At 61.7% G+C, this 63,509-nt stretch overlaps 9 protein-coding genes across 22 annotated transcripts in view; 5 read left to right on the forward strand and 4 right to left on the reverse strand.

Annotated features, from left to right (window-relative positions):
* Positions 1-7,655: 7,655 nt before the first annotated feature.
* Positions 7,656-12,826, forward strand: RAD9A (RAD9 checkpoint clamp component A). 2 transcript variants are annotated; one of them, XM_043581781.1, is made up of 11 exons: positions 7,656-7,857; positions 7,944-8,014; positions 8,420-8,548; positions 8,976-9,090; positions 9,171-9,270; positions 10,864-10,973; positions 11,095-11,204; positions 11,284-11,348; positions 11,440-11,562; positions 12,328-12,532; positions 12,618-12,826. In XM_043581781.1, the coding sequence occupies exons 1-11, from the start codon at positions 7,824-7,826 to the stop codon at positions 12,711-12,713; spliced, it is 1,158 nt and encodes a 385-aa protein (XP_043437716.1). In that variant the 5' UTR covers positions 7,656-7,823; the 3' UTR covers positions 12,714-12,826. The 2 variants fall into 2 exon arrangements, with proteins under 2 accessions (XP_043437716.1, XP_043437715.1); XM_043581780.1 differs by having other exon boundaries at positions 7,660-7,857; positions 11,422-11,562.
* A 515-nt stretch (positions 12,827-13,341) lies between these two features.
* On the reverse strand, positions 13,342-16,597 carry PPP1CA (protein phosphatase 1 catalytic subunit alpha). Its single transcript, XM_043581782.1, has 7 exons — positions 16,446-16,597; positions 15,769-15,900; positions 15,386-15,616; positions 14,701-14,805; positions 14,093-14,316; positions 13,875-14,009; positions 13,342-13,800 (listed from the first exon to the last, which is right to left on the reverse strand). The coding sequence occupies exons 1-7, from the start codon at positions 16,498-16,500 to the stop codon at positions 13,690-13,692; spliced, it is 993 nt and encodes a 330-aa protein (XP_043437717.1). The 5' UTR covers positions 16,501-16,597; the 3' UTR covers positions 13,342-13,689.
* Positions 16,598-16,752: 155 nt separating this feature from the next.
* On the forward strand, positions 16,753-23,611 carry TBC1D10C (TBC1 domain family member 10C). 3 transcript variants are annotated; one of them, XM_043581778.1, is made up of 10 exons: positions 16,753-17,606; positions 17,876-18,054; positions 18,804-18,903; positions 19,103-19,210; positions 19,299-19,405; positions 19,607-19,721; positions 20,342-20,407; positions 20,530-20,719; positions 22,475-22,629; positions 22,931-23,611. In XM_043581778.1, the coding sequence occupies exons 2-10, from the start codon at positions 17,903-17,905 to the stop codon at positions 23,276-23,278; spliced, it is 1,341 nt and encodes a 446-aa protein (XP_043437713.1). In that variant the 5' UTR covers positions 16,753-17,606; positions 17,876-17,902; the 3' UTR covers positions 23,279-23,611. The 3 variants fall into 3 exon arrangements, with proteins under 3 accessions (XP_043437713.1, XP_043437714.1, XP_043437712.1); XM_043581779.1 differs by lacking the exon at positions 16,753-17,606 and having other exon boundaries at positions 17,663-18,054; positions 22,897-23,007; XM_043581777.1 differs by lacking the exon at positions 16,753-17,606 and having other exon boundaries at positions 17,676-18,054.
* Positions 23,612-23,676: 65 nt separating this feature from the next.
* CARNS1 (carnosine synthase 1) lies at positions 23,677-37,381 on the forward strand. Of its 3 annotated transcripts, XM_043581773.1 has the most exons (12): positions 23,677-23,788; positions 27,403-27,490; positions 28,107-28,452; positions 28,802-28,828; positions 30,121-30,394; positions 31,155-31,244; positions 31,495-31,982; positions 32,219-32,393; positions 32,483-32,568; positions 33,283-33,514; positions 33,601-33,881; positions 35,192-37,381. In XM_043581773.1, the coding sequence occupies exons 3-12, from the start codon at positions 28,249-28,251 to the stop codon at positions 36,416-36,418; spliced, it is 3,084 nt and encodes a 1,027-aa protein (XP_043437708.1). In that variant the 5' UTR covers positions 23,677-23,788; positions 27,403-27,490; positions 28,107-28,248; the 3' UTR covers positions 36,419-37,381. The 3 variants fall into 3 exon arrangements, with proteins under 3 accessions (XP_043437708.1, XP_043437709.1, XP_043437711.1); XM_043581774.1 differs by having other exon boundaries at positions 27,403-28,403; XM_043581776.1 differs by lacking the exons at positions 23,677-23,788; positions 27,403-27,490; positions 28,107-28,452; positions 28,802-28,828; positions 30,121-30,394 and adding an exon at positions 30,403-30,779.
* Positions 37,382-38,520: 1,139 nt separating this feature from the next.
* RPS6KB2 (ribosomal protein S6 kinase B2) lies at positions 38,521-44,367 on the forward strand. Of its 9 annotated transcripts, none has more exons than XM_043581789.1 (15): positions 38,521-38,688; positions 39,015-39,055; positions 39,155-39,275; positions 39,558-39,626; positions 40,146-40,293; positions 41,384-41,441; positions 41,544-41,644; positions 41,769-41,859; positions 41,945-42,035; positions 42,159-42,266; positions 42,986-43,048; positions 43,186-43,263; positions 43,353-43,460; positions 43,567-43,679; positions 43,940-44,367. In XM_043581789.1, the coding sequence occupies exons 1-15, from the start codon at positions 38,617-38,619 to the stop codon at positions 44,121-44,123; spliced, it is 1,446 nt and encodes a 481-aa protein (XP_043437724.1). In that variant the 5' UTR covers positions 38,521-38,616; the 3' UTR covers positions 44,124-44,367. The 9 variants fall into 9 exon arrangements, with proteins under 9 accessions (XP_043437724.1, XP_043437720.1, XP_043437726.1 ...); XM_043581788.1 differs by having other exon boundaries at positions 38,543-38,688; positions 43,543-43,679; XM_043581790.1 differs by having other exon boundaries at positions 38,544-38,688; positions 43,356-43,460.
* A 102-nt stretch (positions 44,368-44,469) lies between these two features.
* Positions 44,470-46,713, reverse strand: LOC122484055 (protein tyrosine phosphatase receptor type C associated protein). The gene is made up of 2 exons (XM_043581793.1): positions 46,612-46,713; positions 44,470-45,332 (listed from the first exon to the last, which is right to left on the reverse strand). Exons 1-2 carry the CDS (start codon positions 46,612-46,614, stop codon positions 44,709-44,711), a joined length of 627 nt encoding a protein of 208 aa, XP_043437728.1. The 5' UTR covers positions 46,615-46,713; the 3' UTR covers positions 44,470-44,708.
* Positions 46,714-47,096: 383 nt separating this feature from the next.
* CORO1B (coronin 1B) lies at positions 47,097-52,356 on the reverse strand. The gene is made up of 11 exons (XM_043581794.1): positions 52,226-52,356; positions 51,219-51,421; positions 50,845-50,967; positions 50,611-50,740; positions 50,246-50,427; positions 50,038-50,157; positions 49,283-49,384; positions 49,055-49,200; positions 48,753-48,810; positions 47,755-48,033; positions 47,097-47,569 (listed from the first exon to the last, which is right to left on the reverse strand). Exons 2-11 carry the CDS (start codon positions 51,417-51,419, stop codon positions 47,444-47,446), a joined length of 1,467 nt encoding a protein of 488 aa, XP_043437729.1. The 5' UTR covers positions 51,420-51,421; positions 52,226-52,356; the 3' UTR covers positions 47,097-47,443.
* Positions 52,357-55,087: 2,731 nt separating this feature from the next.
* GPR152 (G protein-coupled receptor 152) lies at positions 55,088-58,612 on the reverse strand. The gene has a single exon (XM_043581795.1). The coding sequence runs from the start codon at positions 58,335-58,337 to the stop codon at positions 56,628-56,630; it is 1,710 nt and encodes a 569-aa protein (XP_043437730.1). The 5' UTR covers positions 58,338-58,612; the 3' UTR covers positions 55,088-56,627.
* A 2,190-nt stretch (positions 58,613-60,802) lies between these two features.
* The window catches only part of CABP4 (calcium binding protein 4), a 3,795-nt gene continuing 1,088 nt past the window's right edge, over positions 60,803-63,509 (forward strand). Inside the window, exons 1-5 of the mRNA XM_043581796.1 lie at positions 60,803-61,526; positions 61,903-61,933; positions 62,017-62,160; positions 62,980-63,089; positions 63,457-63,509. The exon at positions 63,457-63,509 is cut by the window's right edge and continues 95 nt beyond it. Of these exons, the coding sequence (XP_043437731.1) occupies positions 61,164-61,526; positions 61,903-61,933; positions 62,017-62,160; positions 62,980-63,089; positions 63,457-63,509 (701 nt within the window). The 5' untranslated portion in view covers positions 60,803-61,163. The remainder of the gene's footprint in view (positions 61,527-61,902; positions 61,934-62,016; positions 62,161-62,979; positions 63,090-63,456) is intronic.

Consider the following 63,509-nt stretch of genomic DNA (forward strand, 5'->3'; position numbering starts at 1 on the left):
TTGTATGTGAGGTCCCTGAGGCTTGGAAAGATGAAGTCACTTGTCTCAGGTCACACAAGTGGCGGAACCAGGACTGGAACCCAGCACTGTCTGCCCTTTGAATTACACCATTCAGATGCCAACATGGGGCACGCCGCCGAGAGGGGAAGGGGCTGGGTGCTGAGAGCGGGCTCCAGAGGCACCAGGACTAGACAGCGCCCCCTGGCTACGAGGTCATCTAAGCTGGGGCCAGCCTGCCTGCCGCTATGGGACACTAAGATGTCCCTTTGGACAGAAAGAGAATCTCCCTGTGCCTGGAGCGGGGGACCTGGGCCCTCCTGCTCTCTGCCCACTGCTGACATGGACTGTGTGGCACGTGGGGGCAGGCACCTGACCTGGACCCTCCTGGGCTGGCGAGAGTCAGCCCCCTGAAAAGCGCTCCAGTCCCCTCAGCTAGAACTGTAGATTCCAGGAGCAGGCGAGTGGGTTTGAATCACGGAATGAGGACCGAACTGCGTGTTAGGGCCCCACCCACCCACAGCCAGGGAGAGGGCTTCCCTGGGCTTCCGAGGGCCCTACTACTCAGCCTGCAAAGTGAGGGCCACGTAGGCTCAGAGGCTCTGCCTGGGCTGCCGGGGGCTCCCCGGGATCCGCATCCCTGACGGGAGGCCTCCTCTCCATCACCTCGTGCACGCGCCACTGGCTGCAGGCCTGGGGGCCACCAGCAGGGCTGTGCGCTTTCCCTTTCCCTCCAGTGGGCACGAGCCCAGAGGGCCCTGCCTCACCCTGAGCTGGCGGTGATGTCAGCGGAAACCCCAGGGTGCTGAGGACCTCCTCCTACCTCAGCCGCGGCCCTACCCTGCCCTGCGTCCTGCACCCACACCTGGACGGGCTCAGCCTCCCGGAGGACACCGCGCCCACCTGCCCCCCACCCGCTTCCCCGTGAAGCTGAGGGGACCCGGGCCCTGCTGCCTGCCTCTCCCCTGCCCGACCTAGGCTTCGTCTCCCCATCTGCAAGGATGTCTGGGTGATGAGTGGGCACCGGAAGGCAGGGGCAAAAGGGGTAGCCCCAGATGCTCAACTCCTCCCTTGCCCGCCAGGAGCTTTCCCCGCCATCCTCCCAGGATGTTCCATTGCCCTGGCCAACCCATGCCTCGGGCTCCGTGACTCCGTCTCCCCTGGCAGAGGAGTGGGGTTACCTCTCCCTGGGCTGGAAGATCCTTATCCTGCCCTGCTGAGTCACTGCCGGCTCCTCCCGCTCTGTCCCCTCCCTCCCTACCGGCCTCCCTCCTTCAGACTTCTCCGGCTTTCTCCAGACTGTCTGGGTTCCTCAGGGGCCCCAGGGGTCAGAGGACAGACAGCATCTCCCTGAGATGACTTGGAGTCCCACCCCGAGTGACCGCCGTCCCAGCACTGTTGGGACAGTGACGAGGAGTAAGGGCGTCGCTAGCTGTGTGACCTTGGGCAAGTCACTTGGCGCTTCTATACCTCACTTTTCTCCTGCACGGAACAGGAATGATGATAATGGTACCTTCCTCGGAGTAAGGACAATTGAGCTAATACGAGTCAAATTTCTGGCACTCAGCACTTGATAACGTTGTATATTATTGTTATCTGCCCCGTCGTGCCCTATCCTCCTGTCTCGGCTAATGACGCCACCTCCCCCTTTCCAGTCCCCATGCCCACATGTCCGCACCTTTTCTGTTCTTCAGACCCTGCTTTCCTCCTGCAGCCTGTCCCCACAACCCCAACGTGATCTGACCGTGTGACGCTGGGCGTAGACCACAGGACACAGATACGAGCCTGGAGAGTTGGGCCGTCTTTCAACCCTCCTCCCACGACGACCAGTTCGGAGCATTTGACTATGCAACCCCGGGGGGGGGGGTGCTGCCTGTCTTGAGGGAGAGACAGAGGGGGAAGGGTGGACACTCAGGGCACAGGGGGCTCTGAGTGGAGTCAAGGGGTCCGGGCTGTACCAGGCGCAACTCCGTCCGGGCTTCCAGGCCATCTGTCTGCAACACTCGAGTGGTGGTTGGGTCTGTGAGGAGTTCACCCCTCCCCGGCCCCCACAGGCACCTCTCAGAGGTCCCGTCCTTCCCACCAGAGCACCCTGAGCACTCGCCAGCCGCTGCGAAATGCGTGAAATGACAGAGGGTTCGAGAACTCAAGGCGCACGAAGGGCTGTGGTGCAGAGGAAGGAGAGGGCAGGCAGGGCTTGGAAAGGGGCCGAGGAGGGTCTGGGTGGCAAAGAGGGGAAGGCCACACCTGGCCTGGAAGCCGTGCCTGGGGCTGGGGAGGAGCTGGCACTCAGGCCGGTGGGGCGCAGCCCCCCAGCAAACATTCGGGAAGCACCCCCCATATGTGCCCCGAGGAACAGCATGGACATAGAGAGACCCACACCCTGCCCACCAGGGGCTCCGGGGCTGCTGGGACGGAGGGCCAGATGGCTCCAGAGTCCCCGGGGCCCTGCTCCTAGTTAGTGGCCTCCCCCCTGCCCGACCCCGGTTGCCTGAAGTCTCCCCGCGCTCCCCCTGCCCTCTGGTGACCCCATCTCGGCCAGGGAGGACGGCTTCTCGGCCCCCTTCTCCCTGGGTGCGTAGCCCAGCGTTGGGCACCCAGCTGGCACCCACAGGCGCTCGCCCAGGGCAGAGCAGCCTGGTCTCTGTTCCGGAAGCCGGGGCTGTACGCGGTGTCTGTCTCCCTCTACTGGTCCCTTAAGGGACAGCCTGGCCAGGACGCTTGGCACAGAGCTGGTGGTGTCCAGGTCTCCCCAGGCAGTGGATGGGGAGCACGGGGAGGCGGCGAAGAGGGCCGGGGGACTCAGGCCCGGCTGCCGCCCTCAGGAGCACCGCCGCCTCCTGGGTCTCTGCGGCCCGAAGAAGCCGGTCTCCGACAGGGGCCCCCAGGGGTGGTCTGAGGGAGGCCAGGTGGCCTCCCCGATGCCTTCCCCGCAGGCCAGCAGGCCCCTAACAGCCTCCTTCCTCTTCCAACCCATGAATGGAACTGTCATCCATGGATTTATCTAAACCTTTTGTGCAGCTATTTATATTTCCAGCCGAGACCACATTTTGGAGTAATGAGTTCCATCGGGGTCCTCCCCTGCTGGGTGAAGCACGCTGCCTTTGATTTGTCCTAAACTTACCTCGCTCGCGCTCCGAGGGGGCCCTGTAACTCCAGCATGCCAGGTTCTGGTGAACAAGCCGGAGCTTCCCCTCCGCATCCCTGCTGTGGGTTTAAAGTTTCCATCCCATCTGCCTTCCACCTCTAGCCTGCAGCCTGAGGAGCCCGGGTCTCCGGCCTGCGCGCGGGGCGACCGGCAGAGCGAGGACAGCCAGCACCTCGAGCCGGTCTCTGGCAGCCTGCCAGGCCAGCGAGGACTCATTCTCCCCGCGACGCCGAGGGCCCCGAGGGCCCAGGACTGCGGGGCGGCCCCGTGGCGGCAGCCACAGGCTCCCAGCACCGTGCCTCTTTGCGGGGCTGACCTCTGCCTCCTCCGCCGGAGCCCCCTGACCAGTCCCGGGCCTCCACGTCTGTGTATTGTTTCTCCGGGGCGGGGGGGGGGGGGCTCTCCTCCCAGGTTCCTAGTGGGATTCACCGGGGCTCCGTCCACGCTGATTTATTTTGTTTCTGGTCCTGACCCTACAAGAGGTTGAGGGCACACTCCAGAGACGACAGTAACAGCGGCAACGCCCACGGTGCGTACCGAGAGCTTCCACGGACGCGGACCGAGTGAACCCTCACACAGCCCTTTGAGGGAAGGACTGGTATTGCCCCTTCCGCCCGATTTCCAGGTGAGACAACTGAGGCTCAGAGAAAAGAAGCGATGTGTCCAGCCCGGGAGCAGTGGAGCCAGATCTGGGCAGACCAGGGCCTAGAATGCCATCAGTCCCCCGTGACAGACAGCCTGTCCTGCAACCTCTCCGAATGCTATACCCTTGTCGTTCAGTACATGCTTTTGTTTGTTTGTTTCGGTTTATTTATTTGGGGAGAGAGTGTGAACGGGGCAGGGGCAGAGAGAGAGGGAGGGAGAGAGAGAATCCCAAGCAGGCTCCATACTCAGTGCAGAGCCCAATTCAGGGCTCAGTCTCACGACCCTGGGATCATGACCTGAGCCAAAATCAAGAGTCAGGAGCTCAACTGACTGAGCCACACAGGAACCCCATCAACAAATAATTATTTAAAAAAGTTTTTTTAATGTTTATTTATTTTTGAGAGAGAGAGAGAGAGACAAAGTGCGAGCAGGGGAGGGACAGACAGGGAGACACAGAATCCGAAGCAGGCCCCAGGCTCCAAGCCGTCAGCACAGAGCCCGACGCGGCGCTCGAACCCACGAACCGTGAGATTATGACCTGAGCCGAAATTGGACGCTTAACCCACTGAGCCACTCAGACGCCCCAGCAGATAATTATTTTAAACGTTTGAAATGGTAACCACCTTCCTGCATCCATATCTTACATACTTTGGTACCTGTGGGGTGAAGGTTAGGAATTTGGGGGTTGAAAGGATCCTGAGAGAGCATCTTGTGCAACCCTCTCATTTTATCAGGGAGGAAGCCGAGGCCCAAAAAAAGGCCTTGACTTGCTGGAGACTATCTGTGAGCAGGGCTGGGGCTGTCCCGGGTCTTTTCCGGCACAGACCCCAAACTGCCTTTGGGTTCCTATTCCCCTCCCAACACACGGTGCGCCTCACGGTTGCAAGGCCCTCCCCCCCACACACATACACTGTGCCTCCTGCTCCGTCTGGACCTGACAGGCATCGGTGCCTATGCCAACTGCAAGCCCAGAGAGGCTGCCTGGTTTCAGACAGGAGAACATCCTTCCAGTCCCGCAGCCTAGGGGGAGCAGGACAGCCAATTACAACTCCTCCCGGAACTGTGGCCAGATGACGGGCCCAGGAAAGCCGAGGGCCCCTTCAGGATCACAACACATCAAGGTTGGAAGGAACCTCAGTGAGCATCTCACACCGCCAGCCACGTCATACAGATGAAGACACAGCCGCAGAGACAGAGAGGGGCCTTCAAGTCACACAGCGAGTCAGTGGTGAAGCACAGACTAGAGACCCAGGACCCCTGATTCCCAGCTCCAGGCTCCTTTCTGGTCTGAGCCCTTCAGAAGGGTCAGGTGATAACTGACCTCTGGCAGGGTGTGTGTGTGTGTGTGTGAGTGAAAAGACTCATTAAGAATCCTAAAGAGGGGTGCCTGACTGGCTCAGTCAGGAGAGCATGCAACACTTGATCTCGAGGTAGTGAGTTCAAGCCCCACGCTGGGCATAGAGATTGCTTAAAAAAAATCCTAAAGACTTTATGTGTGTGGGTGTATGTCTGAAGATTCATTAAACATCCTGAGAGTTTATGTCTCTCTCTCCCTCCCCCAGGCCTTGCACCAAAGACCTCAAGGCCACAGGGCCCTACAGCATCAGAGGTGTCGGGGCAGAGGCACAACTGTGTGATTATTGTGCCCCCTCCTCGCCTTCCAGGAGCTTTGACATCTGCTCCTGTCCCAGTTGGGCTGCCCAGGCGACAGGTGTGGGGCCACGGTGGAGAGTGTGTGAAGGCTAAGCTGAGTTACATTGGGGTAAAAAGAGAGTGAGGGATATGGAGAGAGGAGGAAAGGGAAGGAAGGGAATAGCTAATGCTAGGTTCTTTTGTGGGTTTTACTTTTTGACAGATGTGGGGGTGGGGTGGGGGGGAAGGGCAGCTACTGTCCAGGGAAGGATGGGACTGTGGGAAGAAGCTGGAAGTTTCATCACAGCACCTTAAGTAGACGTATATGAAATAATGTTGCATTATTTCAAATTCAAGGCGGGGAGGGAGCGGCACAGAGAAGGCCTATCTGAGGTCGAGCAAGTGCAGCTGAGCCCCAGGAACAGGAGCCAGTATGTGAGAAGGGGGACATTTTAGGAAGGTCGCTTTGGTGCTGTATGGAGGGTAGACTGGAGAAGACAGGCTGGAGGCAGGGGAGCACTCAGAGAGCTCCCACAGGCATCCAGGTGAGAGAGAATGGTGGCCGGAGCCAGGATGATGGCCATGGCCATGGACGTGGGTGCCACCTGTTTGGAAGGTGGAGCAGTCAGGGCTTGCTGAAGGACTGTAACGTGGGATGATGGAGACTGGGTGACTCCCAGAGTACTGACTTAAATGCCTGGGTAAAGGTGGTGCCATTTGCACTGATCCCCTTGGAAGGCAAGACTAACCTCCCCCACGGGTGCCTGGGTGGCTCAGTCGGTTAAGCATCCAACTGGATCTAGGCTCAGCTCATGATCTCACATTTCTTGACCTCCAGCCTCACAAGCGGCTCTGCGCGGACAGAGCAGAGCCTGCTTGGGATTCCCTCTCTCCTTCTCTCACTCTGCCCCTCCTCTTGTCTCTCTCTCTCTCTCTCTCAAAATAAATAAATAAGCTTAAAAAAAAAAAAAAAAAAAAAAAAAAAAAAACAAAAAAAAAAAACAACCTCCGCCAGTGCTCTAGGGAAGACTGGTGAGAAACTGCACCTAGGGCAGGAGAGGGAGAGACAAAGGGGGATCCAGAACTGCAGGCCAGGAGCTGGAGGGCAAGGGGCAGGTAGACAAATAGATTCTTCACTGCAGACAATACCAGAGGGACAAGGCCAACCCCGACCCAAAGGAACTCAGCGATGTCCAAGTCCCTTCAGAGCACTAGGAACCCTGGTGCTGTGCGGGCTAGAGCTCAGAAAGTCCCTCCAAGACTTTCCTTCCACTGTGCAGCCTTGCAACCTGGGGCCCAGGGCAAGGGGGGAAACTTCCCTGGCTGCACACTCTTGGGAGTCTTTTTTTTATTTTATTATTATTTTTTTTTTTAGAGAGAGAAGGTGGCGGGGGGGGGGGGGGGGGGGAGATCAGAGAATCTCAAGCAGGCTCCGCCCTGTCAGCGCAGAGCCAGAGGAAAGGCTCAATCTCACAAACCGTGAGATCATGACCCTAGCCAAAATCAAGTCAGACGCTTAACCGACGGAGACACCCAAGCGCCCCTTTGGGGGGGGGGGGGTCTTTTAAAAAATGGTCACACAAATGTGGCTCTACGCTCGGAAGATGTTTCCAGCGCTCCCCACTGGTGTCCCTCATCATTTGGCAGCCCCCACCCCTCTGCTAGGCTCACGGAGCATTTCCCCCCGCCCCCCGACCAGGGGCAAAGCCCACGCACCAATGACCTTTTACTCCCGCTTGCCCCTGCTAGGTACACCCTTCTAGCCCTTTCAGCCCCGATAATCTGTTTTTCAAGATCAATGACGGATCCTCCAAGCCAGAATGCACAGCCACACCTCCCAACCTCCCACCCTGAGATCCTGAAGCAAATTTAGTCTCTTTAGAACTGGTGGTTGCGGCTTGTGTCCGTGCGGAAGGTCCGGCTTCCACCAGGTATCCAGACGACACCCAGGAAGATCTGTACTAAGCGAGCCAGGCGGGCGAGCCCGTGCATCTCAGGGCTCCGAGCCGGGTGCTCGCTCCGAGGCGGCCGCGGGTGCGCAGCCGCCGAGGCCCAGCCTAGCCGGCCGGCCCGCTGCCCAGGGGCGCGAAAACGCAGGGGCCGGCGCTCCCGGCTCCAGTCCCCGCGCGGCCCGCCTCCCGACCGAGGACTCCGTCACGTGACGGCGGAGCCGGCGAGCCTTTTTCTCACGTGACGGAGGCGCCGGCGTGTGGGCCAATGAGAATGCGGGGCGGGGCTTCCGGGGGGCGGTGCGCGGGAAGGGAACCCCCGGGGGCCCCGCGGCGGCGGGCGAGACCCGGGGACCAGCCGCCTCCCCGGGCTTGGGCAGGGATCCGTTGCGGGCCGGCCGCCAGTCTCAGCTCGGTCGCGGGCCAGGCCCGGCCCCGGTCCTGGGCGCAGCATGAAGTGTCTGGTCACGGGCGGCAACGTGAAGGGTGAGTTGGGGGCGACCGGTGGGCGGGGGCACGTGGAACCGCGGGAGATGCCAGCCTAACCCCCGTTTCTTTTCTCCTCCCCGCAGTGCTCGGCAAGGCCGTCCATTCCCTGTCCCGTATCGGGGATGAGCTCTACCTGGAGCCCCTGGAAGACGGGGTGAGGGGGTGGGTGGGATTACAGCAGGGAGCCGGTTTCGCCTCCCATCAGGCCAGATGCCCTTGGGCGGATTTGTCTGCTGAGTTTGTCCCCCCCTCCCCCCACCCCGTTGTTGTGGCGTCAGTTTGGGCCCTGTCATCTTCCCTGGTCCCTGAAGTGCCCGGTGGCGGGTGGGGGGTGACTAGGGGAAAAGGCAGAGTATGTGGACCCCTTGCTGTGGGAGCAGTGCCGCCAGGGACTCGGGGAAGGCTTCGGGGAGAAGGCATCCGCTGACGGGACCGAGAGGGAGGATCTCCACAGGTGCCGGCGGAGGACAGTAGGGCAAGTGTGCGACAAAAGCCAGCCGGAGGGCAGGGCCGTCTCTGCCCCCTGACCGCATCCCTCTCCCTGCTCTTCCCGGCCCAGCTCTCTCTCCGGACGGTGAACTCCTCTCGCTCTGCCTACGCCTGCTTCCTCTTTGCCCCACTCTTCTTCCAGCAGTACCAGGCAGCCACCCCTGGTCAGGAAGCCCTGCGCTGTAAGATCTTGATGAAGGTGAGGCCCTTCCCTCATCAGCGGCCCTGTGCTGCTGCCCTGGAATGTGTCTGCTCTGGGACATCCAGTAGATACTGACTGGGGAGGGAGAGGTACTGCAGGAGCGAGCCAGTGTCAAATGCAGTGAGGGGCACAGTAAAGACCACAGAGCATAACGGGAGATACGGAGAGGGTGGTCGATTCTGCCGGGGTTTGGAGAGAGTGGCGATACTCAAGTTGGGCCTTGAAAGGTAAGTAGGTCTTTCAAGGCATCCCAGACAGGTGTAACAGCATGAACAAAGGCCCAGAAAGGCGTAAACGTTCTGCACGTTGTGGAGCTCCTTTCCTGCTGTGACAGTGCTGAGCCTGGGATGGCCAGGTCCTCCACGGGATGTGGAAGCTGGTCGGTGGAGGCACAGCACCGAGCCGGTGGATTTGCCCCGCTCAGTCGTTCCTGGCCGTCTTCCGCTCGCTGGCGATGGTGGAGAAGACCGTGGAGAGATGCTGCATCTCGCTGAATGGCAGGAACAGCCGCCTGGTGGTCCAGCTGCACTGCAGATACGGTGAGTGGGCAGCCGGCTGGCCGCGGGGTCCCTGGGGTGGAGGTTAGCAAGACCCACTGAGACCCTGTCTGCCCATCCAGGGGTGAGGAAGACTCACAACCTGTCCTTCCAGGAATGCGAGTCCCTGCAGGCCGTCTTCGACCCAGCCTTGTGCTCCCATGTGCTCCGTGCTCCCGCACGGTGAGTCTGTCGGCTGGCTACAAGCTGAGCCGTGGGTCTTTTCTTCTTCTTTGGAGCTTCAAGAGTCAATTTAAGGAGACGCCTTCTTCGTTTTCTCTTCTACATTTGCTGTCGGGGTCTGGTCTGGCTCTTAGGCAGAGGCTGGAATGGAGGAGGGCGGTGCCCCAGGGTCCTCAGTATCTTCAGGAGCCTGTGTTCTCCACCCCAAAGATCCAGCTTGGCTTTCTGGCCATTCAGACCCATTCTGACTCCTCTTTTAGAAGGCAGGTCTTTGAAGCACCTGGGTGGCTCAGAGTATCCGACTCTTGATGTTGGCTTAGGTCACGATCCCAGGGTCATGGGATCAAGCCTCGTGTTGGGCTCTGTGCTGGGTGTGGCGCCTGCTTGGGATTTTCTCCCTCTCTCTCTGTCCCTCCCTCACTTGCCCTCTCTCTCTCTCTCTCTCTCTCAAAATAAACTTTAAAAAATATTTAAAAAGAAAGAGAGAAAAAAAGCAAGCAGGCAACCAACCAAACATGTCTTTGGTTTGCACGTAAATCCTCTCTCGGGCCTGAACAGCCTTGAACGTCTGTCTTTAAGCTTTGTGGCTCAGGAGCTCAAAACCCTTCTCTGGTGGGGTCATCCTTCTGGGACTGTGTTCTTTCGAGAGCAGCCTCTTTTCCTATCCGCCTGGACTGTAGATTTGAGGAGTCCGCAGCCCAAGGAAGGAGGCTGGCCAGGGAGGTCGTCGCCCAGAACGGCTGCCTGAACACGCAGCCATGGGGGTGGGGCTCTGTTCTGGGAAAATCTGAACACCCAGGGGCAGTGCAGGACCTGGCAGATGGGGGCTCCAGTGGAGAACACTAGTGTGGAGAGGGGTAGCTCCCCTCCCACCCTCTGCTGGATGCTGCTTGTATTTGAGTAGCCCAAGGTCATGTTCATTTTGGTAGCCATAAGGTGTGGTATCTGAAGTTCCCTTTGAGTCCCTACAGTCTATTTTTCTGAGTTCTGTTGGGATAGTGCGCTCAGGACTCCTTTGGGTAAAGGAAGAGGGAAGGGTATCACCTCTAGTCTGGATTTGGGTGCTATTTTTTTCTTCTAATGAGCAATTGTTTTTCCTTTTTTCATGGACAATTTCAAATATATGTAGAAGCAGATGCCCACTCCTGTCTCAGTTGTCTTGAGGCCACTTCCAGACGTTGTCTCGTACGTGAATACTTGTTAACGTGTATTCTAAAAAGATGAAGATTTAAGGCCTTTTTCTGAAGGCCGAGTTTATAGATGGCGCCGCTGTGGTTTCCCACCCCTCGGTGGGCAGGTACTGCCTGCCTGGTTCGGCCCATGCAACAGCCCATCCTTCCTGTTACCTCCTCTGGATTCTGCTCTGGTCCGCCCCATCCCTTGCGGTGGACTTTTCTCCAACAGCCCGAGTGCTTTGGATGAGGTAGGAACCAGGTCCTCCTCACCCTGTCCTCCCTCCCAGGGCGTGCTAGGCCTGGCACATGGTAGGTGTCTGTGCGCTAATAACCCGCGCCACGGCTCTGCCTCAGCTCACCAAGAGCGAAGGCCCTGGGCAGGGCTAAGCCTTGGTGTGATGCTGTGCCCTCCTCACAGGGTCCTGGGGGAGGCTGTTCAGCCCTTCCCCCCCACATTGGCAGAAGTGACGCTGGGCATCGGCTCTGGCCGCAGGGTCATCCTGCGCAGCTACCAGGAGGAGGAGGCAGGTGAGGGAGCCCGATGCGGCCTGGGATGACTCAGGGCGGGGCGGGGGGGGGGAGGGGGGGGCAGCTGGGGTAAGAGGGGACAGGGCCCAGAGGCCTGGGTTCCTCCTGCTCCTGCCTCCAGACAGGACTGTCAAAGCCATGGTGACGGAGATGAGCATCGGGGAGGAGGACTTCCAGCAGCTGCAGGCCCAGGAAGGGGTGGCCATCACTTTCTGCCTCAAGGAATTCCGGGTGAGTTTCCCCCCAACACGCTCCCCACCCTGCCCTCCCGGCCCCGCCCAGGCTCACTGCTCTGCCTCTCCACTCCCAGGGACTCCTGACTTTCGCAGAGTCCGCAAACTTGTCTCTTAGCATTCACTTCGATGTGCCAGGCAGGTAATTCCCAGCCTCGGGTGTGGGAGGGGAGGCTCTGGGCTGCCGGGAGCTGAGAAGCCCTGACCTGGCCCAGGACCTGTCATCTGCCTAGGCCAGCCATCTTTGCCATCAAGGACTCCCTGCTGGACGGACACTTCGTCCTGGCCACGATGTCCGAGTCGGACCTGCGCTCCCCAGAGCTACACAGGCTGGCGCCTCCGCTCCAGGCTCACAGGTGAGGATGCCCACCCGCCTGCCCACGCCTCCCCACTGCCATCTCTGTACCCTGGCCTGAGCCTGCCGCCCGTGTGCCACCCCCAGCACACACACTTCCTGTCAGGCCCCAGCCCCTACAGTACTCACAGCCCCTTCCAGCCCCGCAGGCTCAGCCTTCCTGATCAGCTGTGCTCAGAGATCCCTCCCACCCAGGGAAGTGTCCCCAAGGTCGGGCTGGCTTCCTTCTCTGGCTGAGTCCTCCCCTCTGAGCCTCTTCCCAGGCCAGGGAGGGAACAGGCTGCTGGGAGGCAGGGAGCTGCCTGAGGCTGGGGAAAGCAGGTGGCTGGAAGGGCAGGTGGGATGGGGAGGATGGGCCCAGTGTAGCTGAAACAGAGGAAGTTTAGTCTGGCCCCCCGCCCAGCACGTCCCTGGGCCCCAGTGCTCTCCAGCTCCGTCTCCCGGGAAGGTGGAGGCTTTGGCCCCAGGTGGTCTAGCTCAGAGGATTTGATGCTCCCCTACCCAAACTGAGCTAAACTCGCTCCCAGGATGCCTCCCTCAGGCCCTGATCTGAACTCTGATCAAATGGATTCCAGGTCCACTCCCTGCAGGAAGCCTCCACTTAACCACTACGTCTTTTCCCCTCCAACTAAATGAGAAAGTAGTAAAGCCAAGAGATCATCACTGGTCACAAGGCTTTTACAGCCCCCTCTGAGTCCTCTAAGGAGGCGCCCTGCCTCCGTACCCTCTTTTCTCCCTGTTCCTGACACCGTGTTCCTGCCTACAGCACACCCCACCTGGATGACTTTGCCAATGACGACATTGACTCTTACATGATCGCCATGGAAACTACTGCAGACATCGAGGGCTCCCGGGCAGTACCCTCTGTGTCCTTTTCACCTGGCCACCAGCCCCCTTCTAGCCCTGGCCCCTACTCAGAGGACAACGACACTGAGCCCAGTATAGAGCCTGGGACTCCCCCCCCCAAGAAGGTAGGGGCTGGAGATGGAGGCAGGGGTGGGAGGCAAGGAGGGAGCAGCCTCCAGAACTCACCCCGCTTCCTCTGCTCCCTTCCAGTTCCGCTCGCTGTTCTTTGGCTCCGTCCTCGCCCCTGCACACTCCCCTCCCGGCCCCAGCCCTGTGCTGGCTGAAGATAGTGAGGGTGAAGGCTGAACTGAGAACAAGCCCGTGTCCAGAGGCCCTGGACTAGACGAAGCCACGGCCTCCCCCTTCCCCCAGAGGGCTGATCTCTGCCCTGGTGGGTGGTAAAGGCGGGCTGTGCTGGAGTGGAGCTGGTTGGTCTTGTCCCCACCTCAGACCCCTCCCAGCTGTCTGTAGCCTGGGTCCTGTCTTCTCTCACCAACTCCCAACCAATCATGTCTGTTCCCAGGCTTGGCACTGAGCTGCCACCTGATGGGAGGTCCCTCACCTGTTCCTCCCCGTAGGCCTTCAGGCCAGACTCCTAACCACGCAGCCAGGGTGGACACCTGCCTTCCCTAAGACAAAAGTCACAAAGGGGCTCTTGGCCCCTGCTGCTCTCCCGGCTTTGCCAATCATGACGTGTCCCTTCCTTAAACCCTGGGCACGCCCCTGGGATCCCTTTAGCCGGCAGACTATTTTTCTTGCTTTCTCTATGCTGTCTGGCCCTGGTTTGGAATTCTAAGCCCCTGTGGACCCGAGCCTGTGGCTGGGGTTGCCTTGGCTGGCGCCCCGTGCCCGGCAAGCCTGTCCTCCCAAGGGGCTCTGGGCAAGAAGGGCTGCCAGGCTCAGTATTTGGGACAAGGGAGACAGAGGCCGTGGCGAGAATCCAGCTTTGACCTTTATTCAAGAGACCAGATGGGTCGCCCCAGGATCTGTCTGCTGGCCCTGAGGCCAAGCGAGGCTGAAAATCCACATCTGGCCCTGCTTTGCCCTGAGCTGCAGCCTCAGCCCCAGGGTCCTGCTTGTCACCACCGCCGGTGCAGGCGGAAGGAGCCCTGGGGGACTGGACGCTGCTATCGATTCATTAAAAAAAAAGAAAAAGAAAAATATACCAAGGCTCCGTGCTCCCCGTGACAGGTGGGCCTGGGGGGCGCCAGCACGAACCCCCCAACGGCCACATAATTTCTGTACAATCCACCATCTGGGGCAGAGTGCGGGCACGCGGAGGCTATTTCTTGGCTTTGGCGGAGTTGCGGGGTGGGGTGATGGGCCGGCCTCCAGGGTTCAGGCCGCTGAACTGCCCGTATTTCCCCTTGTTCTTGTCAGCGGGCTTGAGGATCTAAAAGAGACAAAGCTGGTCAGGCTCACGGGCTAAGCCGTGGGGTCACGGGCCCCTTCCTTCCCCATCCCCACCTGGAAGGAGCACATGAGCGTCTCGTCCACACTCATCATGGCGCCTGCGTTGTCAAACTCGCCACAGTAGTTGGGAGCTGAGAAGAGGGTCACCAGCTGCCGCTTGGCAAAGAACTCATAGCCGTCCTCCACCACCTGGAGGAGGATGGGGGCAGTTAGCTCAGTAGGTGCTAGCTACCAGGCCCCGGCTCCCCCCCAGCCCAGGGCGGCCAGCCCACCTGGTGTGCCCGGCAGATGAGGTCCAAGTCGTGTTTATGTAGGAACTTGGCCACTACCTCAGCCCCAAAGGTAAAGGAGACACCACGGTCATTCTCGCCCCAGCCCTGCACGTCCTTGTCAGGGTCAGACCACAGCAGGTCACATAGCAAGCCCTGGTCAGGCACGTCTGTTGGCCGCATGATACGCCGAATCTGCTCCATGGACTGCAGGTCCGGGGACAGGCCTGGGGCGCGTGGGGGGAAGGGGGACACAGGTCACTTTTCTCAAACCAGCCTCGAAGCCCTTCTGCTCCAGAAAGCCTTTGCCGGTCAGTCTCCCCTCACCCACCACCACCTGGCTCTCTCCCAGAGTCCCAGGAGGCCAGGCGGGCAGAAGTCATCGCCTTCTGCCTCTTCAGGTTCCTGCCCTCAAGGACCAAAGAGCTCTCTGAACAAAGGAGACAAAGTACATTCACGATGCCAAGGCCAAAATGGGGGTGAGTGCGACCTAACACCGGGGCGGGGGGTGTGTGTGTGGGGGGGGCTTTCTGGAAGATGTGACATGCAAACCAAGACCCCTGGGATGTGGCCAGACATCCCTTCCACATGTGCCTCAGAGCCACCCTCACCTCCATGGCAGCAGAAGATTTTCTCGTCCACAATGGCAGCAATGGGCAGGCAGTTGAAGCAGTCGGTGAAGGTTTTCCACAGTTTAATGTTGTAGCGCCTCTTGCCTGCCAGGAGGGAGATGCCTCGTGAGGCCCAGCTGCCCCCCGCCCGGCACACTTTGTGGGCCGCTCAGACACAGCTGGGGGAAGAATGGAAGGCAAGAGAAGCCCCCTTCCCTGCCCCCCTTCCCCGACTCCACTGCCTACCAGCCGTCCTGGAAGAATTCTAAAGCAGCGGAGTCCACAGGAACCTGAGTTCCAATATGGAACAACCCACCCCCACCCGGTGAGCAGGGCCAGGCCAAGACTAGGTCTGGTTTATCTCCGCTTCTGGTAGACAGAACCCAGTCCAGATGGGCATCCTAAGTGCTTAATGGATGTACTGGAGGGGAGTGTCATCAGGCAGGGCCCCACATTAGAATATATACGGTCCTCAGTCAACAGCCATTCACCCTCCTGAGTGCCAGGCCCCGTGCCAGGAGGGCAGGGTGGAGAGGCATGAACCGACGTGCACCCTTCATAGAGCTCGTACTCTGCAGGTACCTGTCAGACACTAATACCTCTACTGCCAGGCCAATGTGAGGGTCCCACTGAGGAGCGGAGTCCCTCACGGACTTGGGCAACCCCAGATACTCTGCCTACTCACACTCATCATAGAAGCCATAGATGCGGTTGATGCTGGCACACTCGTGGTTCCCACGGAGCAGGAAGAAGTTCTCTGGGTACTTGATCTTATAGGCCAGCAGCAGGCAGATGGTCTCCAAAGACTGCTTGCCCCGGTCCACGTAGTCCCCCAGGAAGAGGTAGTTGCTCTCTGGAGGGAAGCCGCCGTACTCAAATAGCCGCAAAAGGTCGTAGTACTGGCCATGGATGTCACCTGTGACCCAGAGAACCTGTTCAGCGCTAGGTGCAGGGGTTACACTTGAACCCAGGACCAAGTCTGGGCTCCAGGGAGGAGCAATCCAAGGACTTGGAGGGGAGGAAGATTCCACTTTCAGAAAGCAAAAGGGGCCTGGGCAGGGGGCTCACCGCAGATCTTGAGGGGTGCCTCCAGCTCCAGAAGAATGGGCTGGCTCAGGAAAATCTCCCGTGATTTGAGGCACAGACCACGGATCTCGTTTTCTGTTAGCTGTACATTCTTTCCAGGCCGCGAGCCCTGCACTGGGGACGGAATGGGGCATCAAGACTCTGGTCCCTCAGGCAGGAGGAAGGTGGACGACGCAAGTGGCCCTATGGGCACATCTGGGGGCTCAAGGGCCTTCTGGGCCCCTCCTTGCCCCAGGGGCAGCTGTCGCTGTTGAGCCTCCCAGGACCTCCGCCTCGGGCCTCCCAGGTCGGGACCCCTCCAGGAGGGGGGGGCGTCTGCTGTGCCCAGGGGCCTGCCATCCAACACCCCACCCTACGGCGCAGGACCCCTGGGAGGGGTGGAGCTAGGTTTCTTAGGTTTCTCCCTCGCCCCGAGAGCGCAGGTCGACCCGTGCGCCCCGGGCCCAGGAGAGGGGGCTGTCCCCTCGAGCCAGGGGGGGGTCCCTGGAGCCCCCCCAGGCGCGCTGCGACTGGGGGGCAGCCGCAGCGGCGGGACCTCGCGGCCCGTCCCCGCCCAGTCTAAGCTGGCCCTGGGAGGGGCAAGCCCGCCCGCGCACCACTTCCGGGCCAGGCAGGGGGCCCGGGCGCGGCGGGCGCCGACCTCCCCCGCCCCGGCCAACCTTCCAGCAGGCGCCCGATGATAGAGTCCAGGTTGAGCTTCTCGCTGTCGGACATGGCGGCGCCGCCGCTCCGGCCCAGCAGCTCCGGGCCCACTCCTGCCGCCCGCCCTCCCGCTGCCTCCTTCCGGCCTGGCGCTCCTTCCGCCCGCCCCAGCCCGCCCCGGCCTGCCGCCCCGCCTCCTCGGCCTGGCGCCCCGCCCCGCGCGCGCTGCCCCCGCGCTCTAGCGCCCCCGCCGGACGCCGGGAGCAGCGGCCGCGGCGGTCCGGAGGCGGGGCATAGGTGACGGGGCGGGGCGGGGCGGGGCTTGCGCTGAGTTTGGGTGTGTGTGTCCAGGACGGAGCCCGGCCAGTGGGGTGGGGCTTGGTGGGGCGGGGTCGAGTCTGGTCCCTCCCCTGACGAATGACCGAGTCCAGTTCCGAGGGTATGGGACCGGAAATACTGTGGAAGTTGTTTTTCTCTATCAAAGGCTGACCAGTCTTTCCCACCCACCCTGGGCGGGAGTGTGGTGTGAGTACGTTAATAACTGTCTCCCCAAACACTACGAATTAAGTCCTCAAGGTGCAGAAAAAGAAACTGAGGCTCAGAGATAGCAAGGGGCTGGGCCAAAACCCCAGCTTCACATTCATGGAGGACCTTTACCTCCTGAGTCTTTGTGGCCCCCAGGCAGCTGGCCAGACTCAGACACCCACCGCGTTTTGGTCCACACTGTGGTGCGCGCTAAGTTAATATTTTTTTTATAAGTTCCGTCATTGCTTCTTGAGTGCATAATAACGCTGCATTATGTGCGTGTCCAAAGCATCACTTTGTAAAGAGCAAAACTATAATAAACCATAGTTCTTTCTCACTGGAATCCTGAACTGCTTTACGTGCCGGTAACCTCAAAACTGGAGGTGGCCTGGCCTCTGTACCTCTGCTGGGCCCTGACCCGTCACACCCATGGCGGAAACCTGAGCCTGCCGCCCTCCAGCCCACGGGGGCCCACGGAGAGCCCACGGGAAGGGTGGGAGGAGCCCACAGCACTGGGGCAGACCGGAAGAGCCTCGGGGAGGAAGGGGTGACCCCCCCCCTACTCGGGAGGGTAGTGTGGGAGGGGCCCCCCAGCGGGTTGCTGTCTGCTACTGAGGAGGAAGTGAGAGGAGGAGGTGAGGTGCAGCAGGGAGGTAAGCTGGGCTGGGGGGGGGGCAGGGGCAGGGGCTGGGCCTGGGGCTGGGCCTCTATGCAGAGGTCTGGCTTTTCTGCCACTTCAGGGCCCACCCTCCCCTCCCCCAATAAAAGTGGGGACAGAAGGAGCTTGGTGAGATACCCCGAAGCCTCTTCCCTCTGAACCTCACACAGTCAGGTCCTCGGGCTGGGGACCGGCTGGATGGGAGCCCAGGCCCCAGGCTGCTCGGGAGTTGCCTCTCACCCTGGCTCTCCCCACATCTTGCAGCCTGTTGTAGCAGGGGTCTGGGGCACCATGGCTCAGGCCCTAGGGGAGGACCTGGTGCAAACTTCAGAGCTACAGGATGACTCCAGCTCTTTGGGATCTGACTCCGAGCTGAGTGGGCCCGGCCCATATCGCCAGGCTGACCGCTATGGCTTCATTGGGGGCAGCTCAGCAGAGCCAGGGTAAGTGGGGGAGAGATGGGGAGTAGCGGGGTGCTGGGGCTGAGGATGGGGGCTGAGGGATGAATTTTAGAGTGAGGCTCAACCGCGAGGGTCCTGGAGGGTCTGGGGACTCAGCCAGTGTCACCCCTTCTCACACTCCAGGTAGAATCCTAAAGCCAGCAGGGCTGAGACAAGAGCGTCTCTGGTCTGTCTCTTTTACCCTGAACCTCCGATGCTTTGCGCCTATCCTTAAGGCCAAACATCCTTCCCCTTTTAATCTCTGCCCCAGTGATCCCAGAACCTAACCAAAGAACCCACACCTCTTCCCTCACCCTCTCCCTTTCCCAATCCACAGACAGGAAAACAAGTGCAGATAGGAACTTGCCCGAGGTCACCGCGGAGACCAAACAGAACTACATTCAAACTCAGGACTCCTGGCTTCTAGTCCGGGGCTCTGTCCACTTAGCTTCTCTTAGGAGTTGTCTGTGTTCCTACCCTGGGGGACGGCCAACCAGCCCCTCCCCCAGCACACACCTACACACCCCCTTCAGCCTCTCCTGCTTCTGCCCACATCAGAGCCACATCCTTTCCTGTCCCCGTGACAACGATTGGCAACTCCTGGGTGACAGGTCACCCCCCTCCCGCCCCAGGGCTCCCCAGAGATCTCCAGGGCCAGGAGCTGAGTTTACCTGGGTAGCATGAAGGGTGGCAGATGTGGGCTCTAGGTAACAGCTGGCCCACACCTCGACACCTGTGTCGTGTGCCCTCAGGCCCGGTCACCCTCCTGCAGACCTCATCCGCCAGCGAGAGATGAAGTGGGTAGAGATGACCTCACACTGGGAGAAAACCATGTCTCGGCGGTACAAGAAGGTGAGGGGACGATGGTCCCATTGCCTCTGCCCGCGCCCTGGCAAAATTTCCCCCTCCCGGATCCCGGGACCTCCTGCCTTTTTCCCCTACCGCCCAAGGTGACCCTTGCCCCACGACAGGCTGGGGCTTGGGACCTGCCAACAGAAGCAGGAGAGGCTGGCCTCGCTGTTCTAACGGGACTCCTTGGCCTCACCCACAGGTAAAGATTCAGTGCCGGAAAGGCATCCCCTCGGCTCTGCGGGCCCGGTGCTGGCCTCTGTTGTGCGGGGCCCACGTGTGTCAAAAGAACAGTCCCGACACCTATAAGGTAATAGAGTTGGCAGGGGTCCTGCCTGCCCTTCTCAGAGCCCCTCGCCACTCCGAGCCCTCACCCCCACCTTCCTGTCCACCCACAGGAACTGGCCAAGGCCCCTGGAGACCCACACTGGATGGAGACCATCAGCAGGGACCTGCACCGCCAGTTCCCTCTGCACGAGATGTTTGTGTCACCTCAGGGTCATGGGTAGGAGGCCAGGGACCCCCAGAGACCTCCGGCCCCACGATCCCCAGGGCACTTCGGCCCAGGCCCCCACCTCAGCTTTATATCCTTCCATCTTGGGGGACCCAGTGAGGCCCAGGGGGGGCTGAGGCCTGGGAAGGGGCCGCCAGTGGGTGGGGAAGGGGTGCCTGGAGGACTGACCCCTAATGGGGTCTTCTGGTACAGGCAGCAGGGGCTCCTGCAGGTACTCAAGGCCTACACGCTGCATCGGCCCGAACAGGGCTACTGTCAGGCCCAGGGCCCTGTGGCTGCTGTGCTGCTCATGCACCTGCCCCCAGAGGTGAGTGCCCTAGACCCTACATCAGGGATTCGAGACCCTGACACCCCAACCCCAGTGATCCGTGACCCCCAACCCCAGGAACTCTGGACTCAGGGACCTGGGATCCTTGACTCCCAGATCCTGTCCTAGTGACCTGGGGCCTCATGACCACCAACCTCCGTGACCTTCAAGGCCAACGATCTTGACTCCAGAAACCTGGGACCCTTGGTCCCTGACCCCTGTCCCGGTGATCTGAGAACCTGGATGTCATCACCTTGACTTCACAACTCCTGATTTTGAGCCCCGTGACCATGACTTCTGACCCTTCTAACCCCCCCCCAAGAACCCAGGACTTGAACTCTGGGACCCTCCCAACCCTTGACCAGTGGGCCCCAACTCTGTGACTCTGAAAATCAATACTGTGAGCCCTGTGACTTCCACCTTCCTAAACCCATCATCGGCCTCTACCTGGGCAGTGAGGAGTCTTTCGGTCAGAGCCTGAGTTTAGGCTGCGTTTAGGCAGGCTCCAGAGCCACCCCCAGATGATGCCCAGGCCCTCCCCCGTGCTCTTTTCCCCTGCCCTGTGCTTCCCTCTGCGGTCCCCTCGGTGCGGGCATTCACGGCCTGTGCCCCTCCTGCAGGAGGCCTTCTGGTGCCTGGTGCAGATTTGTGAGGTCTACCTCCCTGGCTACTACGGGCCCCACATGGTGAGAGGCTGGAGGGGGTCGGAGGGCACAGGGGAGGGGCTGGGCAGGCAGGGGCCTAGGGACTGAGAGGGGCAGCCCGGGGTTTGCGAGTCGTGCTGACGGACGGACGGACGTGGCTGCAGGAGGCCGTGCAGCTGGACGCTGAAGTGTTCGCGGCCCTGCTCCGGCGGCTGCTCCCGCGCGTGCACAAGCACCTGCAGCAGGTGGGCGTCGGGCCTCTGCTGTACCTGCCCGAGTGGTTCCTGTGCCTCTTCGCCCGCTCCCTGCCCTTCCCCACGGTGCTGCGCGTCTGGGATGCCTTCCTCAGCGAGGGTGAGTAGGCAGCTGGAGGCGGGGCGTGGCCAGGGCCGGGAGCCTGGGGTGCGCACGGGGACGGGACGAGCGCACCAGCCGTGCCGGGCCCCACCTGCCGCTGCCAATCCCGGCCTGGGTGGGGGTGCCAGAGTGTGTTCAGGGTGATGGCGTCGGGTTGGCGCTGGGGGAACAGCGCAGCCCCTGCCTGCACGTCACCAGTGTCATCCCCAGCTTTGCGCCTGTGGTGAGACCCCCTTAGGGAGGGCAGGCTCTGCCTGGAGGCGGGCTGGGGGCAGAGGTGGGGAGATCGATCGCAGCAGTGGAGCTGTTCAGGGACTGGGCTCGGTAGGCACGGCCGGCGGCAGGGACGCGGCCAGTAGGAGCGTGACAGCGCTCATCCCCGGAGCCCACAGGCACTGGGTGCCAGGCACTGCTGTAGACACTGGGATCACCAGCATGAAGGACACCTACATTCTGGTGGGGGGGGGGGAGGGGAGACAGCAGTAACCATATAACAAGATATTTATAGAGGTGCCTGGCTGGCTCCATTGTAGAGCATGCGACTCTTGATCTTGGGGACGTGAGTTCAAGCCCCACGGTGAGCATAGAGCTTAAAAAAAAAGAGAGCAGGTATTTATAGATTGTCCTAAGTGCCACGAAGAAAATAAAACAAGGGATGTGACAGAGTGTTAGGGGCGCAGTGGGAGGAGAGTGCTGTTTCCAAGATGCTTTTGGCCTCTGCATGGGGGGAGGCATAAACTGGCAGGGCCCGTGTGGAGGCCGCGAGGCCAGGAGAGACACTGTCCACAGGGTCGCGGCTACAGATGACTTGGCGGGCACGGGCGTGGAGAAAGATGAAGCCAGAGAGGTCGGGCCGAGAGTGAGTGGAGTCGGGGCCCAGCTGAGCCGGACGTTTCAGGACGTGGGGGCTCTGCCTCGGGACCCCCATGGGCAACCCACCTGCGTCCTGTTCTGTGCGGGTTGTCTGGCAGTCGCAACTAAAAGCTGGTAGACGTCAATCGGTACATTTATTGAGCACCTGCCGTGTGCCCCATCGGCTCCAGGCCCCCTTGGAGTTCTGGCCGCAGGTGTTCAAGTTGTCATGTACGCATCACCGCCTCTCCAGCCTCGGACCTCCGAGGCCCGGCAGGGCAGGGCTGGATCAGTTGGCTGAGCCCTCTTCCGCCCTCTCCGCGGAGGACAGGACGGGCACTGTGAGGGGCTCCTTTCATCGTGACGGTGACATGACTGGTGGCTCTCATCTCTTTATGAGTCAGAGCTGTCACCGGGCCTCATTGGTCCCCGAGGCTGCCCGGAAGGGATTCTGAGGCCCCGGGAACAGCCCGAGGTCACACCGGAGTGTGCCTGAGAGCGTGCAGGCATGTGCGTGTGCCCGTGTGCACTGTGCTCTTGGCTCAGGGGTGAAGAGCTCTGGCTGGAATCTCTCCAGAGCAAGAAGGTCACTGGTCTTGACTGGCACCCACTTGGCCCTTCCTCGTAAGGACGAGTTGCTGAGGCCCAGAGAACAGGCTTGGGTGAAGCGGGGGCAGCCCCCGGCTCCTGGCGGGCTGCTTTGCTCCCACGTGTCTGCGGCTGCAGAGACTTACTCATCAGTGCCCCCAGTTGCAGCCCCACCGTCGTTCATTGCTCCTGGTCTGAGTCAAGGCCGCAGAGCTGCAGGAGGGTGGAAGGAGTGTGGCCAAGAGCAGGTTCAGGTGCAGGACTGAGGAGGGGCAGGGCTGGCCCTGCACTGAGTGAGCCCCTGGCCTGCAGGTGTGAAGGTGCTGTTCCGTGTGGGGCTGACGCTGGTGCGCCTGGCGTTGGGCACCACAGAACAGCGCCTGGCCTGCCCGGGCCTCCTGGAGACGCTCGGTGCCCTACGAGCCATCCCCCCCACCCAGCTGCAGGAGGAGGTCTTCATGTCTCAGGTGGGTGCCCCCTGCCTGCCTTCCACAATGGCCCAGCTCCTGCTGCTCAACTGGGGAAACTGAGTCTCACGGCAGGAAGTCAGAGTGAGACCCCGGAGCTCAGTTCCTGTCCTCTGAGCAGCAGAGAACGTGAAAACCCCAGGCTTCAAGCGGCTTTCTATGGTTCCCTTAGCGAGTCTGGCTGTCAGGCCCTCAGCCCTCAGCCGCTTCCTGGGGCTGGGTCCTGCCCGCCCTGTGGGGACCTGACGGTTTCCTGCCCTCCCCCAGTCCGGGCACACTCAGCGCCAACCGCCCCTCACAGGTGCACAGCGTGGCCCTGTCTGAGCGTGACCTTCAGCGGGAGATCAGGGCCCAGCTGGCCCAGCTGCCTCAGTCAACGTCCGGGCCACCCCCAAGGCCGCAGGCCCGCCTGCCTGGGGCCCAGGCCATCTTCGAGGCCCAGCAGCTGGCCGGAGCGCGGGGAGGCGCCAGACCCGAGGTGCCCCGAATAGTGGTGCAGCCCCCGGAGGAGCCCAGGCCACCACGGCGCAAGCCCCAGACCCGAGGCAAGACTTTCCACGGGCTCCTGACTCGGTCCCGGGGCCCTCCTGTTGAGGGCCCCTCCAGGTCTCATCGAAGCTCCACCTCCTTCCTGGATACCCGATTCTGAAGGTCTCACTTCTGAGGTACCATGGACTCGGCGTCCCCTAACCCCAAGTGCCCGGTTGCCTGATGCCTGCCCCACAAATGGCACCGCACTTTACCGCCGGGATTTGGCAAATCAGCTCCCTTCCCGCAGACCGTGTCGGACACAAGGGTGAAGGAAGGTCACACGGTGTGGTTTCAGGGGCCCAGACCTGCCATTCTCCCGCGGAGCTGTCCCGGTGCTGGGCCCTTGCAAGAATGGAAGCTGAAGGACTGTGGGGTTAAGGGCAGCTGGTTGGGCGAGGGGCCCCCGCGGGGCTCCTGGGGAGGCCTAGAATAAAGTCTGGGCAGAAACCTGGCTGGAGTTGGACTGAGTGCTCTCCACCCCCAATTGGAGACCAGCTGCCCCTCCACTCCCACCCTCACCCCCTCACAGCCCGGCCTCTCCTAGTCCAGCCCCGGTTTGGTTGGAACAGGATACACTGCGGCTGCCCATTGGCTGATGAAAGGTGGTTGCCAGCAACAGGAGCCAATGGTAAGCCGCCTTGCCGGGCCTCTGGTGGGGGGCGGGGCAGGTAAGGCTCTGGCACCTGTGGAAGGAGGGTTCTCCCAGTGGATGCTGGGCCCAGGAGGGGGCTCTGTCCCCTATTCCTCCCCTCCCCCCCACCAGGCTGGTTCAGGACCCCCAAGGATGGGGGTACTCTAACCCAAGCCCGCCCCCCCCCCCCATGGTCCTGGTCTGGTCCTCGGAGACAGCTGGGCAAGAACAAAAGCCTACTGTGCCAGGACAAAGGCCCCTTGCCCCCTTCCAAAGCCTTGACTGCACCCCCTCGGGACTGCCGCCATGGAAACTCCCTCCCACATTCGATAATTGCCCCTGTGGGTGCCTGGGGTGCCTGGGACACGAGCCATCGCCAGGACAACAGGGCCGGTTCCGATGCAGGCTGTGTCCCTACAGTGCCCATTCCCGGGTGCCCTGCCTCCCTGGAGGCCCGCCCCTGCAGGGTGGAGGTGGAGAGTGGAGGGTGGAGGGTGGCAGGGCATGGAGGGACTCTGGAGTACTGGGACAAAGCATCTGGACACTTAGATGGTGGAGTATTCAATCTGTTCCTCCCAATGGCTGTGCTGGAACACCGGCCTGGCCACTGGTCAGACCCCTGATTTGGAATGTTCTGGTGACAGGGCCACCGGCTGTAGGCACGCACCTGCTCTTACATATGTTCATATAGCGCTTCTTATGTGCCTGGCCAGGCCCTGGCTCTGGGGCCAACCATCCTGCACCCAAGGAGCCTATGGCCCGGAAGAGAGAACACAGAGGTCCGGATCCAGATCTGCGGAGTTTCCTGGGGGAAACCGAGGCTCAGAAAGGGAGGGAACTTGGCCAAGACCTCGCTGCCCATGGCAGACCCAAGGTTTATCCCTGCCTCCGTACCGGCAGCCGTGAACCTGTCCCCCCTGTAGCTGGGCACCCACCCAGCTCTGTCCTCCTGGGGATGTTTTCTCTCCTCCTCCCACCCACTCCCTAGCCCTGCCCCAGACCCTTGGAATGTGGGGCAGCGGCTGGGCCCCTGTGAGTTAAAGAGAGCTTCCAGGGCCTTCCCTTCCTCCTCCCCACCCCACTAAAGTACCTGTCTGTAGCTTAACAATAACCTAGTCATCTGCAGTTCCCAGAATACTTTCTCAGAGCCCCCCCCCCCCCCGCAGGTAGCACTGATAGCCTCGTTACAAAAGGGGGGGAAGTGGAGGCTGGCGAAGCTGAGTGCCCAGCCCAAGATCACAGTGAGGGGCAGAGCCACTAGGGTACAGGGCTCAGTGAGTTCTAGGCACCTTAGGCTTAAGGCATAGAATGCAGTCTTTGTAGCAGATAGAGTGGGGGGATCTGCTCCTAGAGTCTGCTCGTAAACTCCCTACCCTCCATGGGCTCAGCTCCTCTGCTGGGAGAGTGGGGAAGCAGGAAAGCAGCAATCTCGGCCCTGGGCCCGGGAATCTGTCGTGAGGCTGGGAGGGAGGCCATGGTGACAGTGGGTCCCACTGGCTAGAGACCCTAGGGGCAAATGGTCTCCGGCAGGACTCCTCCAGCTAGGGCTGAGTCACTGCGTTTTCTACTCGGGGAAGCATTTTGTGGGCAGGTGCCATTATCAACCATCTACGTGGGGAGACTGAGCCAGGCAGGGTGTGGGGGGGCGTCCAACCAGAAGAGAACTAGCTCCCTCCTCATGTAAACCCTTACCTGCGCACGTCGTCCTCACAAGACTATGCTAGCCACTAGGACACCTGCACGCTACTTGGGAAAAGATCTGTCTCCTCCAGGCACATGCAGCTCCACGTGGCAGAGGGAAGGTCACCACTGAGCTGGGTACCTTTGTGCAGTGAGCAACCTGCACAACCACACTCAGTAAACCTGGCAGCCCTGGCTCCCGACAAACCTGCTCGGAAAGGGGCTCAGGGAAGGCAAGCCATACTTCTGACAGCACTCAGCCCGCAGGGACTGAAGCTGGGATGGCGCCCGGTGATGTCCACTGGCCTGGGACGGCCCAAGGGACAGGAGTAGGGGCCAAGCAAAAAAGTGGAAGGGCAGGGGCGCCTGGCTGGCTCAGTCGGAAGAGCATGTGACTCTTGATCTCGGGGTCATGAGTTTGAGTTCCACATTGGGTGGAGAGATTACTTAAAAATAAACAAATAAACGGGGGCGCCTGGGTGGCTCAGTCTGTTGAGCGGCCGACTTCAGCTCGGGTCACGATCTCATGATTTGTGAGTTCGAGCCCCCACGTCGGGCTCGCTGCTGTCAGAGAGGAGCCTGCTTCAGATCTTCTGTCCTCCCCCCCACTCCTCCACTCCTCCCCCACTTGCGTGCTGTCTCTCAAAATAACCGAACATTTGAAATAAACAAACTTACTCGTGGAAGGCAGTTGGATCCCCGCCACGGCCCCCATCTTGGGCCGCCACCCACCCCAGGGGTCCCCCCATCCCCACACCATCCGGAAGCCAAACTTGGGCTCCCCGCAGTCCCCACACAGGAAATGCCCTCTTACCCTCTGAGCCTCGCTTGCCTCATCTGTAAGCGGCAGAGACTCTCGTAACTGCCCCCTCACAGGGAGAAGGGAGATACAGCACTCAAAGCCGTCTGCACAGCACAAAGTCAAGACACGCTACGGGGGAGCGCTTACCTTCTGCTAGGTGCCCCCTGCCCTGCCAAGCCTGGGCTAACGTTTGCATCATAATCCCCACTCGAGGATGAAAAACCTGAGTCCGCAGAGGCTGCATGGCTTGTGTTAAAAACAAGAGGCTCGGGGCGCCTGGGTGGCTCAGTCGACTTCAGCTCAGGTCATGATCTCGCAGTCTGTGAGTTCGAGCCCCGTGTGGGGCCCTGTGCTGACAGCTCAGAGCCCGGAGCCTGCTTCAGTTTCTGTGTCTCCCTCTGTCTCTGCCCCTCCCCTGCTCACACTCTTTCTCTCTAAAAAATAAATAAATAAACATTAAAAATTAAAAACAAAAACAAAACAAAAACCCCCCAGAGGCTCAAAATGGAGATGCTTATGCTTAGCCCCACTTTGCCAAACCCAGTCTCAGCTCTCCCAGAAATGAATTTTTTTAATGTGTATTTATTTTTGAGAGAAACAACATGTGCACAAGCAGGGGAGAGGGGGGGGGGGCGGCACAGAGGATTCGAAAGCAGGCTCCACGCTGACAACCGAAAGCCGAGAGCCTGATGTGGGGCTCCACCTCGAGAACTGCGAGATCATAACCTGAGCCCAAGTCGGACACTTAACCGACTGAGCCCCCCCGGAAGCCCCTCAGAAATGGATTCTTAAACCAGGATCGGGAATCACCCGTCAGCACTAGTTGGGCAATGTGCTTGATAGACTTCTGCCGTTCCCTAAAGGAAAGTGATCTTACAAGAACCCACTTTTTTTTGCCCAGTGCAACTTCTTTGCCCTTGCTCCCCTCTGCCCATAAGTCTTCCACTCTGCACAGCCTCTCAGAGCTCCTTTCTATCTGCTAGATGGGATGTTGCCAATTTATGCATCGTTGGATAAAGCCAATAGAATATTTAAAATTTCCTCGGTTGAGTTTCAGTTTTTAACTCTTGTTAACTGCCAAGGCTCGTGCTCCTTGGTGACATCCGTGCCCCACCCCTGCACCCACCAGTGGGATCACAGTGGAGCTCGGGCTACCCGCGCAGCAAGAGAACGGACTTCTCGAGAAGTTCTTGAGGTGTTCTTCTGTGGGTGCTTGGGTGAGTGCACCCGGGCGTCGTGTTGTCTTGGGGAGACTGGGTGTGACCGCTGGCGTCCAGCAGACTTGGGCGAAGCAGATCCTATACACCCCCCTCCCCCCAGTGCTCAGATCCACTGGGAACCCCACAGTTGGGCACCCCCTTCCCTCTTGGCCCCCTGCAGGGCAGAGGGTACCCCAGGAAACTGGGACCGCCCCACTCGTGGGGTCTTCTTACTGATTGGTGCCTACTCTGGCGGGGGCCAGGAGAGGTGAGGCAGGAACCCCACAGATGTACGGGGACCCCTGCCTAACAGGGGCTTCTGAGACGGTCTGCCCTAGGCCAGAGTGCTCTGGCTGAGACACATTGCTGTGGGCTGGATGCGCTAGGGAGCCCAGGACTCTATCCAAGGGCAGGGCTCCAGACTGTGTGCCCCGACTGCTCTCCTGGCCACCCCACCCCCAAAGGCCAAGGGCAGCCCGGCCACAGGTCTCTGCCCTCTCCGGCTTCTCCCTCTCCCTCCGCGCCTCCCTCCCCCTTTCTTCCATCCCTCCTTCATTCCCGGACTTTCTCTCCCTCTGTCCCTCTCTCGGGCTCTCCCCGCCCCTGTCCCGGTTGTGCCTTCTCTTCCCCACAGCCTCGTGTCTGTGACCCTCTCTTCTGACCATCCCCGTCCGTCCGTTGGCACCTGGCCGGCTGTTCCGCTTTGTCCGTCTCTCCCCGGCTCCACCCTGGAGCCCAGGTCCCGGGCTGGGTCGCGGGCGGCGGGGCGATGGGGGATGGGGTGCTGGCTGGGGCCCCGTGCCGCCCCCGCCCCGCACTGGGCACTCCCTCCCGGGGACTGCTATATAAAGCGGCGCCACCCGCTCCCGCCGTGCTGCCACCGCCGCCGCGCCGCCCGCCAAGCCCCGCCGCCGCTGCCGCCGCCCTCCAGGTACCCCGGCTCCTGCCCGCGCCCCGGGGAGAGTCAGGGAGCCCTCCAGGTACCCCGGCTCCTGCCCGCGCCCCGGGGAGAGCCAGGGAGCGGGGGCTGCGGGGGCAGGGGCCTCGGGGACCCAGCGCGCCGCCCGCTGGAAGGGCCCACGACCGCCTGGCTCAGCCCGCGATGTGTGAGCTCAGGGGTGCAGGATCCGTGGGGTCCCGGAGGCCGAAATCTCCCCGCCTCCTTGGGGTGGAGGTGGGGCAGCCTTGGACACCTGTTGTCAGGGACGGGGTGAGGGGGAGGCACCGCGGCGGCCACCTCTCTTCCCGTCTTAGGGGTTGGGCAGTGGGGTACAGACCCTGCTGCCCTGACTCCCGCCTTGGTCTCTCTCCCCTTGTCTCTGCCATTAGTCTGCCAGCCACCCCACCTGTAAGATGGTGAGTATCCTCCGGTGGTTCCCCCCAAAGGCCCAAGCCCCTGGCCAGAGGGAGGGCTCAGAGGGCAGAGTTTGGCATCCAACAGCCTAACCCTGGGGGCACCCCCGTGCAGACGACTGGGGAGTGCGACCAGCTGCACACACCCCTGCTGCCTCCCAGCTCCGTGTGCCAGGCGCTCCCCCATCAGCCCCGGGGATGGGCACTGTTGGTCCCCTTTGGCACGCACCCATTCATCCTGCAACATTTATTGTGCACGTACATCTGTGCACACCATTCTGGGGGTGGGGATGTATCAGTGAACACACAGTCTGGGCTCTCGGGGAGCACACCTTCCAAGAGAAGGCACGAGGCTCCGAATTTGGCACTGGTTAGCTCTGATTCAAGCCCAGGTCTCGGGCCCAGACCTGCCCTCCCGGGGCCACAGCACGCGGTCTCCCCATGACTGTAGTCCAAGCCTCACTGGCATCCTGGGGTGGGACAGGGCAGATGCCAGGCCCCCACAGAGCCCAAAGGAACCTCACGAGGTAGCCCAGCCTGTCCCCCGGAGGACAGGCCCACCTGTGTCCCCCACTGTGTTCACACTGAGCCTCTGAGCAGCCTCCTGTGGGAGTCAGCCAGACTCAGAGAGGGGCAGGGGTGTAAAATTTCACCCAAAGAAAGCATTGCCATGACTCAGAACATCTGTAAAAAGGGCACCGGCTTTTTCCCCTGCCAATGCCTAGCACAGGGCTGGGCACACAGTAGGTCCTCAAGACCTACTTTGATGGCAGTGGACCAGATCCATCGACGTATTTAGGCCTCAGCAGAACTCTGTGATGGCAGGTTACGGACAAGCAGAGAGAAATGCGCAGCTCGAGAGTGATCGCTCGGCTCGTTTGTTCATTTCTTCTTCAGTCAACATTTGTTGAGGAGCTATGGCGTGCCACTGTTTTGTGCACCAGGACTGCCTTGATGAACAAACAGACCAAAACCTCTGGTCCTGTGAACCAAGCTAGGGCGGACCTTGGCGTGGGATGGGGGGGGGGGCAGTGGTCCAGCCAGCAGCACGTTGCTTTCTACCCACCCCTCCCTCCCCGGGGCACTGCACCTGCGGCTTACAAAGCACTCCCACCTGCCTGCTCCTGGGGACAGGCCTTCATCCCCTAATCCGACTCCATCCCCTCCTGGTTCCTAGGACAGCGTCTGCCCCAAACATCACCCACGGTCAGGAGCGTGGCGGGCTTGTACCCTTGGGTGACTTAATGTGTCCTTTGCCCACTCTGCCCGAGACTCACCACTTCTGCCCCTCTCAGCTCTCTCTGGATCCACTGGGTCCCGCGTGGGACTGCCCGCTGGCCTCCAAGGACCTGGGGGAAGAGGAGGGCCCATGGGGAGGAGGCGCTGGCCTGCCACCCCCAGGCTGCTTCTCTGGCTCCTGGCGCCATGACGTGGGCCTGGACTGCAAGGGCTCCCTCGAGGGAGCGGAGGCCCGGGCGTGGACCGTCTACCACTACAGCCTCCTCCAGAGCTGTCTGCAGCAAGCTGGCCTGCCGGAGACCCAGGACCGCAGCCAGGTGCCCCGCACAGGTATCCGAGGGCTCCGTGGAGGGGTGTATCCCTGGGAGGGGGAGGGAGGCACCCTCAGCCCGGCCTGCTTCCCATCCCTGTCAAGGTCAGCCCCTTCCCCCAGGCTCTGTCTGGATCTGAAGCCAGGGAAGCAAAGCCAGTAAACTTTGGGCAGGCAAGTATTGTTTCAAAGGGCATCTGGCACCAGTAAAGCAGAGATCCAGACTTCCCTCGTATCCCAGAAGACCCAGCCATGGGATTTGCAACCCATGTTCTGTGGAGCGAAACCTTCTATAGAAGTGCCTTGGGAGCTGCTAACAGTTGGGACTCAAGACTCCTCCCCTGCTTTATCTGTTTAATATACTAGATGGCCACAAAGGTTTTGTGTGGACAGAGGGGTTCACAGGTAGAAGACATGAAAATCACAGACTGGGCTCTCCTGGGGATCACACACTGGGAAACGGAGACATGGGGGCCCTGGGTCACAGAGAAAGTCAGTGTCAGAGCTCAGGCTAGAACCCAGGTCTCCGGTCACCCAGCCTCCAGTATCTTCCAGGCCAGCTGCAGAGAGAAGGGAGCCACCCTCATGGGGTGGGATGGGCGGGCAGCGCCCCTTCTCTCTCCAGCCTCTTCTCTGTCCTCTCTACTCTTCTCATCCCACTCTGGGAAGGACTTGGGGGCCTAAGAAGAGGGTGGGGCTATGGAACAGGGAAGGGTAGGCAGAAAGATATTGGGGGGGGGAGCCCCTGTTGAGCTTGGCCACATTCTTTCCCCTCCCGAGGCTGCCCTGGTGCGGAGGTGACCTTATGCATTCTGGGATCCCCCAGCACCTTTCTGTCCGTGCTGCTGGAAGGAGGGGTCCAGAGCCCGGGTGAGTGTGTGCCCAAGTTCCCCCACCCCCTCCTGCAGAAAGGGCAGCCCTGCCCTGGCCCGGCCACATCCCAAAATACCCACTGACCCTGGCAACTGCCTGCATTCCACCGGGCCAGCTGCCACGCTCTGAGTGGGGGTGGGTTCTGGGAGCAGCTGCCCCCTACTCCCCGGGGTCCCCGGGCTGGAGGTGGAGGGCTTGGGGGCATTAAGCCTTCCCTGGCCAGCAGCCGTCCCCCTTCTGTCCGCAGGAAACATGCTCCTTTGCCTGTCCCCTGCTTGGCTGATGAAGGTGCCAGCACCTGGGCAGCCGGGCGAGTCGACCCTGCTGGTCTCCAAGGCCGTGAGCTTCTACCCGGGGGGCTTGACATTCCTGGATGACTTTGTCCCCCCACGCCGAGCCACCTACTTCCTGGCGGGCCTGGGGCTGGGACCTGGCCGGGGTCGAGAGGCGGCTGAACTTGCCCGTGACCTGACCTGCCCCACAGGAGCCTCAGCTGAGCTGGCCCGGCTGCTGGAAGACAGGCTGCTGACCAGGAGACTGCTGGCTCAGCAGGGTGGCGTGGCTGTGCCAGCTACCCTGGCTTTCACCTACAAGCCACCAGCACTGCTGCGGGTAGGGGATGCCAGCCCAGGACTACGGCTGGTGGAGCTGAGTGGCAAAGAGGGCCAGGAGACACTGGTGAAGGAGGAAGTGGAGGCCTTTCTGCACTCCGAGGCCTTGGGTGATGCCCTGCAGGTAACAGGTTCCTGCCTCCGAGGTCTGTGCAGATAGATGCCAGCGGGATGGGACCCACGGATGGTTACCAAGTCCTGCTGGGAAGTTGTCCCCAACCTGGGGTCCTGCTGCTGGCCTATCTCTGTGGCGACCCCTTGCCTTCTTACTTTAGTTTACACATTGGATCCTACGTGTGAGCATCCCACCCCATACGTACGTGGGGTGGTAAGGAGGCCCCCCTCCCCTCCCTGTTGCAGGTGGCCGTGAAGCTCAGTGGCTGGCGCTGGCGGGGGCGGCAGGCACTGCGTCTGTACTCGCGAAAGGAGCTGGGCACAGTGGTCGACATGGTGCTGGCATTGCTGGAGAAACTGGAGGAGGAGGAGAGCGTCCTGGTGGAGGCTGTGTGCCCACCTGCCCGGCTGCCCTTCCCAGGTGAGAGCCACCTGGGCCAGCCAGGAGTGGCTGCCGGCTCAGCCTCCTGGCTGCTCTGTGCTGGGCTCAGGCTTCATGTCTTTCCCCAGGCAGTCCCCCACCTGGCCCTGAGCTGGCCGTGCGGATCTGTGCTGTGGTATGTCGGACACAGGGTGACAGGCCCTTGCTGAGCAAGGTGAGTGTGGCCCAGGTTCAGGTCCTGACCCTGCTGCCACAGCCCAGGCCAGCCCAACCCAGCCCAGCTCCAATGAGCTGCTGAGGGCCCCTGGGTAGAGAGGACAAAATCTTTGGGGGGAACCTTGATGGTGTCCTGGAGGACTCCTGGGTCTGAAGCTTTTTCCCTCCCTTTCCTGCACCCTTCCTCCATCAGGAGCTCTGATACTCCATACTAGGCACCAGGGCCCAGGGCTGAATCCTATTCCCAAAGAGCTCTTGCCAACAGAAGGGGCTGACGGAGGGTCCCTGAACCTCCAGTGTCCGGGGCCCTTTAGGAGAGGGCCTCCAAGCTGGGGAACTTAGGGCAGCTTGAGGACCCTCCGGGGAGCGGGGAGCGTAGCTCTGAGCCAAGCGGGGTGGCACGGGCCCCCCGGGGCTCGCAGCAGCAAGTAGGCTTGGAGCCTTCAGGGAACAGAGACCCTAGCTGGGCCCGGAAGCCTGGGTAGACGCCCCTCAGGGTGTAAAGGACCAGATGGGCAGTGGCAGGGGAAAGTGGCTTGTGCAGCGTAAGTCACAAAGGAGGACTGGGTTATTTGAATGCGCGGTGAGAGGTCTGGCCTGGATCTCCGGGCACCGGGCACCGGGGTAGGAGTGCAGGGGCGGGGATGGGGGAGCAGTGTCAGTCCTGGGAGGGCTGCTCTCGGACCCACACCCTCAGCCACACCCTGCCCAGGTGGTGTGCAGTGTGGGCCGTGAGGACCGGCCTCTGCGGCACCGGAGCTCCTTGCCACAGACGCTGGAGGTGGCACTGGCCCGGTGCGGCCTGGGTGAGGCGACGCAGGTGGCGGTCGTGCGGCGGCGCGTCAAGGCAGCGGCCGAGGCCGCGCTGGCCGCCGTGCTGGCCCTGGAGGCCGGCCTGAGCGCTGAGCAGCGCGGCGGGCGCCGGGCCCGCACAGACTTCCTCGGTGAGCGCGGGCGGCCCGGGCCGGGGGCGGGGGTCGAGGCGGGAGGGCAGGCGGCGCTGAGCCCGCGTCCTCCCACCCCGGCCCAGGCGTAGACTTCGCGCTGACTGTGGCAGACCGCGCGCTGACCCCCGTAGCCCTGGAGCTGAACGGCGGCCTGTGTCTGGAGGCGTGCGGTGCGCTCGAAGGGCTGTGGGCCGCGCAGCGCTCGCAGCCGGCGGCCCGGGAGGCCGCGGCCGCGCCGCTCGTGGAGACCATGCTGCGACGCTCGGCGCACTGCCTCATGGAGGGCAAGCAGCTGCTGCTGATCGGCGCGGGCGGCGTCAGCAAGAAGTTCGTGTGGGAGGCGGCGCGCGACTACGGGCTCAAGGTGGGCGGGGCCGGGCCTGACCCCCGGGCCTCCGTGGAGGTGGAGGCGGTGCCCTGGGCGCGGGGGCGGGGCCAGCACCGCTAGGGGCGGAGCCTGAGCCGGGCGTGTCCGCTGGGGGCTTTAGAGCCCAGGAGTAGGCCAAGATTAGAAGTCTAAACTTTTTGGCCTCTGGCCACGTTCTGCTCCAGCCGGGTGTAAGAGGTCCCCCGGGAGGGCATAGAGCCTTTCGGGGCAAAAAGAAACCAGCGTTGAAGGGCTGGAGGGGGTGGGGGGAGGGGGTCATTCAGTGTTAGTACCAGAACCGGGACCCCGAATGCCAGGCTGAGGAGCCCGGCCCTATGCTGCAGGAAGGGCAGACCCTTCGAGGTTGGATTCCCGAGGGCGTGAGGAGAGTGCTGGGGACCAGCTTACACATCGCGAATCAGATTCAGAGCAGTGGCCTCACATCACAGAATCCGGGGCCATGCAGGCGGCGCAGACATTCTTATCTGCACTGAACAGATAAAACAGAGGCCAAATGTCTAGGTTCTTTGTGGCCCTAATCTACCACAGTAGCCTCCTCTTCCCTCTTCCGCAGTACAACGCGCCCTAGGAAATTCTCCCCCCGGCCATTCCCACGTCTTTTCACTCCCTGCCTTGCACACGGTGTTCTCCACTTGGAATGTCCACTCCTCCCGCCGCCTAGTGTTACTGTGCAGACAGCCACCCTCCCCTCTCTTCAGGAGCTGTCTCTGCCCTGGTTACCCGCTGCTTTGTGTCTGTGTTCCCCCAGCGGGCAGTGAGATTTGGGGCACAGGGCCCCACTGGATTCCTTTGTGGGCACCCCCTGAGGGTCAGAACTCTTTGGGTGAATGATGGCTAAGAACATGATGCCCAAAGCCACCAGACCACCTGTCCCAACCCTAACCCTGGTGGTTCCCCTACAAGCTCTGGTCAGAGTGAGAATGAGCCCAGCAGCCCTCTCTCTCTCTCTCTCTCTCTCTCTCTCTCTCTCTCTCTCTTTGCTCCAGCCCCTGCCCACTCAGATCACACCCTTTCCCTCCTGCCATCTTTCCTCTGGCTGATTCTTACTCAGCTCCCGACCGAAGTTTTGCCTCCTTTGAGATGCCTTCCTTCCCCTTCAGGCTGGGTTAAGTGTGTTATCTCTGCACCTTCCTTTGAGTCAGTCATCAACAGATGTTTTTTTGAGCACTTAGAACCGGTGATTCCGTCGCCTCTGAGGGCCAGAACCACGTTCGTGGCCCCATCCCATCTCCCCAGCGTCCGGCAGAGGCTGACCTGGGTGTGTTGCCCTCTGGTGGTTTCTGCAGCTGCACCTAGTGGAGTCGGATCCCAACCACTTTGCATCCCAACTGGTGCAGACTTTCATCCACTTTGATGTGACAGAGCACCGGAGGGACGAAGAGAATGCGCGGCTGCTGGCGGAACTGGTGCGGGCACGTGGCCTGCAGCTCGATGGCTGTTTCTCCTACTGGGACGACTGCCTAGTACTCACGGCCTTGCTCTGCCAGGAGCTGGGTCTGCCCTGCAGCCCCCCGGCTGCCATGCGCCTGGCCAAGCAGAAGAGCTGCACCCAGCTGCACCTGTTGCGCTGCCATGGCCCACCCTGGCCCGCGCCCTCCCTCCATGCCGTGCCCTGCTGCCCGCTGGAGAGTGAGGCCGATGTGGAGAGGGCCGTCCACCAGGTGCCCCTGCCGGGTGTCATGAAGCTGGAGTTTGGGGCAGGCGCAGTGGGTGTGCGGCTGGTGGAGGACGCACCGCAGTGCCACGAACACTTTTCCCGGATCACCCGCGACCTGCAGGGTGAGGCCGACCACCCCGGCATCGGGCTGGGCTGGGGGAATGCCATGCTGCTGATGGAGTTCATTGAGGGCACCGAGCACGACGTGGATCTGGTGGTCTATGGTGGGCGACTGTTGGCCGCCTTCGTCTCCGACAATGGCCCCACGAGGCTGCCTGGCTTCACTGAGACGGCGGCCTGCATGCCCACTGGGCTGGCACCGGAGCAGGAGGCACAGCTGGTGCAGGCAGCCTTCCGCTGTTGCCTGGGCTGCGGGCTGCTGGATGGGGTCTTCAACGTGGAGCTCAAGCTCACCAGGGCCGGGCCGAAACTCATCGAGATCAACCCTCGGATGGGTGGCTTCTACCTGAGAGACTGGATCCTGGAGCTCTATGGTGTGGACCTGCTGTTGGCTGCAGCTATGGTGGCCTGTGGCCTGCGGCCTGCCTTGCCCAGCCACCCACGCGCCCGTGGCCACCTGGTGGGCGTCATGTGCCTGGCTTCCCAGCACCTTCAGGCTCTGAGTTCCACCGCCAGCCGTGAGACCCTGCAGGCTCTTCATGACCAAGGCCTGCTGCGCTTCAATTTGCTGGAGGAGGTCCTGGTGCCTGGTGAATACGAGGAGCCCTACTGCAGTGTGGCTTGTGCTGGGCCCAGCCTGGCTGAGGCTCGTCTCCGCCTGCTGGGCCTCTGCCAGGGTCTGGGCATCGATGGGCCCCACTACCCTGTTGCCCACTTCCTGTCCCACTTCAAATAGTGCCTCTCTTCCTATAGCCCTGCCCCAATTCTGGCCTGGCTCACTCGGAGGCCTCAGGTCTGTTCCAGAGTGGCAGGGCCATTTGACATTAAGGCATCCTGGCTTGAGGGCCACGAAAGAAAGTCTCTTGGGGGGGGCCGCTGGCCCCTTTTGCTGTTAGTCCAGCCCAAAGGCCCCAATCCTGTCCCCAGACTCTAGCCTTGGAGAAGCAACAGCAGCTGCACACACACACACACACACACACACACACACGCACACCTGCCCCAGGGAGGTGAGAGAGGCCCAAACTTAGCCCATCGTTGTCATCCCTCCAGGTCTTCCTCTCTTCCTGCAGCCTACAGGAAGACAAACGCTGGCTGGCCCCTGGCCTTGGACAAATCCTATGAAAACCTGAGACTAAACCCTGTCCTCTTCCTCTCACCCCTCATTTAGCAAATTCCAGGATCTCTCTAGAGCCTGCTGACAACTTTCGGCAGTGCCCGGCCTGCCTCATTTGGCCTGAGCGGTAGAAGCAGGTGGCCTGGGGTCAGCAGTGACCGTCTCCTCTCCAGGCAGACACTACTGCCCCATTCTACAGATGAGGAAACAGGCCCAGGGAGGAACAACCATTGCCTCAAGGTCATACCACAGTAGATAGAGGTTCAAGGGACGAGATATAAGATTCAGGTTCCCACTTCTACTAAGCCTCATGTGCCCACTCAGCTTCTAAACCCCACTCACCTCCCCGCCCTCACTCATATGTGGCCTTAAGACGAGTGAACGCCTTCTCCCATGCAGCATGCACCTTCTCCACCAAGCTTTGGTGCTTTGGCCTCTGGCATAACTAGCATTGGCAGAGGAGAGGCTACACTCGCTTCCTAATTCAGGGGAGGCTGTTTTAATAACTCTGCTTCTGTACAGCACAGGAGCCGTGGCCAGCTCCACAAGCATCCCTCTCCAAATAAAGGCTTCTAGACTAATGAAGTATCTGGTATCTGGTTCTTGTGACTTGGACAACACCTCTCGGGTTCAGCTAGATGGGAGGTGGGGAAGGGAGGAGGGAGAGGTGGCTACGGGATACCTGTAGCATCTGGAGCGAAGGATAAAACACCACACCGGCCGGGCCTCTGGGTTGACCATGAGCGGGGGCCTGCCATGGTCACCCACAACGGGACCCAAACCTGAGAGTCTGTGGAGGGTGGGATTTCAACAGAGGGCCACATCCAACCAGATAAAACCTCCTCCAGCCTGGAGACTCCTGAGTTCTGTCCATCTGAGTTCATATTTCACCTCCCCATCCACCTGGAATGCACATCCGGACAGCCTCCAGCAATCAGACCTCCAGCAATCCAGGACCTGGTGTGGCCCAAATTCACGTCCCACCCCCCCATCCCCCCCGCCCAGAACCCCAACAAGAATCCATGCCCAAATCTAAAGTCACAGACCCGGTTTGGTGTATTCATTCATTCATTCATTCATTCATTCTTTTAACCAAGTTTTATTAAGCACCTATTCTGTACCAGTAGCAAAATTAAGAAATGTACTTAAATTGGCATGGGAGCAAACTTCAACACAAGCCCGTATTTACGGGTGGATCAATGAGACCCAAATCCTTTCTGGCAAGAAGCTGGCAAAAAAGCCCAGCCTGACCTGGGCGTGGAGCCGTCGTCACCCAGTATATGCTTTGACTTGCAGGGTCCTCGAGTCAGGTGGCACGTTAAGGGGACTGAGATGCAGCTACCTCTCTTTCAGGACCGAACAGAGAGACGCGACCTGCCTTTCGCCACCCAGCCAGCACCCAGCCACCCAGCCACGCAGCCAGCGCACGGCTTGAACGGGGCTGGGAGTTAAGTTTACAGCCATACCTGCCTGTGCCTCTGTCCCAGGCACACTCAAACTCTCCCCAGAACCAAGATGAGCGCCTTCCAGGTAGCCCTTGTCCGGTGCCGCCCCGGAGGAACAGTGCTGGCAAGACTGAGAAGGTCCCGCCCAAGAGGGTTAAGCCGGCTCCCGAGAGGCCTTGCGCTGGGCGCCATCTTTTCTCTCCTCCTTGACTAAGCGGGCCTGGGGGAGGGAGGGGGCAGCTCCCTACGTCATCGGCGCGCGCCGCCGCGGCCTGGGTCGCGGAGTGATGATGTACACAGTACCCTCCGCCCCCCGGACTGTCAGTCCGAGCGCGGCCGAGCAAGGGCCGAGGGGCCCGCCGGGCCGGCGCCGCTATGGCGGCCGTGTTTGACCTGGACCTGGAGACGGAGGAAGGCAGCGAGGGCGAGCCAGAGGTCAGCCCCTCGGTGAGTGGTCCTCCTGGGCGCGGCTCGATCCCGGAGCCGATCCCACCCCCTAGGCGGTGGAATGGCGCTGGCTTCCCCCCAGCCGGTGTCTCAGATCCCGGCCCCCATTAAGTTCTGACCCATCCTCACCCACCCTGACCTGTCTTCCAGGTCCCCAGCCCTCCCCCTGGTTCTCCCTTTTCTGCCCTCGGCCTCTCCTCCCCAGTGCTGGCCCGTCGCCCCCTAGCTCCCATTCCTGACCCCCTCCTCTCCCGGGCCAAGTAGTCCAGCTTGAGGGGGAGGGCTCCTGGTACCTTCCTTGGCTCTTACCCCTCGGTTTCTCACAGGACGTGTGGCCCCATGGCGAGTTGAGGGCGGCTGGCCTGGAGTGAGTGCGGGTTGTGTTGGGGGGGGGGGGCGGTGTGCAGGGAGGGAAAGGGCTGGGGCGAACTGGAGCCTTGCCCCCATTAACCTCTTGCGTCAATAGGCCTGTGGGACACTGCGAGGAGGTGGAGTTAACGGAGACCAGTGTGAACCTGGGCCCCGAGCGCATCGGGCCCCACTGCTTTGAGCTGCTGCGTGTGCTGGGCAAGGGGGGCTATGGCAAGGTACTGGCCCTTCTCCCCTGCTGGTCTCCCTGCCTCAGTCTCGCAGCAGCAGAGGGTCTCAAAACAAATTAGACTTGTAGATCACTAGAGCCTCTGTAGCTCTCTGGGGTAAAAACATAAAGGAGGGAAAGGCAAATCCTCCCAGAGTCTGCCCCGACCTCTTTCCTGCCCCACCCTTGGGTGGGCCTTGGCCTCTCGCTCTCAAGGCCGGGGCTTTAGGGTGGAGCTTTGTGAAGGCAGGCTATGGAGAGGGAGGTTAATCCTGTCTCCCCTGCCCTACAGGTGTTCCAAGTTCGAAAGGTGCAGGGCACCAATTTGGGAAAAATATATGCCATGAAAGTCCTGAGGAAGGTGAGTCATTTGTTCAGCCAGCAAGTCCTTACTCGGTGGCTGCCATTCCCCACGCACTCTTCCAGGCTTTGGGAAGACACTAGTGAACGTGATGGTGGAAACGGTGCCAGTCTTGGGCATTTGCCAGCTTATTGTCCATTGCGGTTATATGATTGTATAGTAGTTCTCGCCTATGGGCTGTTTCGCCTCCCAGGGGACATGTGGCAATTTCCACATTTTTGAGTCACAGCTGGAGAGGGTGCCCCTGGCATCCAGTAGGTAGAGGCCCGGGACGCTGTTAAACATCCTCCGATGTACAAGACGGCGCCCACGACAAAGAATTACCTGCCCCAAATGCCATCCGTGCCGAAGTGGAGATATACCCCTAGAGGATAAATCAGTCCTTGAGAAGGATGACCGTCATTAGCGGGATTGTGAAGAAATACAATGGAGTGAGACAGGGTGGCGGAAGGGTAATGGCTGCAGGGACTAAAGGAGCCCGAGGCACCCACCTTCTGACCGTGATCCCCGCCTCTTCAGGCCAAAATTGTGCGCAACGCCAAGGACACAGCACACACGCGGGCTGAACGGAACATTCTAGAGTCAGTGAAGCACCCCTTCATTGTGGAACTTGCCTATGCCTTCCAGACCGGTGGCAAACTCTACCTCATCCTCGAGTGCCTCAGTGGTATGAGCGCGGGCCCAGCGGGGGAACCAGGGCCAGGGAACCAGCCAGGAAGCACTGGGAACTCTGGGGAAGCCCGCAGAGATGTGGTGTGTAGAATGGCTAGGGGGCCCCCACACTCATCCATCCGTCTGTCCATCCATCCCTTCATCCGTCCGCCCGTCCGTCCGTCCATCCATCCATCCATCCATCCATTCATTCAGCAAACGTCTGTCCAGCACCTCTTGTGTCCCTCCCCTGTATTGGGGGTAGACGGGAACAGTGGCAGTTCGTACAGAAACCCAGGGGCTTGTTTTGTCCACATCCACCACCCCTTCATGTCCTGCTCCTCTCTCCCGGGTGCCCTGTGTCCCATCAGGTCCCAGATCCAGCTGGTTCATCCTTGGCAGTGTCCTCCATCATCTCCACTCTCTTGAGGGGAGGGCATGAGTCACAGTTGTTTCCAAACCGGGCCTGAGGCCTTCAGCTCACCCTCTTCCTAATGTCTCCTCCACGAACTCCCAGGGTGCTCGTCGTGCCGGCATGCAATTGTCCCCAACACTCACAGTCATGGCTCCTTGTAACTGCTCAGATCAGCCTGGCCTCCTTGGCCTGGTGCCCCCTGCTGGCCACGAAGTGGTGGGGCCTGACCCCTCCCCCTGTCCCATCTGCACCAGATGGGCCCTGTGAGCTCCAGTATCTGTGTCTGTCTCAGCGTCCCCTTAATTCTCATTGCTACCGTGGGCTGTGTCCCCTCACATTGGGAGTAATTTTGCCGCCTCTGTGAGATTTTTTGGGTTAAGCTCTTGGAGCTGTTGCCTCAGTCTGGCATGTTAGAGCACCTGTGTGCATGTCTGTCTCCCCATTAGACTGAGCGTCCTGAGGGCAATGGCTGGGTCTCTTCATCTCTGTGTCCCCAGCTTCACCCAGCACAGGGCCAGACACCGAGTAGGCGTCGGTAGATGTTTGCTGAATTGAATTGAATCCCCACGGCAGCTCTGTGAGGCAGGTAGGGCCGGAATTATGAGTCCCACTCTCCCCAAGAAGAAACCAAGATTCAGAGCGCGAAGGCACTTGCTCCCAGCACACAGCTGCTGACGTGTTTGTGTCGCAGGCGGTGAGCTCTTCACGCATCTGGAGCGAGAGGGCATCTTCCTGGAAGACACGGCCTGGTAGGTATTACTTCTTGCCTCTCCTGAGGGGCTCCAGGGATCCCCTCTCCCCAGAGAAAGCCCCACCCCTACCTTTGCCTTCACCCTGTCCTGTCTCTGCAGTTTCTACCTGGCAGAGATCACGCTGGCCCTGGGCCATCTGCACTCCCAAGGCATCATCTACCGGGACCTCAAACCTGAGAACATCATGCTCAGCAGCCAGGGTGCGCATGCGCGCGTGCACCCTGCCCCCCGCAGCTGCGAGGCGGGTCAGAATCTGCCGGGAGGGCCGAGGAGCACCGTGCAGTGAGCCAGGGCCCTGACCACCCTCTCCAACATCTTCCCCAGGCCACATCAAACTGACAGACTTTGGACTCTGCAAGGAGTCGATCCATGAGGGCGCCGTCACCCACACCTTCTGTGGCACCATTGAGTACATGTGGGTGGTAGCTGGCTGGGACCAGGGGTGGGGAGAACTGCCAGGAAAGGCCTGGCCGGGCTGATGGTTTCACCCGTCCCCTCAGGGCCCCTGAGATTCTGGTGCGCAGTGGCCACAACCGGGCGGTGGACTGGTGGAGCCTGGGGGCCCTGATGTACGACATGCTCACTGGATCGGCAAGTCCAGCCTCCTTGGGAGGAGGGGAGGGGGGACAGGGGTGGGAGGGGGTCCCCATCCCGGCCAGGGGCAGGGCCTGGGGTGAAGCCCGCAAGTCTCCTCTCACCGTCTGCTTTCTCCAGCCACCCTTCACTGCGGAGAACCGGAAGAAAACCATGGACAAGATCATCAAAGGGAAGCTGACACTGCCCCCCTACCTCACCCCGGATGCCCGGGACCTCGTCAAAAAGGTGGGCTCCGGGGGCGCCTGGGGGCGCTCAGTCAGTTAAGCGTCCAGACTCTTGATTTCAGCTCAGGTCATGATCTTACGGTTCATGAGTTCGAGCCCCAGTGCAGAGCCTGCTTGGGATTCTCTTTCTCTCTCTCAGAATAAATGAATAAACTTAAAAAAAAAAAAAAGGGGGGGGGGTGTTGGGCTCCCTCCTGCCCCTGGTCCAGCCTCCATGTCTTCTAGGCCCCGTACGGGGTCCTCTGGGCTGTGCGACACCCCCACTTGTGCAGTATGCCTTTGGGATGAAGCGGCACCTGCTTTGGGTTCCAAGACACCGAGCTTGTGCCTTAGCTCTGTTGTAGACCAGCTGCTGACCCTGTACACATTTGTAGTCCAAGTTCTCATCAGCCAAAGAAAACATTCATGATGAGCTAGCTGCTCTCCCATCACGAAGGCAATCATTAGGGATAAAAGTGGGAAGGGTGGGTTTGGAGACTGGATCCCTGCTGGAGTGCCCTGGAGTGATCCCGGTGACCAGGTGCCTTAACGAAGGCTTCAGGGCAGAGGGCCCATTGGACCAAGTTTGGAAGTCCTAGGGTGGCCCGTAGGTGGAGACCCAACTCCAGAGGCCTTCTCCCTCCTCCACCCTTCCCCGCCCCAGCCAGCCCCCAGGAACACAGGGGAACACACAGTCAGTGTCTATCCCCCAGACCCTCACCCTCTGCCCTCGCCCCGCAGTTTCTGAAGCGGAATCCCAGCCAACGGATGGGTGGCGGCCCAGGAGACGCTGCTGATGTGCAGGTGGGTCTGGGACCATCAGGAGAGGGCGGGGCTGAGCCCCCAAAGGACAGGGGGCAGGCAGGGCCTTAGGGCAGACGGAGTTACTGAGGGAGCCGAAGAGGGTGAAATGGTGGTGTTTGGGGGCACTCTACCCACAGAGACACCCCTTCTTCCGACACATTAATTGGGATGACCTCCTGGCTCGCCGCGTAGACCCCCCTTTCAGGCCCTGTCTGGTGAGTAGAGGTCCCACCGGACTGGGGGCAGGTGGAGGGCCCATCTTGGACGCTCCCTGACCCCTCCTCCCCATTCGGGTCGCTCACAGCAGTCAGAGGAGGACGTGAGCCAGTTTGACATCCACTTCACACGGCAGACGCCAGTGGACAGTCCAGATGATACGGCCCTCAGTGAGAGCGCCAACCAGGCCTTCCTGGTGAGGTCCTTTGTGGCCCGAGGGTTATGGGGACACGGGAAGGATTGTGGCTAAGGAGTGGGGGATGCTGAGCGTTGCCCAGCCCTGCCTTGCACCTCCTTCCCAGGGCTTCACGTACGTGGCACCCTCCGTCCTGGACAGCAGCAAGGAGGGCTTCTCCTTCCAGCCCAAGCTACGCTCCCCCAGGCGCCTGAACAGCAGCCCCCGGACCCCGGTCAGGTACCACAGGGCAGAAGGGAGGGTGTAGCTGGAGCAGGAGGCCAGTTCTAGCTTTGGCTCTGCCCCGTCCACCCCAGGGCTGCCTTGGCTGAATCTCAGTGCTAGCCTCTGCTTTGTCATCTACCACCGGGGACCCCTCGTGGCACAGGCTGCCTGGCTGGGCACCTGACCTCATAGTCCGTGTGCCCAGGCAGGTGGGGAGGTTGGCCCTCTGACCCCAGTGCCGGTAGGTGCTGACTCAGCCTTGGTTTTCCCTGCAGCCCCCTGAAATTCTCACCCTTTGAGGGATTCCGGCCCAGCCCTGGCCCATTGGAGCCCACGGAGTCCCCTCTACCTCCTCTCCTGCCACCACCACCGCCACCCTCGAGCTCTGCCCCCCTCCCCATCCGACCCCCCTCAGGGACCAAGAAGTCTAAGAGGGGCCGTGGGCGCCCTGGGCGCTAGGAGGACGGATGGCTGTGAGGGCAAGCGGGACCCTGGGCCAGTTCCAGAGGCCTGGAGGTGTGTCCAAGAGTACAGGAGTGAGTGTGTGTGAGAGTGTGTCTCTGTTGGGGGTGGCTGTGCCCCTGGACCATGCCCACAGAGGGCCACAGGCTGTGGCTGTCAGTGGAATGGCCTTGCCGCCCAGCTGGCCTCCTGCAGTTGAGCTGTGCCCTTAGCGAATTAAAATATTGAATCATGGCACTGACCTGGCTCTTGAACTTGGATTTCTGGGGGCAGGAGTGGGTGGGGTGGCGCCGGGAGGAGCCCCTGCTAAGAGATGGAAAGGGTCGCTATAGGACCACAGAGCCACAGGGCTGGAGGGCTTTTATTTAAGGTGGCTGCCCAGTGCCCATAGGGATGGGTGGCCTTCCTGATGGGGACAGGGATGCACGGCTCTGGGGACCGAATGGGTGGGGGAGTGATAGTCTGAGACTCTCCATCTGGGGATGTGGGCGACAGTGGGTCCAGGGCAGGCTGTGTCCAAGCGGCCGTGGCGGCTTTGGGAAGCAGAGGCACGGCGACGGGGATGTGACACCACGCGGGCTCCTACAGTGCGGTGACGTGGAGGCCCTGGCCCTCGGGCGCTTCAGCGCTGTCATCCCAGGCCGCGCTGCCAGCAAAGGCGTGAAGGTCACTCAGCAGGGCCTCAGCGCTGCCCCCTGAGCCCGCCGGCCCCTGGGAGCTGAGGCCCAGGCCCCCGTCGGCGTTACTGTCACGTGCTTCCTCAGTGGGCTCTGCCGCCTGCCGTGGGCCGGGCCCCTCTCCGCATGGCTGGTCCTCGTCCCGGGACTGTGTCTCCCCCAGGCCTCCGACCAGGTGGTAGTCCTCTTCCTCGTCCTGCTCGTCCTGCTGCTGCTCTGGGTCCTCATCGGGTGACCCCAGCTCAACCCGGGCCCGGAGCCAGCGGCCTGGCGGGCTGGCCCAGAGCAGGCGGCGCGTGCGGCCCCACAGGGCGGCGCCCAGGCGGGCCGGGTGGTAGTAGCCCCCCGAGTCGCGGCTGAGGCGGCGCCAGGCCAGCGCCAGGCCGGTGGCCAGCAGGAGCAGCAGCAGGAGCAGCAGCAGCACGACCGTGCCAGAGCTGGGGCCCTCGCCGTCCGAGGCGCCGCTGCCCGAGCACAGGACCCCTGGCAGGGCCAGCAGTGTCCCAAGCCCTAGGGCACAGGGCAGGTCCTGCGGGGAGACAGGCGGGGGCTCGTCACCGGGGCTGGGCGGGGAGGGGGGGAGTTGGTGCCTGGGTCCTCAATTGCCTCTTGGGCACAATGGGGACAGTCAAGCAGAAAAACCCAAGTCCTTAGCAGGGCCCCGGTCCTTTGAGATCCGGCCACGGAGCCTCTGATGCCCTGCCCTCGCCACCCCACCTGCGCTGTACGAGCCTGCGCCTGCCAGGGGACCGTGTGCTGCCTGGTCCCTCCGCCCAGATGCCCCATCCCCGAGAGCCACACGGCTGCCGGCTCGCCTTGGCTCAGACCATCTCTGTGAGGCCCGATCTGACCCGGAGTACTGCCCTGCCCCTCCCCCCCTCCCCCCCGCGCCTGGCCGAGCCTGGCTCTGTTTTCCTCTCCCTTGTGCTCCTCACACAGCCGGCAGGTGCTTGCCATTTACCCCGTCTCTGCCCCAGCGGCGTAAGCAGCAGGGAGACAGGGATCCTTACGGCTCCAGCACTGAATTCCCAGCACGCATAGCAGGTGCTCAGTTAATACTGGTTGAAAGTGTCCACGTTGCCCGTGGGGTGGGGATGGGGTGTGGAAGGAGAGAGGTGGCCTGCGAGGCTGGCTGTCGGGGCTGGCTCTTCCTGAGGCCTGGGATGGAGGGACCACCTCCAGGACAACTGTTTACCCTCCACCCCGCCAGGCCTCAGGATGGGGGCCCCTGAAGCCCCTCTTCCCTCCCACACGTGGGACTGCCCCAGCTGCACCACTTCCGCTCAACTCCCCGTCCCCTGGGGGCCTTAGGTTCGCAGGGCCAGGGGCTGGGGGAGGCTGGTGCTAACAGAGGAAGCCTGCGGTTGGAAAAAGGCAGATGGGGGAGGTGGCAGAGGGGGGAGGGGTGCCGAGGTTTCAAGCAAGCCTCCTCTTCATGCGCCCCAGGCCCTCTCTCTGCCTGGGCTCCAGGGATGCAGGCAGGCTCTGCCCAGGTCCCAGGTCCCAAGCAGAGCAGGTGAGAGAGAGGGTCTAGCAAAGGTTCTTGAAGGGGGTCTAGGCCGGGAGTGGGGTGCTAGGGGCACACTCTGAATCCCAGGGAGGCCCAGCTCGGCGGTAAGGGGAGAGGAAGGCCCAGCTTCTGCCCCACGCTCGCCCGGGGTCTCCCGCCTCTGCCCTTGCCCGGCTGCTTCTGCCCGTGGGCCCCAATGGGGCGTGGGGGAGAAATCCTCCCTTAGCTCCCAGGGCCCAGACATTCCAGCCCCGACCTGTCGCCCCCACTGCAGGGCCCAGTGGGCTCCTGGGCTCACCATCAGTCCGCCGGCCTCAGTGCTCAGGCGCCCACCGCCAGCTCTGACTGTGCTGAGTGGAAGTGAGCTCTGGCGCGCTCAGCTGCAGCTGGGGGTTACTCGACGCTTCCGCTTCCTGCCCACAATACCCCACCCAACACTCCCTGCCATATCCCCTGGTGGGGGGCCTTGGGCCTCTCGGGACCACCCTGACCCACACCAGAGCCTCATAGGTCTCTCGCCGGGTGACGCTTGGGCTCTGGGGCCTGTGACCAGGCCTCCAAAAGGAGGAATGGCACCAGCTCAAAGCAGGACGCCGTCCCGGGTGTCCACAGGTCTGCGACCTCAGTTTCTCTACTCGGCAGAATTCAGGGAAGCGCTGGCTGTGGGGGATGCTCATGGCCCCCAGACCTCCCTCAGATCCGGGATCCCCGTGGGCCTCATTTGTCCCCAGCCTTCCAGACTTCCTTTCCCAGCCCCACCCTTTGCAGAATGGCAAACCTGGCTTTTAGAAAGAGAATTTTATTTGGAATGAAAATATAGAGCCTGTGCCTCCCGCTTACTCTGCGGAAGGAGCAGGGAACTGGGGGGGGGGGGGGGGGAGATGGTCCCTCAGAGTATAAGCTTGCCTTGGTACAAAAACCCTCCACGGTAACAATGACAAGAGCCAGGCGGTGGCTCTAGCCTGGGCCCACAGGATGGGACAGGGTGTGGACTGCCCCCGAACCTGCCCGAGAGGCCCTGGGCAGGCGCAGGAGGCAGCCAGCTGGCGGTGGGACTTGCCAACAGAGGCTGGGTGAGAAGGGAGTGGAGGAGGAGGTGAGGGGGAGTGGCACCCCCTGGGCCTACGGTCCTAAGCGTCCCCATTCTCTACTCGGCCAAGCTGTTCTTCCAGGCGGCCAATGCGCTCCCCCTGCTCCTTGACCAGCGCCCTCAGTGCCCGGAGCTCCTGCATCACCTCCTCCAGCTTCCCAGCCTCCTGCAGGGACGGTGGGGGTGGGGGTGGGGGATAGGCGGTCAGGTGTCGTGGAGCTGCAGCCCTCCCCAGATCTACCAGGCAGGGGCCTGAGCCCGGCAGACAGGCGGCGAATGGTTCGGGCGCACACAGCAGACCAGGGTGACGCCTGGGGCTTCCCAACACCGCCCCGACTGTGAGGCACGTACCCCGGCTCCGGCGAGGCCGCCGCTGGGGGCGGTAGTGTGAGTGGCGACAGCGGATGTGGAGGCTCCTAGGCGGGCCGAGCTGGGGGCCACGGCAGGCCGGCTATCGGATAACACGTTGCGCCGGCTGACCTTCAGGTCCCGCTGTTTGCTGGGCACGTAGGCCTCCCGCAGGGAGATGAGAATGGGGTTGGCATCCCGCCCGCTCACCCACTCCTCTGCCTCCAGGGCCGCCTCGGGCCCAGCCGTGTCAGGGTACAGATCGTCCTGGAAGAGGTCCGACTGGGCAGGGGGTGGGGGAGGTCGGGATCAGTCAGGGGTCCAGTGTCAGGGTCCTCTCATCGGGACCCTGGGTAGCCGCCCTCTCATCACTGCCTTGGCCTCCAGGCCTGTACCCTGCCAACCCATCCTCCGATGGCCTGGCCTCCAGCGGCCTCTCTCAAGCACAAACCTGTCATTTCACTTCCCTTCGGGACACGCCAACAACCCCCTCCCCTGCTACGTGGTTTCACGGGATCCTGGGAGCCGTGTTAAGTCAGCCTCCCTCACAGCTCTGCTCCCTGGGACGTGGCCGGCTGGCACAACGGCCCGCTCAGTGGAGGACGAAGCTCGTCCAAGGCTCTTGGCTGGACATCTGAGGCTAGGCCACACGGGACTGATGCCCTCCTCATGGGAGTCTCCCCTACAGCCAGACTCCCGTCCGCTCTCCATTCTCACCTCTGTTCCCCCTGCCTGGCGTATGCCCACCCTAGCCATGCTGTCGGTCCTGTGTCGCCTACTACAGGGAGCCCTCCACAGCTGCCCGGCTCCTGTCCATCTCCTGTGGCTCTTCCGGAGCAGGACCTCAGCTCAACCTGTCCCAGCCCTGCCTGTCTTGTCTGACAAAGCCCAACACCCGGCTGGGTATGACCAGCCCACTGACCACATCCATACTCAACCGTGTCCCATTCACAGACCTCACGCCTGCCCGAGTGGGTGGGCAGGGGACCGGGTGGCCTCACCTTTCTTGGCACCGTCATGACAATGGGCTCACACTTGCGTTCGTGCAGTTTGTAGAACCTGGGAAAGGCGGGGGAGGGAGGAGCCATGGGTGGAGCCTCCCCCTCACTGGCTCCCTTGGCTCCCTGCACTCTCCACTCCCAGGCCTCGCCCCAGCCCCTCCACACTCTGACCTCTGACCCTGGCCCTGCTGTGGGCTGGTTCCTGCTCTGAGCAGCCTCCGAAGATCTGACCTTTCACCCTGGACGGCCGCCATGGCCTGGCCTCTGCCGCTGGAGCCAGCCACCTGGGAGGCCCTTCTTACCGGGCGATCTCACACTTGCTGACCTCCAAGCCCCTCTTAGGCATGCTGCCCATGCCCCTCTGGGGCTCTTTGCTGGTAAACGTGTTCAGGAAGTGGATGTAGGGGGGCTCATCCGTGATCTCAAAGTACCGGATGCTGGAGTCACCCTGTGGCGGGGGAGGGGGCAGGGGTCAGCGCTCAGGCAGGCAGCCTTCTTCCCTGCCCCCCGTCAGGCCCGCCCAGCCCCACCTTGCCGCACACGTAGACCACGCTGGTGTCCGGGTCATAGAAGGGCAGCAGGGCCCCATTGCTGGAGTCCAGCTCCTGCAGGGCCATGGGCTCCTCGAGGTTCTCCTGGCACATGGGGTGGGGGGCAATCAGGCCAGAGTCTTTCCCCCGCCTCTCCTCACCATCCCAGCCCCCCATCAGGACCGGCCCCAAGCAGCCTCACATGCCAGCTGGCACTGCCCCCACCACACCAGACGGGTTCTCTCCCACCCTCCTGGATCCCCTCCACTCCCAGGATCTCACTTTCCTAGCCTACCGCGGGCCACTGAGCCGGTGCTGAGAAGGTCCCTACCACGTGGCAGCTGGGGGCACCAGGCAGCACCAGCTCTGTCTCAGAGGGACTTGTGGAGGTCACTAGACAGAAGCACGGGGCTGTGGGACAGAGCACTTCAGGGGAAGGGCTGGGAGGCCTCCTGGAGGAGGGGGCCTCTGCACGGAGTCCTAAAGGGCAGCCAGATGGGAGGGAATGGCCTTTCGGTTGGCAAGAATAATGTGGGCTGAGACTCGGAGGAAGCTGGAGGCAGTCGGGGAGGCTGGAGAGCAAGGGGCAAGGACAGAAGAGGCTGGCAGGGTTCCAGGTCCCGGGAGCCTCAGGTGCCAGGCTGAGAACCTGGGCACCACAGGCCTCTCTCCGGGGTGACTCCTGCCCTCCTTGCCCAGGGTGGGGCCCAAGTCTCGATCAAGCCTGTCCCCTCAGGCTGGCCACGGCCACTCACCGGGTCCCACAGTGCCAGCTGCCGCTCGCTCATGCGGCTGAAGCCCGTGGTGAACACCTTGCCATCCGCCAGGAAGATGGCCCGCATGGGACGGGCCCCCTCGTGAGCCCTCTCCCTCTCCTGTCCGGGGGACACAGTGGTCAGTACAGCACCCCGACAGAGCCCCTGGGCCCGTCCACTACCATCCCAGCCCTCCAGGGCCACGTACCGCCACCAGGGTGCCCCGGCGGGGGTCGATGATGCGCACGCCCTTGTCCTTGCAAGCCGAGCAGAAGAGGCTGCCGTTGTGGTTCCAGCTGACGTTGTAGATGAGGTCGGGGTGCAGGCCGTCCAGGCGGTACAGTTCCTCCGCCGTGCCCACGTTCCAGATGAGCACCACGTTGTCACAGCCTGCCGGGCAGGGGGCCATCAGCCCACCAGGCTGGCTTGGACCACCCTCCTGGGCCCAGACCCGGCCTCTTGACCTCTGCGGTCAAGCTTTACCACCTGTCACATGGGCCCGGGCGAGGGTTTGGGGCTCCAGAACCGTGCGTAGGGAGGGGCGGGGGGTGGGGGTGGGGGGGCGGCGCAGACCTGCACTGAGTAGCACGTTGCGGGCGGTCGGGTGCCAGGTGACAATGCCCACTCGCTTGGTGTGCCCCTCCAGCACCACTACCGGCTCCGTCAGCGGGGAGGCCAGCCCGTTCTCCGGGATCTGCCACACCTGTGGGAGGGGGGGGATGCCCGTGGAGGCCTCTGCTCGGCCCCGCTGCCCGCAGCCTCGAGCCACACCTGTGACCCGGGCCCAACCACAGCCCCGTGCCTCACCATGACCGTACAGTCCTCTGAGCCGCTGGCGATGACTTCGTCATTGTGGGGACACCAGTCGATGTCCAGGACGGGTCCCGTGTGTCCACACACCGTCGGGTAGGCCTTGTCGATGCGGCCCGTCTGCGGGCATGAGAGGGGCAGTCAAGGGTGAGCAGGAAATGTTTGTTGCCTCTGCCTCTGGCCCTGACTCTGCCTCGGCGGCAATAAAAAACTTTCTCCATCTGTGCTACCACCACCTGGGCAATAAATGTAGAATATGACACCTGTCCAACAGTGTGGGGATGGGCGAGATACGGAATGTGAAGTGAGCAGATAGGCCCGGCAGGTGTGGCCGAGTCTCCAGTCCTTCCCCCAGCCCTGATGGGGCCCACCTTGCTTAGGGGAAGCACCAGGAAGGCACCCCCACCGCTGGCCTCCACGATCACCGCCAGGAACTTGGGGTTGACTGCGCAGAAGGTGCTGTCCCAGGTGACACGGGACACTCGAATATCTTCGTAGCACTGGTCATTCTTGACCGGCTGTCCGAACACATGCCGGAATTTGCTCTGCCGGACCACTTTGCGGAAGGACATGTCTGCAGGGCGGAGAGGCCTGGATCAGCCCTCACCCACCCCAACAACCCCCATCCCTCCCAGGGGCTGCATGAAGGGAGGTGGGGAGGATGCAACCAGGGGCCTGGTCGTTGTAACCCTCTTGGCTTTCAGTTTCTCCAGTTACAGAATGGGGTCACAGGGACAGACCCTGGCTGCCACCCCTCTAAGGTGGCATCTGTGGGGGGGGAGGGTAAATGCACTGACCCAAGGCCCACACTGCTGAGTGGGGAGGGGCTTTGCAGAGACCCTACCCAGGCCCCTCCCTGACTCTGGTATGTGTGGGGGAAGTGGGAGGTGCCAAAGCAGGGCAAGCTCCTCGGAGGGTCCTAGTCGGTTGCAAGCAGGCTCGGATTTGGAAGTTGGCTGATGGGTTGGACAGCCACAAGAGGCAGGAAAGGACTCCTCTGTGGAGCCGCACTCGGCCCCAGTTCCGAGCCCCAGGGAATGTGCAGTGCCTGCAGGAATGTGCAGGGAGCTGCTGGGAGCCCCAGGCCGGCCCAGGGGGCCTGGCAGGACTGGGCGGGAGGGGGGGGGGGTGGGTAGGGGGGTGGTCAGGACGCCGCTCCCGGCCGCAGAGCATCCCAGGGCGCCTTCGGAGCGGGGTCCAAGGTGAACCAAGAGGGGACAGGCTGGGTGGCCACAGGGAGTGGGGACAGAGGGTGGGGCGCCGCGGAGGGGAAGGGCTCCTCGGACTCGCGACCCCCACCCCAGCCTCCTGCGGCCCCGCCCCCGCAGCCCAGCCGGGTCCCCCGCCCGCGACCCCAGTCCCGGCCCGCCACGCTCACCGGGGACGCCGGGGACTGCGGCACCGGCCTCGGGCGGCTCCGGATCCCGGCCTCTGGGAAGCAGGAAGCGGGAATCAGGAAGTGACAGAGGAGCCGGGGGCAGGGGGCGGGGGGGCGGGGCGGGGGCTCGCGGGGGCGGGGCCGAGGTCACGCGCGGAGGGGCGGGGCGGGAGACTGCGAGCCGCCCCAGGAGGCCAGGAGCACGGGGGCCACGGGGGCGCAGGGGCGGGGCCTGGGCGAGCCCTGCCCCTCAGGCACCCGGGCCCCTCTAGGGCAAAGGAGCAGGGGTGGGGCCAGAGGGGCCGCAGGTGCGAGGCGCTGCCCGCCCGCAGACGGCTGCCCCTTCGCCATCCTCTCCTCTGGCGGAGCCCTCGGGAGTACGGGCATTGGGTGCAGCCCGCCGTCCCAGGCCCCATCCCCATCCCGGTGCATTCTTCCGGGTCCCCCAGCCCACCCCCCACTCCAAAAATACAGTATCTAGTCTGACAGCCCGTGTGCTCACGTGCCTCTTTTTAAGGGTTACAAAAGTACACGCTCTTGACGAACAGTGTAAATGCACCAGCGGTGCGGTGTTTTAAGGGGGGAGCGGAAGGCCCCAGCCAACCCCTTCTTTCCCCTGAGCACCCCCGGGGTCTGCCGGGCCTCCTTATTAAAAATAGAAATGGGGACATGCCCTCTGCCAGATCGCTCACACCTTCCTCTCTCTTCCCGACCATCTCCCGCTGAGGCCTAGTGGTCTGTCTGCAGATGTCTCCCTCCTAGCTAGCTCCTGTGACGGGGCCCAGCCTGGCCTCCCTAGATCTACCCTATCTCTGTCCGTGTCCCACCTGGGGGGGGACTTAGGTGTCTCTGTAGGTCCGACAGGCAGATCTACCCCCTCTCCCCGGGGCTGGTGTCCCCAGGGCACTGGCCGCCTCCCTCAGTCCTTCCTTGAGACCCTGATCATCACCCCTTGGTCACCTTTTTCTTTTTTCCCAGAAAAAGGGGGGGTAGGTGGGAAGAGGAGGGAAGAGCGAAGCTAGAAGGGGGCTTGTCTGGGGCTGCAGGAGGCCCCACTGTGTGTCTGACACGGGCTGGGGCTCGTACCCTGCTCACTGCTTTCCTCCCCCGATGAGGAAACAACTCAGAGAGAGGGGCGCCTGCCGCAGGTCACCCCGCCGAGATTTAGTTCCCATCTGTTTGGCTCCAAAGTCCTCGCTTTTCCCTTTGTTCCATAAACCGTGGGGCAGGCAGACCCTTCCAAAAAAGGACAGGAATGAGGGTGCTTTGGAAGAGGGAGTGTCACATTAGCCTCTCTCTCCGTTGCGCCCTCCAGGCAACAGCCAGAGGTCTGTCTAAAGCCCGGAGAAGACACCCCCTACCCTAAGCCCTCCCTTCCCTCCTCCTTGTCACACTTGAAATAACATGCGCTGTCATTGCATACCCCTCCCCCGTTTGTTACCTTCCTCTGCCCTGTCCCTGCATGTGGCCCAGTGACACTGATCCTCTCGTCCCCGAAACAAACCACCTTCCTTCCCACTGCGGGGCCTGGGTACATCCTGTTCACTCCATCTGGAAACGCTTCCCTCAGATTGTGAAAAGGCTCCAACCCTCACTTCCTCCAGGGCTCTGCCCAAATGTTGCCTTCTCAAAGGGCCCTCCCCAACCAACCCCTCACTGGTCACTCTCTGGCCTTGACTTGTTCCCCCCATATCCTTCTTAATCACGATCTGACGTCGTCTTGTGTAACCATTGTGTATTTGCTTTTTGTCTGCCTCGCCCCGCTAGACTGTCAGCAAGTGGAGGGTAGCACCCGGTCTTTGGTCTTGTTCCCCACTGTGTCGAAGCACCTAGAATGAGACCTAGCGCTCAGCATGCATTCAATTGGTGTACGTTAAGTGAAAGAATGAACAGCAGTCCTGAATGTAGGATCGACGATGTTCGTATTCACAGCTCTCAGAATGAGTCTCTCCATGAGGGGTACCTCTCACCTGGAGAAGGCGTGAGTCTCCCAGAAGGCAACAGGAGTCCAGCCCCATGGGGTGTGTTAGGGGTGAGGTAGATGGACTGAGGAATGTCAGAGATGAGCCCTCCTTTCAACCTCTGTGGCCTCGGGTGTGCATGTTTCCTCCAAAACAAAACTCTGTGGGTCACCAGGAGAACTCCTCTTTATCCCACAAAGCCCTTCATGGCACTGCCCTCTCCCCTGGGTCGCGATTACCCATTATGGGTGAGATTCCCCCTCAGGGACCTTGGAGATGGGGCTGCCCCCCTCTCCGAAATGCTGGGTTTGGAGTGGGGACCAGAGTTGATGGCAGGTGGCTGGCGCTGGGGTTTGAGTGCCTGATCTGCCCGCCATGTTGAAAAAGCTTTGGGACCGCTATCTGGGAGAAAGGGGAGGGACACTGCAAGACCAGTCCCTGCCTCCGGGGAGGGTGCACCCAATAGGGTGGGCCAGGGTGAAAACATTTCTTGCAGAGGGGCAGGCAGTATGGTGGAGCCGACAAAGCCTAGCGGGCAGGATGCTCCCACGTGGGCTCATCACCCCCATTTTACAGATGCGGAAACTGAGTCCCAAAGAAGCCAAGAGCCTTCCTGAAGATCACACAGCTGGTGAGCGGTGGAGCTGGGATTCAAAAGACCGCCGAGGGACACCAGCGGCCATGCCCCTAACCCCACCCATGTGTCTCCAGAATGGAAGGCTGGCTGGAGAGTCACCTAGCAAGGGCTCGATAAACATTTGCTGAAGGGCCGAATTCAACGGATGTGTGCCTGTGCAGAAATCGCTGAACGGCGTCCGTAGTTCGGCCTCGGTGTCCACAGTTCCACCGCCAGGACATGCCCTAATTATGCCCTTGGCATTGTCCCCCTGCCACAAACACCGCCCCTGCCACCATTCGGCATCCCCGGGCTCAGTTCATGATAGCAGCAGCCCTTGCAAGGGGAACATGACCACCCCATTGGACAGAGGAGGAAATCGAGGCGAAGCGGCAGCTGGCAGCCCGAACCCAGGTCTGCCCGCACCTCTCCGGGCCGCCCGCACAGCCTGCTGCCTTTTTAAGATGGAAGCACCCTGGAAGCATAGCACTTAAGTGTCTGCCGTAGGGGCGGCTCTCAGCTGCTACAGGTCACAACACTGAGCTACTGGGAAACGACTGGGGGAGGGGGGTAAAGGGGAAGAGGCTCACGATTTTGGAACACGGGGGGGGGGGGGTGGAGGGCGAGCGAGCAGGGGGTTGGTGTAGAAGAGTGAAAGGGAAGAAGGGAAGTAGGGTGGGGGGTTCAGAATTAGACCTTCGGGACTTCCGCATTTTTCTTGCCGTGTCTGCGCCTTGAGAGGGAAGAGGCTGGCTCTGCCCCAGAGATGCTGTGTGATGGGGGCCTGTACCCTTTTTGGAGCCACTGGTCCCCAGGGCTCTCTGTCTGGACGTCTTCCCGTCTCTGCGCGTGGGCTGAGTGCATAGGAGGGGTTCAGATGGAGGCAGGACTGAGCACTCTATACCTGCAGCCCCCCGTGGTGGGGGCGGGGGGGGGGCAGGTGGACACTAGTTGAACCCTTCAGTGGAGCAGACGCTCTCTCAGGCCCCCTGGGCATCCGTGGCCCAGAACTGTCATGGGCACAGCCGATCTGCCCCAAAGCTCACAAGACCCCAGATGCCCAGGCCAAGGTGGCGCCTCCTCTCCTCCATCTCCAGCCCCTGCAGGGACTTCCCTGGATGCCGGCGAATGGAGAACATTTGTTCACCGAGCCCCTGCTGTGTGCCAGGCTCCTGCCGTCACCGGAGCCCGATTTGAATCCGGGCTCGGTGGCTCTCATCGCCTCCGCTCCCGCTGCCTTGCTGAGGGAGGTCCTGCGCCAGGCTCGCTGCCTGTGGGGGGCAGGGGGCTGGTGGACAGGGCTCGGCCAGCCTGCGTGGGCTCCCAGGACCCCGGGTTCCTTCTGGCTCTTACATGCCTCCTTTTCTGCAGAGATTTCTTCCTTCATCCTCCTCACGCCCGAGTTAGAGGGTGAGGCAGGGAGGAGAGGGTGGAGGAAGGATTCCGGGGAGATCGGCACAAGCTCAGGGAAGTCACCCCTGCTGTCTTTCCCCCGCAGGACTGAGACTTGGGGGGGAGGTGGGCAGTGCGGTCCAGGGGTGCTGGAGGACAGAGCCCAGCAGCACCCTGTCGGCTGTGACTGTTGGGCCACTGTGTGGGGGGGGGGGCAAGCATGGAGAAACCGAGGGGGACCTGGGTAGGGACGAGACGATCACGACAAACTGCCTGGGACTTTTGGTGCTTCATTTTCACGTCCCCCAAGTCCTCCTGCCAGCCCCAAGGCACTTGAGGGGGGTTTCTTTGATGACTTCCTCCACGGCTCCCTTCGTCTCTGACTGGCTCTGGCTCTTCCACTGCCTTGATGGGCCCGAGCTTTCCCAGACCCTCAGGTGGGGCCTGCTCCAGGGGCTGCCTCTGGGGGGACGCTGCTGGGACTTTCTCCCTCAGAGTCAGCAGGCACCGCTGGGTTCTCAGGGGCTTCCGGGGAGGGATCCGCGGATGGGGCAGAAGACGCTTCATCACAGGGGCTGAGAGCTGGGCCGGAGGCAGGTCCGGGGGTCTCGGGGCTCACTTGTGGCTGGGCCACAAAGTCCAAATGGGGCTGGGACTCAAGGTTCACCTGTGGCCGAACGGAGGCGTTCAGCTGAGGCTGCATCACAAAATCTGCCTGTGGCTGGGCCACTGAATCCGACCGTGGCTGTGCCGTGGGCTCTGCCTGCGGCTGGGCCACTGAATCCGACCGTGGCTGTGCCGTGGGCTCTGCCTGCGGCTGGGCCACTGAATCCGACCGTGGCTGTGCCGTGGGCTCTGCCTGCGGCTGGGCCACTGAATCCGACCGTGGCTGTGCCGTGGGCTCTGCCTGCGGCTGGGCCACTGAATCCGGCCGTGGCTGTGCCGCGGGGTTCACCTGGGGCTGGGCCCCAGCCACTGGCCCAGGAAGAGTCTGACTCCCAGAGTCCACTTGGGTCTGTGGCTCCGCTGGCGTGAAGCTTCCAGGCCGTTCTTCACAGAGAGCTGCCGCGAAGGAGGAGAGGACGGCGCGCAGCAGGGCCCGGAGGTCGGCGCTGGCCAGGAGGCAGAGGAAGGGACTGAGGCAGCTGTTGAGCAGGGTCAGGTAGTCGGAGTAGACCAGCGCTTCCCAGAGCAGGTAGCCGGGGTAGACGTCCCACAGGAAGGCCAGGTACAGCAGCTGCGCCAGGTGGTAGGGCAGCCGCAAGACCACGTAGGCTGACAGAATGGCCTTGGCCACACGGGCGAAGCCCCGGCAGGCCGTGGGCCTCGGCCGGCGGCGGCGGCAGGTCCGGGAGGCAGCGGCCTGCGTGAGCACGTGGCAGACGAGGAGCAGGAGGAAAGGCAGGAACCCCCCCAGGATCTCGAGCATCCTCAGCGGCAGCTCCTCGCCGTCCCAGAAGTCCAGGCAGATGACCAGGTCGTACCACCAGACGGCGGCCTCGGGGAAGACCAGCCAGGGCACGCTGAAGAGCGTGGCCAGCACCCAGACCCCGGCGCAGACCCAGAGGGGCAGGCGGGCCGGGCGGCGCCCAGGGTACCAGTGCGGGCACAGGGCCAGCAGGCAGCGGTCCACGCTGAGGGCCGCCAGCAGGAAGAGGCCGGAGGAGTAGGACACACCCCACAGGAAGTAGTAGAAGCGGCAGGCGGCCGTCCCCAGCGGCCAGTGGCCTCCGTGCTGGATCTCCAGGATCTGGAAGGCCGCTGCCGCCAGGAACAGAAAATCAGAGAGGGCCAGGCTGAGCAGCAGCAGGGCGAGCCGCGTGCCCGCTCCCTGCCGGGCCTGTGAGCCGGCCAGCCATGCCATGAGCCCATTGGCTGGCAGCCCCAGGAGCAGAAGGGCCACCAGGAAGACCGTGTCCCAGCCACCCTGGGGGTAGTCGTCTTCATCGTCCGGCTCCGTGCGGGGCCCGTGGCCAGCGGCACCCAGGTTGGCTTCCATAGCAGTGTCCGTCCGAGGTCCCCAGTGTGCTGTTGGCCACGGAGCGGGTGCCTGATGAACCAATGAAATCATGAGGGACTGAGTATGAGAGAGGGTGCTGTGTACCTCCAGGCAAGTCACTGTCCCTCTCTGAGCCATCGTCATCACCTTCAGGGCAGTTAGTCTCTGCCAGGGACTTTACACAGATTACCTCGCGTAGTCCTCAGACACTCCATTTTACAGGTGAGGAGAGGAAGGTTCGGGGGATAAGTGACTTGCCCAAGGTCAGAGACAGGACAAGAGGCGCCAGGACTGAGACTCAGACCTAAGCCTTCTGCCACGCAGAATCCCAGTGTGCCCAAGTAGACTGGACCGAGGCTTTTAAACAGATATATACATGTATATACATGTATATTTTACATTTTTTTTCTTTTTTCTTTATTTAGTTTTAATTTTTTATTTATTTATTTTTTTCAACGTTTTTATTTATTTTTGGGACAGAGAGAGACAGAGCATGAACGGGGGAGGGGCAGAGAGAGAGGGAGACACAGAATCAGAAACAGGCTCCAGGCTCTGAGCCATCAGCCCAGAGCCCGACGCGGGGCTCGAACTCACGGACCGCGAGATCGTGACCTGGCTGAAGTTGGACGCTTAACCGACTGCGCCACCCAGGCGCCCCTAGTTTTAATTTTTTAAATGCTTTTCTATAAAGGTGTCATATCCACATCCTTTCAAAACAGTTTTTTTAATGTTTATTTATTTTTGAGAGAGGGAGAGAGAGACCGAGCATGAGTGGGGGAGGGACAGAGAGAGAAGGAGACACAGAATCTAAAGCAGGCTCCAAGCTCTGAGCTGTCACGGGGCTAGAACTCATGAACCGCGAGATCATGACCTGAGCCGAAGTCGGTCACTTCACCAAGTGAACCACCCAGGTGCCCCTTAAATTTTTTTTTAACGTTCATTTATTTTTGAGAGACACACACACACACAGAGAAACAGAGTGCGAGTGGAGGAGGGGCAGAGAGAGAGAGGGAGACACAGAATCCGAAGCAGACTCCAGGCTCTGAGCTGTCCGCACAGAGCCCGACGTGGGACTCGAACTCATAAGCTATGAGATCGTGACCCGAGCTGAAGTTGGACGCTTAACCGACTGAGCTACTCAGGTGCCCCAGTTTTCTCTCTTTAAAAAAAAAATGTTTATTTTTGAGAGAGAGAGAGGGAGAGAGAGAGAGAGAGAGCAGGGGAGGGGCAGAGGATCCAAAGCAGGCTCTCTGCTCATAGCAGACAGCCCGACGCGGGGCTCGAACTCACAAACCGCGAGATCATGACTTGAACTGAATTCAGGCACTTAACTGACTGAGCCACCCACGTGCCCCTCAAACATATTTTGAAAGCTGGTGAATCTTCAAATAAAATATTACAGTGGAGCCCCGGGGATGCTCTAGGGAAGACAATTTGAAAACCACTCGGTCGGATCATCGGATCATCGGATCATCGCAAGCCCCTTTCCTTCTGGTATCCTGGAGTTCAAGTGTTTAAGATTCCAAGAAGGGGAGGCTCAGAGTCCCGTGGGCCTGTAGGAGGGCCAAGGGTGGGCAGGAGCCTGGGCCAGAGGAGGCCCTTCCCCACAGCAAGTGCAGCTCATGAACTCAGGGTGAGGTCTGCAACTCAGGGCCCGGCAGCCTGGGGCCAGAAGGGCCGTGCTGGAAGCAGCTGGAGCCCCTTCATCATCCTCGACCCCCACCTATGGCCCCGTCCTCATTCTCACAGCTCAGGCAGAAGGTGGCCCCTGAGGCCACCATCAGAAGGAGAAGGGGGCTCAGCAGTGTGATGATAGGGGCCTGCTACCCCTCCCCCCCCACTCCGCCCGCCTTCCCTCACTGGCCCAGGAGGTTTCCCTTGGAACACGGAGAAAGTCCTCATGGCAGCGCTGAGCCAGGGGAGGAAGTAGGTGCCCCAGAAAGGCTGGATCCTGCCCGTGGCCCATGGCTCCAGCCCCTTGGCCTTCAGCCCCGTGGCTTCCTCTCCCCTAGTGCTCAGGCAGACCCCACTCTGCAAGCTCCAGCCTCTACTGGATCAGAGCCCGGGGCTCCCCCGAGCCCCAGCAGGTGAGGCCTGGCTTACCTGTGAGGTGCAGGCCGCTGGCCGGAAGGAGCAGGGGCGTGCCTGCCTGCCCAGTGGTCCAGCCATCTGCCGGGCCCCACGCCGGGGCCTGGGACATGGCGCCTGGCGGCGCTAAGGCGGCCGACGTGAAACCCAAGCTGAGAAGACATCAAACATTCATGGGCATGGGGCTGCTCCCTGGGAAACCCTAACCCCCGCTCAGCAGGGCCGAGTGACCAGCCAGGCCACCCCATCCCTGACAGAGCCACGTGGTTAAAACCTCCTCGCCCTGGGCCCCTCGGCCTCAGGGCAGGCTCTGGGTCCCCCCGGGGGCCACCTCCTCCGAAATCACCCCCATGTCCCTCAGTCTCTGTGATCTGGCCTCGCTCCCTCAATTTCACAGACCCTCTGCCCCAGCCACGATGTCCCCGTGAGGGGCAACTCTCCTATCCTTTCCCACACTCTTTCTCCTGAGATGACGTCCCTCGTCCTTGCTTAGCTGAGTCCTGCTCCTGTCGCACAACCCGGCTGAGTCCTTGACTCCAGCAATATTGCCCCCATTTCATAGATCGGGTGACTGAGGCTCAGGGAGGTGAAATGGTTGGGTGTCCCAGCTCCTGAGGCCACTTAGGAGCCGGAGTCCGAAGCTCACCGTGTCCCGGCACCCTTGTCGCTGAGGGCAGGTCTCTTGACCCATCTGTCTCTGCCCTCAGGCAGAGGGCCGGGATTAGGGCCCGGAGCTGCCTGCCTCACTTACCCTAATCCCCCTCAAGGCTCGATCCCAGGCAATCAGCTCTCAGGGTAGGGGTGCGTAAGCAGCTTTATGGTCCCTGAGAACCAAGGGTGCTCCCTGGTGCTGCATCTCAGAGTTCTGTCGCCCCTCTCCACATGGCCACAGAACAGGCGAAGGGGCAGCGTGGCCCAGACCCCCAGAAGCCTCCTGTGGAGGCTGTGGCTTCCGGGAGCGGTGCTGAGGGCCTGCCCTTGACCAGGAGGAGGAGCAAGAAGGACAGGGGACTTCGAGGGTCCCGGAAGGGTGCTGGTGGCTCCGAGGAGCAGACCCCCATCCCTGGCCCCGAGGCCCCAGGGAGCAGCAAGAGCCTCTCTGGGAATGGAGAAGGGCAGGAGGGGACAGGCCCTGCAGCCCCCAGGCCAGCCGGTCGTCGCCAGTCTCACCGACACCGCTCTGGCACCCAGCACGATGCTGCCCAGAAGACATACGGGCCCCTGCTCAACCGCATCTTCGGGAAGGTCAGGTGGGGCCCAGGCTGGGGAGGAGGGGGACACACTTGTGCCCTCGGACTCCGCCCACCCTGCCCCTAGTACTCAGGCCTCCTAGCACCTCTGCTCCAGACCCGGGAGCCTGAGCTGTAGAGGCAGGGTTTGGGGAAGGGTTGGTCTTGGGCCTGGCTGCGAGGTGGGCAGGGCTAGTCTTCAAACCCAGGATTCTGGGAGAGCTCTGGGCCCCAGGAGCCGGAAGTGGGGGGGGTCATCTTTTCTCTGGGGGTCGTGGGACTTCAGCTGCCTTCTCCTGCCCTTGTGAGACTGGCCCTACCCAGGCCATCGTGGGCTAGGGCTGGAGGAGGCAGGATGGCCCCCAGGGACATGCTGGACTGTGCCTCTGCAGGACCGCGAGCTGGGCCCTGAGGAGCTGGATGGTGAGTGGCCCTTGCTGGCGGCAGTGGTGGGTGGGAGGTGTCCCTGAGCCGGGCTGCCCGGGCCTGACCTCCCTCCCCTGCAGAGCTTCAGGCCGCCTTTGAAGAGTTTGACACTGACCGTGACGGCTACATCGGCTACCGGGAGCTGGGCACCTGCATGCGGACGCTGGGCTACATGCCCACTGAGATGGAACTCATCGAGGTCTCCCAGCACGTCAAGATGCGAAGTCAGTGGCTGACCCCCACCGGCCCGGGGCGGGGCGAGGCGGCAGCCATCTGGCTCTCTGTCTCTCTGACCCTCCTGAGGCTCCTGAAAAGAGCCTCCTGAGGTTCAGTGAGACTGACTGTGACAGAACCCTGGCCGCTCCAGGCGATTAAATGTCGGATGGGCGTGCGCTTGTGTGATTATCATTAGCTAAATTGTCAAATATCAGATTCCCTTCATTCCAGGACACCTGCATGTGCTCTGTGGTTTGCAAAATGGGATGTGGCTTACACTTGGTGTGAACATTTAGCACGATGCTTTTCTTTTCCCCAAAGCTGTTATTTGACCACCGGTGCTTTTTGTAATCGATGGCGTCTTAGAACGGCGGGACTACGTGGGCATACTCCTTAAGAGGCATTTATGGCTGCCCACGGGGTCCCAGCATGTCAGAGCCACCAACTGCACACCCCCGGAAGCACCTAAGAGTGGGTTCTCTCACCCTTGCCCCGGGATGAGGAAGGAGGTTTAGTAAGTCGCCCAAGGCCGTCGGCACCCAAGGTCACCCATGCCCCATCGACAGCACAGCCAGGGTTTAACTTTAGGGCTGCCTGGTTCCAAACCTTGGCCTCTTTCCCCCTTGACACAGGTGCTTCACTGAGAGCACTCAGGCACCTGGCCCTGTCATCTCTGTGGAGAACGGGGCTCTGACCTCCTACCCCCGTCCCCGAGGGCATGGATGCTGGGTGCTCCTTCCTGGATGTAGAGCTGGGGAGAGGCGGGCGCCTGTGAAGTCCTTTCTCGGGGCCCCAGCCTTCTCCATTGTGACGCTCTGCCTCCGCAGTGGGTGGCCGTGTGGACTTCGAGGAGTTTGTGGAATTGATGGGCCCAAAGCTGAGGGAGGAGACAGCACACATGTTGGGGGTGCGGGAGCTGCGCATCGCCTTCCGAGAGGTGTGGAGCGTGGTCGAGTCGGGCGCTGGGTGGGCAGCTGGGCGGCAGACCTACTGGCCTCCCATCTGGGCCAGAGAGACGGGGGGGGGGGGGGGGGGCGGCAAGCCTCTGGAGGCCCAGAGCCCTGCAGATGGTGGGACTGGGCCAGGGAGGGATTGGAGAGGGGCCATCTCGCTCTCGGCTGGAGGATCCACCCAAGGAGACTTCCTGGAGGAGGGGCCTATTGTCTCAGCCTGGGAGGAGGAGGAGGAGGAGGGTTTCGGTGGGCGAAGGTGGGGACATCCAGGCACAGGATGTGGCAAGGAGGAAACGGGTCTGGGCAGAGCCAGCTTTGGGTGGGAGGGACTGAGCCCTGCTGGGATCCTAGTTTGACAGGGACAGAGATGGACGAATTACAGTGGCAGAGCTGCGGCAGGCAGC

Source organism: Prionailurus bengalensis, chromosome D1 (assembly GCF_016509475.1).
Source record: "Prionailurus bengalensis isolate Pbe53 chromosome D1, Fcat_Pben_1.1_paternal_pri, whole genome shotgun sequence".
Taxonomy (NCBI): domain Eukaryota; kingdom Metazoa; phylum Chordata; class Mammalia; order Carnivora; family Felidae; genus Prionailurus; species Prionailurus bengalensis.

Coding starts and splice junctions, on each gene's coding strand:
- CARNS1 (XM_043581773.1), top strand. CDS start 28,249: ATGGGGTGCTGGCTGGGGCCCCGTGCCGCCCCCGCCCCGCACTGGGCA. Junction 28,829..30,120: donor GCCACCCCACCTGTAAGATG/GTGAGTATCCTC, acceptor TGCCCCTCTCAG/CTCTCTCTGGATCCACTGGG. Junction 32,569..33,282: donor ACAGGCCCTTGCTGAGCAAG/GTGAGTGTGGCC, acceptor CACCCTGCCCAG/GTGGTGTGCAGTGTGGGCCG.
- TBC1D10C (XM_043581777.1), top strand. CDS start 17,810: ATGGGAGCCCAGGCCCCAGGCTGCTCGGGAGTTGCCTCTCACCCTGGC. Junction 19,722..20,341: donor TCATGCACCTGCCCCCAGAG/GTGAGTGCCCTA, acceptor CCCCTCCTGCAG/GAGGCCTTCTGGTGCCTGGT. Junction 20,720..22,474: donor GGATGCCTTCCTCAGCGAGG/GTGAGTAGGCAG, acceptor CCTGGCCTGCAG/GTGTGAAGGTGCTGTTCCGT.
- RPS6KB2 (XM_043581783.1), top strand. CDS start 38,617: ATGGCGGCCGTGTTTGACCTGGACCTGGAGACGGAGGAAGGCAGCGAG. Junction 41,860..41,944: donor TGTGGCACCATTGAGTACAT/GTGGGTGGTAGC, acceptor CCGTCCCCTCAG/GGCCCCTGAGATTCTGGTGC. Junction 43,461..43,542: donor GCGCCAACCAGGCCTTCCTG/GTGAGGTCCTTT, acceptor AGCGTTGCCCAG/CCCTGCCTTGCACCTCCTTC.
- PPP1CA (XM_043581782.1), bottom strand. CDS start 16,500: ATGTCCGACAGCGAGAAGCTCAACCTGGACTCTATCATCGGGCGCCTG. Junction 15,901..16,445: donor CATCGGGCGCCTGCTGGAAG/GTTGGCCGGGGC, acceptor TTCCGTCCCCAG/TGCAGGGCTCGCGGCCTGGA. Junction 14,317..14,700: donor AATCTTCTGCTGCCATGGAG/GTGAGGGTGGCT, acceptor CACGCGCCCCAG/GCCTGTCCCCGGACCTGCAG.
- GPR152 (XM_043581795.1), bottom strand. CDS start 58,337: ATGACGATGGCTCAGAGAGGGACAGTGACTTGCCTGGAGGTACACAGC.
- CORO1B (XM_043581794.1), bottom strand. CDS start 51,419: ATGTCCTTCCGCAAAGTGGTCCGGCAGAGCAAATTCCGGCATGTGTTC. Junction 48,034..48,752: donor TCATGACGGTGCCAAGAAAG/GTGAGGCCACCC, acceptor CCCCCTGCCCAG/TCGGACCTCTTCCAGGACGA. Junction 47,570..47,754: donor GCGGCCTCGCCGGAGCCGGG/GTACGTGCCTCA, acceptor CCGTCCCTGCAG/GAGGCTGGGAAGCTGGAGGA.
- RAD9A (XM_043581780.1), top strand. CDS start 7,824: ATGAAGTGTCTGGTCACGGGCGGCAACGTGAAGG. Junction 8,549..8,975: donor GCTGTAAGATCTTGATGAAG/GTGAGGCCCTTC, acceptor TGCCCCGCTCAG/TCGTTCCTGGCCGTCTTCCG. Junction 11,563..12,327: donor CCTCCGCTCCAGGCTCACAG/GTGAGGATGCCC, acceptor TCCTGCCTACAG/CACACCCCACCTGGATGACT.